Source organism: Myodes glareolus, chromosome 9, assembly GCF_982192425.1.
Source record: "Myodes glareolus chromosome 9, mMyoGla1.1, whole genome shotgun sequence".
NCBI lineage: Eukaryota > Metazoa > Chordata > Mammalia > Rodentia > Cricetidae > Myodes > Myodes glareolus.
In genome coordinates this window covers 52,568,629-52,627,583 of record NC_142034.1, presented here as the reverse complement: position 1 = coordinate 52,627,583, position 58,955 = coordinate 52,568,629, and the positions used below count along the sequence as shown (strand labels likewise).

The window sequence follows — 58,955 nt, the reverse complement described above, 5'->3', positions numbered from 1 at the left end:
GAGACTAAAGAAGCAGGTCCTCATTGAACACTCTGATCTCCTCTCTCCTGTGAACTCCTTCAGACTCTTAGTCTAGCCTCATTCCTAAGAGTCAGCTGTCAATGATAAGAAATATATTTTCCTGGGAAACCTCACTGATCACACGTATTAGGTGCATAAAATTTCCTACCAGGCAACAAACAGCCACCACACTCCCCTGTAATCAGAAAGAATAGCAACCAAGGTACAAACACCTAACCAAAACAAAGCAAATTCAGATATCAGTACTTAGACCTTTAATCATTCCAATTCCAGATGCCTAGATGATCGTATAAAAATACAGTCAATAATATCCGGGCAAAAATACCTCCATTCGAGCCCCTCTATCTACCACAGCAGGTCTTGACTATTTCAACATAGCTAAAGGACATGAAAAAGATCCTAAAAGTTTATATGAAGGTGATAGAGGTCCTCAGAAATTAAATTAATAAATTCCCTAAGGAAATCCAGGAGAACCCAAACAGTGTGAGGAAATAAACAAATCCCTTAAAACATTTAAAAAACACAAAGAGCAAAGGAAGTAAATGAATAAGTTGTTCAAGACCTGAAAATAGAAATAGAATCAATAAAGACAACAAAAACTGAGGGTGGTAAAATTTAAGAAGCCCCCTTCCTTTCTTATTCATAAGAATTCACTTTCCAGGGAAAGCACCATCTCATTGTCTCCATCCCCATGCTCCCAGTTCTGCTTGTGTCATGGTTGGTCAGGTGGTTTTGAAACTGGCTACTCAGGCCATGAAGTCCAGCTGGATAAGGCTGAATAGACTTGCTGGTTCCACTGGAAGTTTCCTGAGATGCACATCCCACATGAACAGGATGGGGATAGCCAAGAGGGAACATCTGGGTCCCCAAGAGATGTCCTAGGAACATTGCCATTTGAAGGGCAACTCAGATGGCCACTGGTTTATAGATGGAGAACCTGGAGGCCAAAGGAAGGTCAGGCAGAGCCAGGACTCAAAGAAGAGTGCTCACCCCTCAGCCACTAAGATGTCAGGATCCCACAGAGACACCACCTGACCTCTCAAGGAGGTCCATGATCAGGTGAGGATGTGTTTTCTTTAGAGCTTCGTAGACCTGTTCTTTGTCGGCCCTGCTCCAGGACCGGCTGAAGCTGAAGAGCTTCCGCATCTTGTCTTGGGTGGTGGCTTTAGCCCGCACTTTCTCATACTGCTCTTCCCTCAGCACCGGACCAAGCAGCTTGTCCAAGAGAGGGTCCACTGATGTCACTCGGGCCACCAGCTGCTCCCGATGCTGGTCCACAAAGTGTGACAAGGCAGGAGCATCTAAGGGTGAAGACTGACACTGAGCATAGAAAGGGTCCTCCATGAACTCTTCCACTGTCTGCTCAGTTCTTGTTTTATTTTTTAAAACATATTTTATCTGCACTGTGCACCTCTGGTCCCCTTTCTCCTCTGGGAAGTTATGAGAAAAAATCTGTACCCTTCCTGAGGTCAGTTATTAGTCTGACACTCTGCCTAACTAGAAGGAAGGTTTTATGGTAAGGTGTTCTTGTTTGGAGTGGGTAGTATAGTGGTGTGTTATTTGTTTCTTAATAAATAAAACTTGCCTGAAGATCAGAGAGCAAAGCAGTCATACTAGTCAGCCATACAGGGCAGAGAATGGTGGCACACCTTTAATCCTAGGACTCGGGCGACAGAGGCAGAGGGATCTGTTAGTTCAATGCTAGCCTGGGCTACACAAGATTAAATCTGTCTAAAAGAGAAATAGAGCACACACTAAGGTGATCCCAGCAATTGGGAAAACATTTTTTAATCTCAGCACTAGGGAGGTGGAGATAGGAGTAATATGGCTGGGTAGAGAGAGGAATATAAGGGGGAAGAGACAGGAACTCAGTGTAGTGTGGAGTATGGGTTGTGGGGTTTGGGAGTTTGTGGATATAGGATCTCACCCCATTTCAGTCTGAGGTAGAGATAAGAGCCAGTAATATGCCACTTTGCTTTTCTGATTTTCAGGCTGAACCCCAACATCTGTCTGGGTATTTATTGTTCGTGCTATAGGGTGGGGTTATTTTCAACAAGGGAAGCCAAGAGGCATGAGAGGAACTCTGCCCTGAGGCAAGTACATAACCTACCTGTCCTGGTAAGGTTTGCAAAGTGAGACTCCCTCCTTTCTCACTGACCCTTTCTCAAAGGTCAGATGTTCTACCTGAGGTATATTATTATTGGCTTCTTTGGCCTTGTTGTATAAGTGTTACTAACCTTTGTGGGCTGTAGAAATCGAGGGTTGTGCAGGCCTGAGGTCTCCTGGAAGAAAGGAGAGATGATCATCTGTAACGATGCCTTTCACCAACAGTCAGTGAAGCCTGTGCAACTCCCAACAATGCCTGGGATTTTGAGAGTCAACTAAAGAAATTCTGACATAATCTGGAAGGTGAACATTTCCTTACACAAGGACTCATGGAACCAGACCTATCATGATTGAGAGAGAAGACATGTGAATGACAACAGATATTTCTCCCACAGGATCACAGCCTCAGTTTTATCCTAGATTATATTTCCTGTGAGAATTTATGAAGCCCCTTACTGGTTTAAAACATTTGACATTTGTTTCTGGATAGAAAACTATTCTCTTGTCCTTGTTTGACCTTGTCCACTCACATGTTCCCATTTCGTGTTCCTGATTAGATGGCAGATTCAAGATTATGTGAGACTGCACACCAGGAAATAGTGAGTGAATTTTTACACTCAGTGAAGGGGGTTCGTAAATTTCAGCTCATGAATAATCCCTAGTGTTTGAGAAGATTCTAATTTCGCTGTGCTCTAACAGTTTAGGGAAGTCAGCCCAAGGACCCAGTTTTTAGTATTGGAAGCCCTGAATCCATTTGTATGAAAGAAGGATGATATTGCTTACACTCCATGCTATCTGGACCATCTTGGTGCATCCTGACTTGTAGAGAAACTGGAGCATCTAGTGGAGAAAATGATTTGAATGACAGTGAATTTAAAAACCCAAATGTGAGATTGGGGAAACAAGTGAAGCATGATTATAATCTTTCATTATTTGAATACTTTCCCTCATGGAAGAGAATAGATATTAATTAATCTCAAAGAAGAGAATTTAAAAAATCATGAGGAAGATGTTGGCTTAATAAAGAAAAATAGCAACATTTCTCCCATCAGCTAAGGATCACACTGTGACATGTGTATGTGCAGTGTTTACACTTTCCACACATCCTATGAGTTACTCCTTCTGACCTTGGTTTACAGATGAGGAAGGTCAGACTCAATGAGTTAAGTCATTTCCCAAGATCATCCGAAGAGTAAATGCTGGAGTGAGATTCAAACAGTGGCTGATGCTGGGGCAGGTCAGTTGTCCTGTGACTCACTCGTGGTGAGGCTGAGCAATGCCTGTTCTCTGCCCACATGTGTAGCCTGTTTCTAGCAGCTCAGGAGCAGGAAGCATGACTGTTTGATAACTGTCAAGGGCTGGGCATTCCCAGAGGTGCTGATAATGGGAATTGGTTTTGGCATTGTGGATGCTGAACTAAGACTGCACTATTATTTCACTAAAGAAAATCTAACAATTTTGTTTCCACTTGTCCATGGGAGATTGAAAATATGAAAAAATTACTGGCCAACAAGTAAATAAATAAAAATACACACTTGTGGGGCAGAAACCTAGAAATATAAATTAAAGCAATCTATAAGGAAAATTTTGAGGTATATATATTTATATACAAATTATATAAATATATATTTTAAATTAAATTAATATATAATTTATATATACATATGAAAGGAAGAATTGAAGAAGGCTTTAGAAGATAAAAAGACATCCTCCCCCCATACTCATTGTTTAGAAGAATCAATATTGTGATAATAGCTACCCTATTGAAAGCACACTACATACTCAATGCAGTCCTGATTAATATGACAGGGACATCTTCACAAATAGAGTGGGGAAAATGCTGAAATTCATGTGGAACCACTAGAGACATAGGATTTCCAATACCACTCTTGGGAATATACCCTAAAGATTCCCTAACATACTACAAAAGCATTTGTTCAACTATGTTCATAGCTGCACTATTTCTAATAGCCAGAACATGGAAACAACCTAGGTGCCCCTCAATAGAAGAATGGTTAAAAAAGGTGTGGAACATATATACATTAGAGTTTTACTCGGCGGTTAAAAACAATGACATCTTGAATTTTGCATGCAAATGGATGGAAATAGAAAACGCTTTACTGAGTGAGGTAAGCCAGACCCAAAAAGAGGAACACGGTATGTATTCACTCATATGTGGATTCTAACCATAATTAAAGGTCTTTGAGCCTATTATTCGTGATCCTAGAGAAGCTAAATAAGAAGATGAACCTGATGAAGATTATTTAGCTATCCACCAGGAGGTAGGAAATAGACAAATATCAATATTTATAACACAGACAAAGGCTACTTTCAGTCTTCACCAGAAAAGCCTCTCTTTGCTGTGAATGGAGGTGACTGCAGATACCTACAGCTGTGCAGGATACTGAGAATAAGGGATGATTGAGAACTCATCCCTATAAGTAGATAATTATATTGCCCCTGGAGGCTCTTGGAACATTGTAGAAGAGAAATTGGAAAGAATGCAGGCACAGAAGATATGGGGAAGGGTTGTGAAGATATGGAGAACATATGGAGAATATATGGATAAGAGGTTGTGCCATCTTCTAAGCATGACATGACCATGGCCGTCATGAACTCTTAGCACCTGCACCTACTGCCTCTGGACCCACACAAGGAGGGCCCTAGATGTGGGGAAGCAGCTCGCAGGGACAGTACTACTTACTGTTTTACTATTGACAAATAATAGATTATGGGAGAACAGGGAGTATACAATCCATCTGTACCCACTGGTGAACTCACTTGCTTTTCTACTGGGTAGTTGAAAACCCTCAGACACGCAGAGAATACTACTTAAACTCTGTCAGACACAAGCAATAATGAATGTGGGGAGGGGATTTGTAGAAAAGAAGAGGGGCTGACAGGAGCAGGAGGGAAAAAAGGGTTGTTTAGGATGGAATTCCTAGAATGCGTTGTATGCATGCAAAAAATTGCCAAAAGATAAAGGGATTTTAAAAAATGTGTGGATTTAAGATTAAGAATCTCATGATGGAAAAAATCCCTTCATTTTCAATGTTCACATTTAAATGTGAACTGTTACTAGATGCTTTGCGCATCTCAAAGTCTGTCATTTCTAGGGCATTGGGAGTAGAAATTATGATGCAGGACTGAGAAAATGGGGCTTAGGGTATGCAGTGGTTTGGATGTAATGTGTTCCATGATCATATGTTGAAAGACTGGTTCTGAAGCAGTAATTGTCATGAAGACTATGGTGTTATGGACGAACACATACACTAGTGCACTCATAATTGCATGAACACTGAGAATGGTACTGGAAACCATGAGAATGCACAGTTGGAGGAACTGGGACACTGGAGGCATGTCCTGGAGTAGAATATCTTGCATGGGCTTCCCATCTCCTTTTCCTCCTTCTCTACTCTCTCCCCCTCCTCTCCTCTGTCCCTCCTCCTCTTCTGATCTCCTCTTCTCATCACCTTTTTCCTGCTCCTCTTCTCCCCCTTGCTCTCACTCTAACCCTAACCACCTGTTTTGGATCTAGCAAAAGCCACATAACTTATCTGGCTATTTTGTGACACCAAGAATTAATGACAACACACCTTTCCCCGCTCAATGCCTTCTTCAACCTTTGGGGTATCTGGACCTAAACAAATTTTACCTGGATTCAGCAAGGCTTCCCACTTGAGATTCCCATTCTTCTTGTCTGTGATACGCAGTTTAATCCCTGAATCCATGTGGCCAACATAGATCTCAGAGAAGAGCTGGGATTCCCTGGGGCTCCGGTAGCACAGCTCCAGTTCCTGAAGGGGGCGAGGACACAGATTCTGTTTCAGAAGCCTCCACTCAAGAGAACAAGCGTTTTCCACAGCCCTGTACTTTCTTACTCTTGCACACCATAGTAGACACTGGCTTAGACATTGAGTGTCTTTTTCAGTGCGTTAACCCATAGCTTTTGAATGCATATCTTTATTCCAAAGGCTGGAACATTGTGGAAGGGGACATAGAAATATGTAACAACAGAAGATATGGAGAATGCTAATGGGGCCAGCTTAGCTCACATAATATTCCTTTTCTCATCACTCTGACAAAAACACGGCAGGAAATGACTTAAGGGAGGGTTTATGTTGTTGTTTAGTTTCATGATGGGGAACACATGTAAACTGGGGCTCTGATCTTTGTGGCAGGAGCTTTTGGCACAGCTTGTTATATCAGGATCAGGAATCCAAGTCTGTGGTGAGGATCAGGTTGAGGATATAACCCTCAAGGCCTTCCACTAGTGGCCTGCTTGTGATTGTCTGGCCTCACATGTTTGTTTCATAACTCCGCAAAACACTAGCTCTAACTGGGGATCAAGTGTTTAACATTTACACCTGTAGGAGACCTTTCAGATTCAAACCATGATGAGTGAGAGCTCATCCTGAAGGTCCTGCTCATCCTGAAAGTCCTTGACCCAGGACTTGTTGCACTTTAGGCTGTGCCCTTCTCTGTGCTATATTAAAACCAATTCCCCAGTTCACCAGACCTTCTGTGTGATCCCTTAAATTGCTTTCCATTTAACTTGGAAGTTTTTTTCCTCATCCCAAAGCCTAAATCATTTATCCCCAATCCCAGTTTGCTGTAAATCCTTGTAACCTGCCCCAAATCTGGCATTTGATTCTGAAGAGTAGCAAACACCTAGATGCTTACCTTTGGAATGATTTCCAGGTTCTTGGAAGCAGACACTATGTACCGTGAGCCAATGTAAAGAGAGTCTACTGGGGGTGGCTTGTGTATTCGAACAAACTGAAACCTCATTTCTTCTTCATCAATGGCCTAGGGAACATTGCAGACAGCAATTTAACTAGATTTCAGTACCACAACAGCTAACTGGTCTAAATAAGGTGAGTTGGTTGATCAGTACATATTTGTGTGATGGGGTGATGTCACCTCCAGGGAACCCTTCTGACTTGTATTCTGCCATATAGATTGCTAATTATTGGACTCTGTCAGGTTCATTGTGGGAACTGTGTCCCTCACAGAGAAGAAGGAAGTTGGGTACATGTTGGATATGGAGAATTTCCATTCTTCTGATGGGTGGAAAGAGGCCATAGAAGGATGTGTAGAGATAATACGGTGTTAAAGGCAGCTGATGAACTTCTGTCGTGAGGGGTCCAAGAAGATTACAGACTCATAATCACCAGGGCTCCCCTTATAGAACTGTATTCCCACTCCAATAGGAGAATTTCTCCAAAGGGATGGCTATATTTCAAGTATTCTGTCAGTTCACCCTAGCCCCACATTTCTGGTCCTCAGTGTTACCTTCCGAATGGTGCAGTCATCGGGGATCAGGTAGAGATGAAGGGTGACATCCTTGAGATTGAGGTAATAGTAGATCAACGTGACAGAAGAGATGGGGATGAAATGTCTGACAGCAAGCATACTTTTCAGTAGAACTCCCACTGGGGAGAAAGTTGGGCTTTCCAAGACTGTGTAGCACTGCTCCACTCTGGCTGGCACTTCTAGGACCACCCCATAATCTTGAAAGTGAACCACATGGAACCAGGAGGTGTCCACCTGTCCCTCTGGGAAAGAACAGATTCAATGACATGGATTTAGTTTTGTACTGAGCCGTGCTTGATTGGAAAAAGAGTTCACTAAGATTTGGAATAGTTCTTAGGCATTTGGAATAATAGTGCAAATACTAGAGATCAGCATCACTGCAGAGAAAGCACAGTGACAGTAGAAAAGGTGTCCTGAGGGCAAAATCTCAGTTTTCATGGGCTCATCTTGTGAAAAACAAAATTCTTTTAAAAGGAGAAAGCATTAAGTGATCATATTCCCCATTCCACAAATGCAAAAGCCCAAGGAAGTGTTTCCCCATGATCAGCACAACATTCAGATATGGGCCAGGGTAACCACATCTTAAGCTGTCAGGAGAACTTGGCAGTGTCTTTCCTATACTTTTTATGCATGAAAGATGCTAGATTGATGGGTCACTGAGTCATGCTGTGCCTCAGGAAATCATACAGCTCACTTGGGCATGGCCTCTTATAGTATTTATTCTGATGTAAAACGGGCATCTTGCCTCATTTCTGGATGCAGGATTCGGTTCCTGTTATCCTTCTGATTTGTGAGTCTACCACTAATTAAATAACCATCTATTATTCTCAGTTCTGAGCTAGTGTAGGATTTCTCATAAGCGTTCTTCTTCAATACTGTATAATTTCAGATAGCAGTGAAGCCAGACAATGTGCCTGAGTCAAAAAACCTCCAAGGATCCTGAGAGCTCATTCTATGAACCTTTGAAAATGAAGCCTAAGGTGAAATGGAAATTCTTGGATGTTGTAGAAGCCAGAACCACATATTATTTCTGCTCAAGAAAGTTTTAGGGAAGGAGTAGAGAGATGGTCTAAGGAGAGGCTATGTGTGCTTCATGTGATAGAATTGGAGGGGTGGAGCTCCCTATGTCGTTCATAGACCAACAAATGACATCATGAGCTCCATAGCTGGATATGAAGCTGCTGGATTTGGTGTTTATGCTGATGGAGTTTCTGTTGCTGTGGACTGATAATTCCTTGGTGTGCCCTGTTTCTTCTATTTTGGCATGACGATGTCTATTCTGTATCACTGTATGTTGAGTGTATGTAAATACTTTTCCATTTTATCGGAGCTCATAGTGAAGACATTGCCTTGAATCTCAGATAAGAGGTGGTCTTTATAGACTTTTTTTTTTAACCCATAGACCCTGTAACTGGATTGTACTTTGCATTATGAGAGAAAACAAGATTTTGGAGGCCTGAGGTGGAAAGTTAGAATTGAAAGTGATGTGCCTGTGTGTCAAGTTGTCACTGGGTAGAATCACAATGTTGAATGTCACTTGTAAACTTTTGTGACCCCTGCTAATGGAGGCACCACTCTGCAATCCACCATTTGCCTGTCCTTTCAGCACTGAGTTTGCTTCAACTTGCAACATGATAAACAGAATTGCAATGTTTATTGTTTAGCAGAGAACATTTCTATTTCTCTTGGGTGATTGCTTGGAATCAATAAGCAGCAAAGAATGAGACAATGACCTTGGTTATACAGAAAGTGGTGTAGCTTGGATTTTAATCAGTGATGCTAGGTAGCAGTATCAGATGGAGCTGCCAGCACTACAATGTGTCCTGTGTGCCTGTTTGGGGCCTTGAAATCCTGGCTGTCCCCAAGTCATATTAAGTCCCAGTACCAGAGTCTGGCACTTACTCAGGCTTTGTGCTTTGCCATTTTGACAAAATTTGGGGAGATGCTGTACCTCTTTAACTTCCCTTCTTTAGGATTGTTGTAAACTATGTCCACATTCACAAATATTGTTTATAAATGTTTGTTTACATTTAAAGGGGGATATGATATAGAGATGAATACTTTGCATTGGTGTGGATATTTATAATTTTATTATACCACATATATGTATTTCTGCTCTTGATTAAGGTATTGTGTTTGTGCAGCTCGTTTAAAAATGTAATGTATAATTTAAAAATAGGTTAATAGAGAGTCATTTATAATAGTCAAGCTTGTAGTCATGTTAATTAGGTTTTCTAGATATATAGATATATATTTCAATTAAAAAGATATTCTTCATATTTTTAGAGACCTTCAAAATATGGCATTTGAAATGATTTAATAACTTAGGACTTTTCATAGAGTAAATACTAATCAGGACTTTGCCAGGACTTGAAGGTAATGTGGGGTGCTCGAATTTTCATTGCTAATAACAGAAGGTTTTCTTTTTGTTTGTATGTTTTTTTAACCAAGAAGCTGACTTACCAAGTTCTTTCATTTCTTTTCTCATTTTGGGTTTTAGATACAGGAACTTACTGCATATATGTGGATATAGGTCATAATTCTCCTGCTTTAGCATTGGAAATTCTGATATTAATGGTATGTGCCACCACATGGCCCTGGGACTGTCCTTCCAACATGTATTGTGTCTTCCATACACTGTAACAGAATCATTTCCTTACAGTATTTAGTGAAGAAATTGTCTGATCTGAGAGTGGGAGTAAGAAACAGAAAAATGGTGGCCTTTAGGGAAGAAGCTTGAGTGTAGAGTGGGGCAAGTGTTGGGGAGACGAGGAGCTCGGTGTGGAGCTGCTGAACTGGCCACGGACACATTAGGGAGGCCTCATCCGTGTAGCAGTGCTCCCCTTCTGTGTGTGTGGATGTCACTGTTATTTTTATCTGTTTTTGAGGTTTTCAACTTAGTCCTGAATGATTTCTTCATCTTTTTTTCTTCTTTGGGCTTGCTGTGAACTATGAATATCTTTAACCTGTGGTTGCTTAACGTGTTTTCTATTCATTGTTCTCCTATTGGTTGGAGCAGCTTGTGTTATATTTTACTTTTCAATTCTTTTTTAGCCGTTGGATCTCCCCTCTTTTGGCTGCTCATCACCTTTATGACAAGAACATCGTTGTCTGCTTTGAGCTGGATTCTCCTGGTGTCTATGGTGGACTTATAGCCAAAGAAGTAACTGACCTCAGTAACCCCTTGTACAACACCAGGTTCCTTGATGCTGTGTTTTCCTTACTTAAGCAGAGTCTGGCTGTACAGTCTAATTTTTTCTTGCATTCAAAATTCTCTTGTCTCAGCCTCCAGAGAGCTGTTGTTATGGCTTCCATCATGAGATATTTCACAGAAAATCTTATATTTATTGAAAACCTTTGGTGATGACTGAGGTTGGTACAACTTATGAGTCCCCCTCTTTCCTTAGGACACTGCCTTCTGTGGCTCCAGTTCTTAAATTTAATCTGAGGACATCATTTTCTCCCTGCTTGTAGCAATGTAGTGGAGTGTTGGTAAACATTGGGTACCAAATGATCCTTAGTTGTTTCCCTTTCTGACAATTTCTTCATATTGTTCAATTTATTCTCTATTTTCTGCTGGACTCTTGTGAGATATGCTGTGTAAAAAGTACTTATTAATTACCTGTTAATATAGCTACTGAGAAGATAGCTTTCCACTCAGGGTCTCTTTTAGTTAAAATAGAAATAAAGTATAAGGCTTGGAGACATGTGCTTCAAAAAAGATACATCATAGAAGAAGGGATGACAAAACATCTCAGTGTCCACCTCCACAACCTGCTTTGCTCTGCTAAGAAAGGCATGGACCTTTCCTCATCTCCCACCACCTACACTGTCCTATATGACCTCTCAACTCCTCTATTTCCACCACCCAACTCCTTTTTTGACACAGGGTTTTTCTCTGTAGTCCTGGCTGCCCTGGAACTCACTTTGTAGACCAAACTGGCCTTGACCTCACAGAGATCTGCCTGTTTCTACCTCCTGAATTCTGAGATTAAAGCCATGCACCACCATCACCTCCTGGCCTCCACCCTACTCCCTATCCTTCCCTTGGTTACCTTGGAGATTCACAAAGTGAGGGAGGTACACAGCAGCCACAGCTCCCTGCTCAGCCTTGATGTCAAACAGAGGCCCAGCCACCATGTGACTGCACTGCAAGGGAGTCTTGTCCAGGTGTTGGCTCCAGTCACAGAATCCGATCTCAATGGTCACTGCCCTTGTCACCACAAAGTGGAGTCCTATGTTGGGACAGTGGTAGTAACCAGCCACAGGGAACTGAACTCTAGAATAGGGAGAGGCAGACACCAGTGAACACCAGCTCTTTTCATCTGCTGGATGCAGAACAGGTGCAGGGTTGGGGACGCAACAGACTTTAGCCAAACGGCTCTGAGTTCTATTTCCTCTGTGGTCTGTAGGTGGATTCCTGACTAAATGAGTCATTTAACCCCCAAATCTGGTTCTTCATCTGTCCATAGGGGTAATGACAACACTGTCTTCTAGACTTGAGAGTACTGAGTGTTCTAGAGTAAACCCACAGGTGACACACACCTGGAGCAGTTTTCTATTCCTGTGATGATGATGATGGTGATAGTGACAAAATAAGGGTGTGTGTGTGTGTGTGTGTGTGTGTGTGTGTGTGTGAGAGAGAGAGAGAGAGAGAGAGAGAGAGAGAGAGAGAGAGAGAGAGAGAGAAGTTCTGGGGCTCAATGTGCACACTAGGCAAGGGCTCTACCACTAAGGTACACCTTCCTTCAGATTTTAGTGTTTATATTCCTTAGTAGTATATTTCCCTAAAATAAGAGCCCATATGCAATTATTAGTGATAAATCCTTGGCCCTGAAACAATGCTTTACCAAGATCTTCAGTGATTTTCTCCAGGCTTCCTGCCTGGTGACTGGTGGGTGGACAGGAGTCAGCTTCTGTGGGACGAAGTTAAAGTGACAGTTTCTCAGCTGAGACAGTGACTGTGACAGTGTAGGAGGAGGATTCAGGTTATGTCGGATACTGTGACTGTGGGTATAGTCACTCATTACTCATGAGACTATAATTCTCAGAGGTCAGGGCTGCTGTACTCATCCTCATGGTCTCAACTCCTAGTGGGTTCTTGGCACACAGTGATTGTTAATAAGCAGGAGTGCAGAGACTACAGGGATTTGAGGGAAATCCAATAGACAGAAGAAAACCAATATAATCATGGCAGGGATGCTGCTTACACCATGAATAAAACAATCTGCAGAAAGTCCACATTTCAGATAATGAGCAAAGTTGAGTATAAACTGTTTAGATGGAATAAAGGACTCAGGCCAGCTCTGTTGGTGTGGTAATGATATGCTGGTTATGGAGGAAAAGGTTCTGTTTTAACTAAAATGGAGGCATAGGGATAGAGAAATGTATGTGCGTAAAATCTCATATCCTGAACTCACACTACTGTGACAGTGCTGACAAAGGGGAATGTGAGTTGTTGAAACAAACTTGGAAAAATATTTGCTGGAGCTGAGTAATTGAACAGGAAAGTTCCTGTGCTCTTTTGTTTTGCAGATGTCAAAAAATTATGAAAAATACTTCTATTTATACAACAGCGCAAACTTCTTATTCCCATCCTGGCCCTGCCTCCTGTATTAGGGAGGGGAGGAGAAGACACAGTAGAATCTAGGTAAAAAAAAATGTGTGGAAAGTGTGCTGGGGAAAGTCACCTTTTCCAGGCAGGGCTCACTCACCTGTACAGGTTCCTTTCTCTGTCAATCACCTCTGTAGTCACAGGTCCTGTAGGGCCCCAGAAGTCATCTTCAGTACCTTGTGGTTCCATGTGTTTGTGATCTGGAAAGGGAAAGATAGGTAAAAGGTCATTAGTGGTGCAAATTATGAACACTAGTTATCTAGAAGATGCCAGACAGAGATCACTCCATGTTGTCCCATCTCATCTCCACAGCTTTCCCCAGTGTTGAACCATGACTGAACACTTTCCAGGTTTTTCAGCCTAGGTCTTCATAAGAAGTGTGCCCATAGTTTTCATCACTGTTCATGAGCCTTCCTGCATTTTATATATATATATAATCTGCCTTTTGTTTTATTGTCTTTCCACTGTGCTTCTTAAGCAGCTATCCCACTATAATACCTGCCTTCATGCCAGCTGCAGTGTTTTTTTTCTTATTGATCCATATATATTGATTTTGCTAGTATGTCTCAAGTGGGTATGAGAGAGAGAGAGAGAGAGAGAGAGAGAGAGAGAGAGAGGATAACGTAGCTCAAACTATAGATGAGCAGGGATAGGGAGATGAGTCCCAGGCCACAGCATCTATGAACGAGACACAGAGTTCTCTTATAGAGCTGGATGCAAGTCACAGACTTGAGAAATGGTCATCAGCAGGTCCCCACCAAGGCAGGGAGAGAAGGAAACAGTATTCCTTCTAAGTCAGAGGCAGGGGGATAGAAATGATGACCACTTCAAGAACATCTGCAGCAAATAATGGTTTTTTTGTATAAAACATTGAAGTTGTGCTAATGAAATCTCAATAATATCTTCTCCTCATCACAATGATAACACTAGTTGATAAGTGAATGTGAGAGATTTCACAATGACCCATTCCTAAATGAAAACTTACAAGCAACTAATAGCTTGTAGGAGAGGGATAAAATCAGTATTATCCAGGAAGAGATTCTTAATAGGCTATCAGTCCCAAGTGGTCAACTTGAAACATATATATGACCAATAGTAAATGGACTCATCAGGTTGTATTTACATACACACATGTATGTAAATATACATGTATTTAGCAATAATATTGAAGAACAACTCATGAATTTGTGACAGAGTTGGTTGGTGGGACACAGGAATTGTTGAAGCAGGCAGACTGAGGGCTGAAAATGATGTAATTGTAGTACTTGTGTATTAAATTCTAAAAAAAATAAAAGAATGAATAAAAGAAGAACTTCTTTCTTTTATTTTTTCAATTACTCCTCTATGTGACTCCTGTGTCATTTGGTTATACCCACTCAGTCTGGATCATGTCAATTTAAGTAATTTGGGTTCAGAGTATCTTCCACTGTCCAAAAGTATGGTCATTTCTTGACTAATCACTCTTCTGACCTGCAAAGTAGAGTATATTTATTTAAAAGTTTTTGAGATATCTCTGATTCAGAATTTTGCCTCCCTTGTAGAAAAAGGGGCATTTAGCTGTTATTGTATAGAACAACTAGAGTGGTTCTGGTGAACAAGTCATGTACCCTGCCTGATAAAAATCTTTGATCTGGCATGTATTTCAGCCCAAATTCTATGATTTTATGGTAGCACTGTAAGCCATCTGAGTATTTCCAAAGTCAATTTGTAAAGGGACTTTTTGTGTGGTCATTTTTTGTTCACATGATACAACATAGAGTCACCTAGGAACAAGGAATCTAAACTGAAGAATTGCCTCCATCAGATTGGCCTGTATCTGTGTCTGTGAGTGACTGGCTTGAGTGAAGATTGATACGTGAGGACCCAGTCCATTGTGGGCAATACAATCCTGGGATGTATAAGAAAACAGCTAAGCATGAAGCAATAGAGGGAGTCAGTAAGCAGCTTTTTTCCATGGCTTCTGCCTTCTAGTTCCTCCTTGAGCTCCCCCTGACTTGTCTTAATGATGGATTATGACCTGAAAGTATAAGCCAAATAAAGACTTTTCTCCCCCCACCTCAAAAAAAAAAAAGAAAAGAAAAGAATTGATGAATTCCTCCCATAGATTTCCCTTCTTTTGACAATTATAATGGTAATGGTCTGGGACTGAATCTGTCCCGTACCTGACTGTAGTCTCTGCTGCTTGAATGAGGTCAGGCTGCCATCCACTCCTTCTCCACCTGGGTCCTTACTAGGGACCAACACACGTGGCTTCCTATGCACAGACATGTTATTTTTTTCAGATGTCAGGAGAAACCATAGAAACCAGAGCTGTGTACACAATATTGTGACATAAAATACAACTCATCTGAATTTGAACTCGGTTTCATGATTCTTTTCTGGACCAGAACTCTATGAAGTCCCCATCCTCCCAGGCATCCATGCTGCTAGAACAGGGATCATCTCAACCCCTCCTTTGCTTTAGTTTGAGTGTGTTCCCCAGTGCTTACTCATTAGAAAGTCAATCCCCAGTGTCACAGTGTGACAGGGTGAAGGATAAGACACAATGAGGTCACGAGTGCTCTGCTGTCATGAAGGGGTTAATGACATCGTCACAGCTGTAGACATCTGTGCCCAGACAGGACTTGTCACAAAAGCCACATTGGTCTCTTACTCTCAAACCTCCCAGTTGCACAATCAGATGGGACAGGAAGAAGGATTCTCTAGATGCAGGGTCCATGCCCTGGTTCTTCCCTGTATCCATAACTGCAAGAAAAAAATCTCAATTCTTGATATTAAGTGCCCAGTGTCAGACATTGTGTTATAGTTGCACAAAACAAACTAATAATCATTTACCTTGAATGCTAAGCACCAAGATAGGACCTTCTAAACCTCTCTCTTTATGTTCACTACTCTGCCCCCCCCAAAGACCCCATCCTTGTCCCAGGATAGAGGGAACATTGTTCCTATCCTCTGCGGTATCCTCTGGCAGGTGTCCCTGCTTCTGATTTATTCACAGCTAGTTCATTTTCTACATAGTAGCTGATCATAAAAAAGGGTGAGAAGCCATTGACAATGGCACTGGTACTTGTTTCCTCGGCATACACTGGATTTTTGGGATCCAGTCTGTTTGGATGCTCACCTTCCTAGACCTGGAGGGAGGGGGGAGGAACTTGAACTTCCCACAGGGCAGGAAACCCTGACTGCTCTTAGGGCTGGATGGAGAGGGAGGAGGAGAGGGAGTGGGGGGAGTGGGAGGGTATTGGGAGGAGGGGTGGAAGTGGAAATTTTTATAAATTAAGAAAAACAAAACAAACAAACAAAAAACTATAAAAAAAACAAAACAAAACCCTTTAAGTAAAATCTCTCTCGGGTATAATCAAAAAAAAAAAAAAAAAAAGGTGAGGCTGTCCATTCATGACCGAGGTGCTGAAATGCCTCTCATTTCCTCATTTCCTCATTTCCTCTGGGGAGAAACAGAAGGTTCTTAGGGTGGCTCTTAGTTCTTGCTGTGGCCCCTGTCCGCCTCCAGGCCTTCCTATGTCACCCTTTCCTGCTCAAATCTAGACCAGTGGCTCTCAAAGCCACATAGAGGCTGAGTTGACCAGTAGTAATTATGTGTTCACTCCTTACCATGTGCTGTAGATGAGCAGCTGCGGATTCTCTGCCTCTAAGACCCTGAGCTCCATAATCACTGGGTCACTGAGAGGGGCCTGGTCCAGCCTGCAAACACAAGAAGGGGCTATTTTTCCTGGGATCCACAACAGAATCATGAAGCCTCAGGGTCCAGGATCCTTGACACTGTTGTCTATAGATGAAAAGTGAGGGGCTTTATTAAGTTCATTCTTAAGCCAAATCCAGGACAAATAATGGAGAACATCAGGCTTAGCAGACAGAGACGTGACAATGACACAGTCAGTCCTAGTGGAACGTGGTCAGTGTGCAGGGAGATCTGAAGCCAGGATGAGGACCTTTGGAACTTTCCAGAGCTGAAATGAGGGCTGGCCCTTTATATCCCTCCCCACATGTCAGTCATTGAAAATAGACTCTCCCAGGGAAGGGAACATGGACGTAGATGAGGGGATTCATATTGACAAAGAGTCACAGAGTTGCTATCAGCATTCCCAGTAGATGGAGGTCATGGCCATATCCCCATAGACATTCTGGACAGAGGACCATGTCAAGCTCCTATAGTGAAACCCCATGAGCCCCCAGGGCTACAGCCACTTTCTGTTCTAGAGCTTTCTCTAACTCTTCCTTTGCCTAGACTGTTGTCTCCAGGTTGGCCAAACCAAAGCCTATTTCTCTATCAGGCCTAGGGAAAGCACTCATGAGCCATCCAATAGACAATAAATAAATTGTTGTAAATGCCCTCTTACAACCATCATTCTCACAATACTGTTGACTTCATAGCCTTCAACAGAGTTTGGCAATAGTGTCATGGGCTGATGGGAGATCTTTATTTGTCTCTTCCCACACAGCTTTAGCAGAAGAGAACCTTGTGTGTTTGTGATTGTATCCCTAGTGCTTAGCACAGAGGGTCCTTGATATGAATGCGTGGCCATATGTATTCATGAATGAATAAATGATTGAATCACTGTTCTGGAGCAAGGCAAACCTGGGGGTCTGGTAAGGTAATAGCCTTGCTAGTACATATGACTGGACAGTACCCAGATACCTACCTGGTATTTGTTTTTACATATGTACACTTTATGTCATTAGAATCCATGAGGTGGGTGTGGCATTCCACCTGATAGATGAGGAAACTGAATTTTACAGAATACGGTGACTTGCCCAAGTCTCAGGTATAAGTGGCACAGCTGGTCAGGAGCCATGCTGACTATGTGTTATCTGTCCCATTTCTTTTCCATATCCCATATATTTTACACCCCCATGTCCCTTCTTTCCCCCTCTCAAGAATGGCATCCTGGAGCCTTACTTACCGCAGGATTCTGAGGTTGCAGGCAGGACTCCTGAGCCACTGACACAGCAGTCTCACACCAAGGTCTCCCAGGTCATTCAGCTGCAGGTCTAGCTCAGTCAGGCTGGAGCTGGCACTGAGCACTGGGGCCAGGTCCGCACAGTGCCTGAATGTGAGGCCACAGTTGACAAGCCTGTATGGGAGATGCTCACCATCAGATTCTCCAGGGATCACTGCTCCTGAGACCTGTTCTATGGTCTCCCTTTGTGAGCCCTGGCATGCGGTGTTAGCAGTGATTAGCTTTTCTAGTGCCTTTTCTAGTCTGGGTAGACAATTCCATGCTAACCACAGCTGAGCTGCAGAATCATGGAGCACAGGTTGAGACCCACTGCTCTGCTGTGACTGGCCATGACAGACCTCCATGAGACTCAGGACAGCTCACTGGTGTATTTCAAGAGTCATCTAAAGTGACATTCACCAATAGAATAAGGACATGACTCACTTGTTATGTGAAATCTTAGTAAATATGGAGTCCATAGAAACAGAGCAAAAGGCTGATTACAAGGGAGAGAGCAGGAGGAAGTGGGGATGCCATTCCCTGGGCCTGGAGCTTTCTTCCCTCTGCTTCATTTAGCCTCCTCCTCTGTGCTCTTCAGCTCTGCTGCAGCCACTTCCTCAGGATGTTTGCTCCACTGAAGCCCTAATGGGCCTGTTGTTAGCAAAAGCTAGTGGGCCTCCCTGTTGAATATCAGTATTCCATGATCTCTAAGAATAGAATCCCTTTTCCATTTCTTTAACATAACATTCTGGCCTCTGCCATAGGTGTAGCCAGAGGCTTTGATGAATCTGCAATGGATATGAAACCTCACCCTAGACCCAGCTTTTGCCTCTGTTTTCCTGCCATCCATCTCTGCTTCAGGAAAGAATCCAAACCAGACTCACCACAATGTCCTTAGTTGACATCCAGGACATCTCAGGGTACTACAGAGACTCCGCACTGCATAGTAGCTCAGTTCATTTCCACTTAGGTCCAGCTCCTTCAGACTTCCTGTGAACTCAAGAGTGGAGAAGAATATCTGCCAAGTGGCATCAGTGATCGGAGTCCACCTGGACCTGAGGGAGAGAGATATTTGGTAGACGTGATTCATGTGTGCATGGTCTGATGTGCACAGCCTCACAAGGCAGACTAGGTTTCTATCTGCTTGAGAACCACGCCTCAATATGCCATCCCCAGGATTCACCAGCTTCTACCTGCTCCTTTGCTCCAACATCTGGATCCTTTCCTGAGTGGTTCCTCATCTACATCCTTATCATAGCATTCTGTGTGCCCATTTTGTGTGTCTGTTTCTGAATCAGTCTAGGTGTGTTGGTGCCATTGTCAAAGGAGCAGCAGATGATAGTTAATAGTTAAGGTTCCCACCTACCAGAAAGTCATTCTCTGATGGGAAACCTCATTTTTCCAGGCCACGCTACAGACTCTGGAATATCTTTTGTCTCTGTCTGTAACTTCATATGTGCTACTGCAAATTTCCCTGCATCATAGCATGTTTATCTGATGAATACATACTGACCTACTCAGCATTTTTATCTGGTGATTGTCAAGAAGAATACTCATCCTTAAGCTGTATTGTCTAATGTTAGCTTACACAGAGTTTTAATGAATAAAAATGCATGTAAAAATGATACACAGGCAATGCCTATAAAAATAACCGAATTTTCCCCAACTACCAGAACAGCTGTGCAATAGCTTCAAAGTAGTTTTAGATTAGAGCATGTGCCTTGCTAATGGTTTTTGAGATAAACAATTCCAAGAAAGGCAATTTTGTGTCCAAGGACTTAGAGCCAGCTTTTTTATTTGTCAAACTAAGGTTGAAAGTGCAGAGCAACCTAAGTGCTGCGTGCAGTATCTTTTGCTAGGTCTGACTGGAAACCTAGGACAGCGATTAACTCTCTTCACAAGTTCCAAACCTCCGTTTTCTTCTATGGGCATGTGTAAGGCCCGGGCCCTCCCTTGCTCCCTGGGATGCAAATCAAGGACTGTTTTGGCTAACCAGCTAAAGCTTCCTGCTAGTTCCATGCTTGTTCTGCTCTAGCCTGGTATAATAGCATAGGGCTTTATATTACTTTAAAATGGTAATTTTCTTAACCTGCCTGGAAAAGCCCAGGCACCAAGGTACCTCTTACCTGTCTGACTCTGCCTTACACCCTTCAACCTCCTGCCTGTGGAGAAGCTCACTCAGCGCCAGCTTCCCCATCCCCCTCTGGCTGGGAGGGGTTTCCATTACTGGGGCCAAAGGGAATTTTAACCCCGGATTAAGCTTAAATAAACGGGCATTCTCTCCTCTTGAGAATGACTCGAACTCTCTATCTCTGTGTTGTGCATCTTGTGTTTTAACCCCTAGGACCTTACCTAGCTCGTGGAAGGTATGGAGTCGCGTTCCATACCAGATAGGTGGTGATACAGACCTGGGGTGCGGGTGGAAATGTCCTCTTCAGGCATGTATCCTGAAGACTCAAAGTTCAGCCAATTAACTGTTTTTTATATTCAGAAAATAATTTGACTTCATAGTCCCAAGAAAGAGTTACAAGTTTTCCAGTATAGAAAATACATTTTAATATTTAAAATGGATTTAGATCACTATTACCTTGTTGAATGCCATTTGAGCTAATATTATTAGATTTATGGTAAAAATGAGTCCAAACAAAACTTTATAGGTGACTCAAAGAATGCAGAGAAACACTGGACTCTGTGAGTCATAGATAATCCAGAATTTACAATTTCTTATTACAAAGTATCAGTTCAAAATGCTTACTTAGTTGTGAGTCAGTGTAAATTGCCTTTTTCCTTCCTGGGAGAATACAGGGCAGAAGGTGGAAGCAGCTAATATACTCAGATATGTCCCAAGTACACAATTTTGGGGTTTTGTTTGGGGGGGGTTCTCCAGCAGTTTAGGATTATGATTCCTTTTAAATCCCTCATAAGACAAGACCTTCATCCAGCAAGTGATGGAAATGGAAGGCAGAGATCCAAAGCAGAGCAGTGAGCTGAGCTCCCCAAGTTCAGTTAAAGAGTGGGAGGAGTGAGAATATGAGCAAAGGAGTCAAGACCGTGATGGGAACACCCATTGAAACAGCTTACCTGAGCTAATGGGAGCTCATCAACTCCAGCTGGACAAGGAAGAAGCCAGCATAGGTCCAAACTAGTCCTTCTGAATGTGGGTGATAGTTGTGTGGTTGGGGCAGACTAGAGGGCCACTGGCAGTGGCACCAGGACTGATTCCTACTGCTTGTAACGACTTTTATGGAACCTATTCTCTTTGGATGGAAACCTTACTTAGCCTTGATATAGTATAAAGGGCACTGAACCTTTCCCCTAGCAATATGCCTTACCCTCCCTGGAGAATGGATGGGGGTGGAGTGGGAAGGAAGGTGGATGTAATGGAAAGATAGGAGGGAGAAGGAACTAGGATTGGTAAGTAAAATTAAAAAAAAAAGATAGTTTGTTTTCGTTTCAAATAAGAAAAATAAAATAAATAAAAAAATTTAAAAAGAGTTGCCGTTGTCATGGTATCTCTTCATAGCAATACAAGCCCCAAGACTGTATGTTTGTATGCCTGCTTGTATGTGTGCACTCTATGCATGCAGAAACCTGCAGAGACTTGAAGCAGGGCATCGGATCCTCTGGAAATATAGATAATAGTGGTTGTGAGCCACCTGCTGTGGGTGCTGGGAATGGATCCACATCCTTTGCAAGAGTATCAGGCTCTCTTAACGGTGGAACCAGACTCTCAGTTCCCACAGGATGGTAGTTTGGATGCATGTTTAGCATGTACACTGACTGAGAGTGGAACTTCAGAATGTGCTATCACGAAACAAGAGGCATCACTATGAGTCACATACATAAGTTTCTCACTATGGTAGTTTGAAAGAAAATGGCCCCTAAAGCGAGCTTCAATTTTAGAAGTTGTGGTCTTATTGGAGAGGGAATGGTCTTGCTGGAGTAAGTGTATCACTGTGGAGGCAGGGTTTGAGGTCACATATACGCTCAAGCCACACCCAGTGAGACAGTCTACTTCTAGTTTCCTGCTTATCAACATGTAATAGCTACCTCTCCAGTGCTGTCTCTACCTGTAAACTGCCCTATCCCACTGTGATGATAATGGGATGAATCTCTAAACTGAAAGCGAGTCCCCACAATCAAAGGTTTTCTTGTCATGATGTCTCTTTAAACCAATAGGAACCCGAACTAAGACACTCACCTGCCATCTTTTATTCCTTAACTTTAACCAAGGTCCACCCATTTTCCTTACATGCAATGACTTCCTACTTCTCTCCCTGCCTTGTCTGATTTCCCCCTCAATTTTTCTATGTCACTATTAGTCAAAGCCTCTCCCTATCCCATGGGGTTGTCCCAAGGCTCTGAAGGTTACTGTCCCTGCAAGCAGGCTGGTGTTCCTTGTTTCTCTGGCCCTATCTGGTCTCTGTCTCTGTACATACTTGGAATTCTTCTGAAGCTCCACACCAGGCCACCTCTATTTCCATCATCTGTATCAAGGTCCTTCAAGGCTCACTTCTTTATAACCACAGACACTTAGAAACAACTTATACTGGCCAAGAGCAGGAAGAAACCAATTCACTAAGAAATTCTCTCTAGGCAATATCAGACGGCTATTCAGAATGGTGAGTACTAAACCTTTAGTACCAGAGAAGACAGTCTTGATTCATTAAGCAAATAAACATGAATATAAGATAACAGAAATTGTGTGGCTCAGGAATCCCATAGAAAATTATATACAGAAAAAAACAAAGGGGGTGTCATATTCCTTTTTTCATGCTGTTGATCAAACCTAGGGTCTTGGGCTTATTAGGTGAGGTGTTTTGAATGACAGGTCACCTAGACATGCAAATTTGAATGCTTGATCCTTAACTGGCGGTTCTCTTTGGAAAGGGTTAGGTATGGCTTTATGGGAGGAAATATATCACTGGGGATAGGGTTTAAGATTTCAATGCCTTGAGCAACACCCGGTATATTCTTTGTGCTTCCTGCTTGTGGTTCAAGAAATAAGCTCTCAGCTGCTGCTCCAGTCATCATCCTTTCCCTCTGCCATGATGGACCCTGATCCCTCTGGACCAGAAGCCCAGATAAATTCTCCCATAAGTTGCCTTGGCCATGGTGCTTTATCACAGCAACAGAAAATTATCCAACAGAGTAGGCAATCTCTCTACCAAATGAGTATCATCCTTAGTCAATGACATTTTGAGACAACATCACACTATGTAGCCCAGGCTAGACTGGTACTTCTGACCTTCTTGTGTCAACCTTCTGAGTTAGGGATGACATGTACCCAATCAAGCTCAGTTAACACAATATTTAATGCTGCTCTCTAAGAAATGGAATTCTGTAGGATACTAACTTTCTGTTGTTTTGATAACTGATAAATCCTCAGTCTTCTACAGCAAGTATTTTTTTTATTATTTCATCCTATGAATATAAAATGAGAGTTATTGAGACAACTTCCTACATGTATATAATACCGGTTAATGACATTTGTTTTCTTTGACCAGTTTTCCCTCCTCCCCTCATCCTCTTCCTGTTCTCTAACCTTTGCTCCACTACTTTTAAGTTATTTATTTTTCACATGGGCTCTTGCTGTGTTTTCAGCTTGGTGTCAAAGTCCTCAACACTAGATAACTGTTGTTTCTGAATATTTCAACAGTCCCACCCTGTGTAATTAGAGTAGTTGACTTTCTTCTCTTCCAGTTTTAAATCCTTGGAGAACAACTGTATTTCTCTCTTGCTATTGATTGGCAGGCCCTGGTATAAAATCAGTGCTTAATGAATCATCTAGAAAGGGGAGAGACACATACTGAAACGGTTTACCACTTCTGCACAGTGAAAGAGGGCCCTGGAATACAAGGTCTACATTGCTGCTGGGATCGGTGGACATTAGGACACCCTCAAGCAGAGTGTCAGGCTCAATCTGCCTTCATTGACACACAAAAGAAAAGCATCTGATCAGGAAAAATACAGGAACTCTAATGAATAAGCCTTCTGGGGTGGGAAGGCCTCAGGTCCAAGGTACTTGTCATGGGGAGGGAAGATGGTGCCTGCAGGAGTTGGATGAGGTTTCTCTCAGAGAGAAAGCATGACGAGTGAGAGGACCAGTACCTATGGGTCCTTTGAACCTTGTGAAGGGCGAAGAGGATTTGAATCAGAGAAGGCGGGTGGCCCTTACCAAGTTCATACCTCAATTGCATAGTTAAGCACACAGAGGCAGAGAAAGGTGCTCAGATTCAGCAGTTACATCTCGCTGGTGTCCTGTTTCCTGATGACCTGAAACCAACTAAGAGTACTACTGGTGCTCAGAACACGTGTGCTCATTCAATCCACAGGGAAGCTGGAGAGAGGGCTGTGTCTGGATACTCACAGAACCATACTGGGGGCCACCGGTGTTTGTTCCTGTTGTCCACAAGCGTTCAGCTGAAGCCTTTTCACATGGTGGCAGAACTTAATGCAGAAAGTGACCACCATGAGTTCCACATCTGTATGAACCACCAGGTGGTTAATGTTTGTCTGGAACACTGGGTATATTGTATCCACTGAGGCATGCACTGTTGTTCCCTGAAAAATGTGCGTTACATCTGTCAGGAGGTCCCCATCCTGAGTCTCATACAGACAATGGAGGAAACCCAGAGTATAGGGTTGATGGTGTTGGGTTTCCTTTAGGATGTGCCGTTGTAGGTACAACCCTGTCTCCTGAAGCAAACTGCAGGCAAAGATCTTCTGCATTTTTCTTATTCCTCTTTTACTTGAAAGACCAAATAGGAAGCGCACAGTGGGTGCTTCAAACAGGTCATGTCTTCCATAGACTTCCTTTAGTGCTTCCACAATTCTGTAGACATTCATATAACCAAGTCTTAGCACATTATTCTCCAATACATAGGATATTGCTGCAAAGAACTCCTGGAGATACACGTGGGCAAAGCTGTAACTCAGAGATTCAGGATGCTTTTGAAGGATACCAGTCTTCAGGAAAGTGGCAATGACACCATCTGCCAATTCTTGGATCTGAAAATCTCTCTCACTGAACAGGGTCTTTTTTTGGCAGATTCCCTCAGCAGCCAGTGAGCAGAGTGCTCTGAGCTGGTACCCCAGGGCATGTCCTGAGAGAGTCTGGGAAAGGTATTTCAGGCAGAGCTCCGTGGTGGTCCGTGAGGTCAGTGAGAGTTCTTGTCCTTGATCCATCTGCTGCTTCAGGCAGGTGCAGACCAGCCAGGACACCCAGGGTACCTCACACAGTGTTGAGAGCACTGGGTTTGATTTAACCAAGTTAAAAGCTGCCATTGCTTCGCTTTCCTCTGTGAAGTATTTGTAGATGTATTTCTTCCGTTCAGACTTAGAGAAGCCCAGGACCTCCACCCAACGTGGCTGCCCCAAGGAAGGAATGAGCTTCTTCAGAACTGTGGTTCGAGCTGTGAGCAGCAAGGAAGCCTGAGGCAGGACAGATTTCCCAAGCAAACTGCCCAGCAGTGTGTGCACAGGTTGTGGCTGGCTCCAGTGCAGGCAGAAATTTGGATTTTTATCTTCCAAGACCCATGCTGGCTCATCTATGCCATCTAGGATGAAGAGCAGCTTCTCAGGGTGAGACAAGATCTCCCTCATGGGAGCTGCAGACAGAGTCTGGTCTTTTGCTATAAGCTCACCCAGACTCAGCTGCTTGCACTGGGCCAGCTCTCTGCAGCTGAAGTAGAAGACATGCTGGAAGCGATCCCTGTAGAGCTGGCCTTCCCCCCATGCTTTCCTCACCTGCCTAGCCAGCATTGACTTTCCAATCCCAGCAACCCCCTCTAATACAACAAGTTGAGGCTCTTTCTGGATATCTTGGCTTGGGCAAAATAAGTCTTGGATCTCAATCAGATGTCCTCTCTCCTCTCCTTTATATTTACGCCAGCTTTTGCAGAGCAAGGTCTCCCGGCCTCTTGGGCAAGGTTTTTGTAGAAGTAGCAGCTGTGCGAAATTTTGCAGCAAATCATTTGTTTTCCAGATCTGCATGGGGAAAAGGGTTTCTCTTCTTCTGCTCTGATGTATTTCTGAAATGATTCCTAAATAAGGGAGAGAAAGATGGAGTATAAATGAATATATTAGGGTTTTATTTTTAATTTGTTCTTTCCTTCCTTTCTTCCTTCAACCCTTCAACAACTTGAAGAATATAGGCATCTCTCTGAGCTGTACAACATATTGGATTTGGGTCTTGGGTGCTAAGAATGTGAGCTTTAGAGCACAAGAGTATAGCTTATGTCTTCCCTTTAATAATAATTATAATAATGCTGTATGATGTTAATTCATACTTCATATATTTATTGATGTTTTACTCTGGGCCAGACCTGCTCTTGGGGCTGAGTATAAAGGGTGAGTTCACAGACACAGCTCTGTCCTCATTCTGTCTGTGGGATCCAGTAGCTCCACTGAGCTCAGCTTTCCCATCTGTAATTTGGGGGCTGTAGTCTCTCCTACAGGAGGCCATGGAGTACTGGGGAGATTAGAGACAGTAGAGCCAATGTCTGTTTCTGATATTATCCCATTATCCCTCTTCAGCTTAGTACTCACAACATCATTCTGTAAGTCCTGAGATTTTGGGTCTGATGGGATGATCTTAGGATGCCTTAATGTAAATGTTTTGGGGCATCAACTTAGTCCCCTGTCTCTAAGCCTGGCAACTTCAGGCATATATTTCATTCCATTCCAGATATTGCTAACAACAAGACTTGTCTGTGACCACTGTTGTATGTCTTTAGTTCCCACTGAAATTTATGTTGAAACTAGTGTTGAAATTCACTTGCCAGTGCAGTAGTACAGGGACAAGGGTTCAGTGTAAGTGTTTGGAGTCATGGCGGTAGGCCCCTTAATAGTTGACCAATACTTTTCATCTAAGAATAGGCAAGCTGTTGTAAGCAGGGGTTCCTTTTCTCTCCTGCAGGCACCTGGTTGCCTGTATACCATTTTTTTAAGCAGGGCACTCACAGTCTCTACCCTTGGACTTCTAGACTTCAGAGTGTAGTTAGACATACAAGTTCGAAAGAAAAAAATCCTTTAATTCATCACTCAGAAGACAGAGGCAGGAAAATGTTGTGGGAGTAACTTCCGCTGCCTCAACCAATAGTCGTTGAAATACGAGCCCACAGTGCAGCGGGGAGCGACTTCCGCTCCGTCAGCCAATAGCTGCTGAAATACCAGCCCACTGGGACGTGGTATATTTCTCTTTTAAAAAGAGAAGCAGATCCGGATCAGACCCTCTTGGTTCCGGCTCTTGGTTCCGGTGCTTGCTCCTGGCTCCTGCTCCCGGCTCCTGCGACTAGGCTTCCTTCCTGACGGTTTATGGTGTATGTAAGTTTTACCCCCCAAAATAAATAACCCCTTAAAACATAACTGGTGTGGGATTGATTCGCCAATAATTGACGCCCAACATTTGGTTTAAGAACCACCCCACCCCCCCACCCCTGGCTCGGCCTCCCAGGATACACAGGTCCAGACAGTCTCTGCTGGCTTACTTTGCCCTGTTCGGCACGGATTTTTAAATTTTTCCTTGCAACGTGAGTCAAAGAGCTCACAGCGCAAGCTCCCTTTGAAGTTCCAGCAAGCTGTTTGAAACCCCTGCCATCCGCCATAACTGATTAGGAGTGCTGCAAGCGGCTTGACCCTTAATCCCAGCACAAGGACAGGGGGCCCAAAGCACTAGGCCTCTTTAGCAACAGCCCAGTGGCTGTGTCATGACCCTCTGCATCCGGTTGAACAGAGCAGCAGGGCCTTGTTTATTGCCTTGTTTATTGGCCACTGGAAGCTCTCTGACCTTTTGTGATCTGTGGATTTAACCTCTGGATTTGAGTGTATATATTCTAGAGTTTACTTCCTCAATCAACACCACTGCCATGTGGATTCAGGTGCGCCCCACCTCCTACTGGCAGGCAACGGTCATTACAGGTAAGATTTTTCTTTTCGGTTGAAAATAAATACATACATACATACATACAAGTACAATTTCCTTTGATTGAAAATGTCAGAAAATATTACTATCCAAAAGTTCAATGGTTTTTTCAATTGCGCTATGGAGGATATTCTGAAGGATGTCTCAGATATTCCTCTTACTTTGTTATTCCTGGGATCTGTTGCTTTTCTGGTGTTTGGCTATTTTATAAGAAAAATACAGTCCTTACAGACTGAATCTACAATGCTGAGGGCAGAGATTAAAACCTTAAGAACAATTCAGACTGATACCAACCTCCTCAAAAAAGAGTTTGGAGATTTCAAGGAAGAAACTAGATCAGAGTTTGGAGATTTCAAGGAGGAAACTAGATCAGAGTTTGGAGTTTTCAAGGAGGAAACTAGATCAGAGTTTGGAGTTTTCAAGCAGGAGACTAGATCAGAGTTTGGAGTTTTCAAGCAGGAGACTAGATCAGAGTTTGGAGTTCTCAAGGAGGAGACTAGATCTTTGTTTGATATGACTCGGTTGACTGACCAAAATATCAAGAAGGTACAGTCTGATATTGCTTCTTTAGAAGGGAGCTTCACTGCTCTGGAGGAGGGGACAACCAAAATGACTCATAACCTCCAGTCCATGACTGTAAGTGCTGAAACATTAGCTGAGAGGATTATAACCATTGAATGTGAAAATCGGACTTTATCAAAAGGGTATGATAGATTAATTGACAGGATTTCCATACAAGAAGGCACAGTACATGCCATGAGGATTATGTCCAAGGAGGATATCGTATCTCTAACGGACAAGCTCCACGCCTTGGAATTATCAATGAAGGCGATTGTGTCCAAGGAGGAAATAGTGTCTCTGACGGACAAGCTCCATGCCTTAGAATCGTTAATGAAGGCTTTGGAGCATAATACTGGACAGGAGATTCAGGACTTACAGAAGGCAATGGTGAGCAGATTTAATAAGATTGAGGAAATCATAGACTCTGATGAACAGGAGCAAAAGGTAGAAAGGCAACCTTCACCTCAAAAAACTCTCAGTCTACATAGAGTTATACCTGCCTTTCCAGTAATAACATCAGAAAAGAAAACTGGCTCCAAAACCCCTAAGGTCATTAAAGAACATACATGGGAGCCTATACGTATGAATGATCTGAAAGAATTTAAACAAGCAATTGTGAATTATGGACTACATTCATCCTTTGTTAGGGAGATGTTAAAATCCTGGGCTCTGAGCAACAGGGCCACCCCTCAAGATTGTAACCAGCTCACATCAGCTATCCTCGAGAACGGACCTTTATGGCATTTCAAATGCCTATTCAAACAAGAGGCCAGACTTTTACAACAACAAGAATCAGCGAAAGGAATTGAGGTTTCTCTAGATCAAATTCTAGGGGAAGGACCTTACTCTGATCCTCAGGAACAAGCTCTTTATGATGAAAACATTTTATCCATATGTGCTACAGCAGCTCTAAGGGCCTGGGACAGGGTTCAAGACTCAGGTAAGAGAGTAGAATCGTATGTCAGGGTCAAACAGGGTCAGAGAAAACCCTTTAGTGACTTTTTGCAACGACTAACTAAGACTGTACAAATAGGGATACCTGATCCAGAAGCAAGAAATATAGTAATTGAGTCTTTGGCATATGAGAATGCCAATGTAGAATGCAAAAGGATCCTGGGGCCTTTAAAGCTCAGATCAGCGCCTTTGGACGAATGGGTTTTACATACAATGAATGTTGATACATTTGATTATGGCAATGAAACATGGGTACAAGAAGCAATTTCCAAAGGTAAAAGGAGACATCAGATTACAAAATGCTTTCACTGTGGCAAAATGGGACACATGAAAAGGGACTGCAGACAATGGAATTCCAGGAATAATGCCTCTTCTAGGAATAACAGGAATAGGAGGACTCAGCCTTCAGGTTTATGTAGGAGATATGGAAAGGGCAGGCATTGGACGAATGAGTGTAGGTCAACAAGAGATAAACAGGGCAACCCGTTGCCATCGGGAAACTCAATAGGGGGCCTCTCGAAGGCAACCATGGCAAATGTGGTCCAGTCATTTCCGATCACTGCAGAGAACATGCCTCTTCAGGGAAATTAGAATGCCCCGTGCCTGCTGTTAAAAGCAATAACGGCCTGAAGGATGAGTTAAATGTGGTGAATGAATCAAGAAATCTAAGAGGACAAAGTAAACGAATATTCTGGCAGACTTCTATCAATGAACAAAGACCACAGCTAAGAGTGTGTGTAAATGGCAAACTTATTACTGGCTTACTGGACACAGGTGCGGATGTAAGTATCATTACACCAGAGTCTTGGCATCTGCATTGGCCTCTTCAGGAGGTAGATATTCAGTTCTTAGGAATTGGAACCCTATCTCGAGTAAGACAAAGCACGAGATGGGTCAATTGTATAGGTCCAGACGGACAAATAGGAAAACTAAGGCCATATGTAGCAAATATTGCAGTGAATTTATGGGGCCATGACCTATTGCAGCAATGGAATACCCAAATTAACATTCCTGCTGCTTCCAGAGCCTATATTTCTGAGGACAATATTACAAGATATTACAGATGGCGGAAACCAGCCATTAGAGCTATATAAGAACACAACACAATTGATGGCCCTTCAGAGGTACCAACAGCCATGCCTCTACAATGGTTGACTGAGAAACCAATATGGACTAAACAGTGGCCTTTAGCTGAGGAAAAGTTACAGGCTTTAGAAGAGCTGGTACAAGAGCAATTAGATGCTGGACATATAGAAGAATCTACCAGCCCTTGGAACTCTCCTGTATTTGTTGTTAAGAAAAAATCTGGTAAATGGAGAATGGTGACAGATCTTAGAGCTATCAACAAGGTTATTCAACCTATGGGCCCTCTGCAATCTGGAATTCCTCTGCCCTCCCTGTTACCAAAGGGATGGCCTCTTATAGTTATTGATCTGAAAGATTGTTTCTTCACTATACCATTACAAGAAAAAGATACAGAAAAGTTTGCCTTCACAGTGCTTACCTATAATAACTCTCAGCCTGCAAGGAGGTACCAGTGGACCGTCCTCCCACAGGGAATGTTGAACTCTCCCACCCTGTGCCAATATTTTGTAAGCCAACCATTGAAAATTATATGCAAACAATTTCCTAAGTCCATAATATACCACTATATGGATGATATCCTGATATCTGATCAAAACAAAGATACCTTAGAAAGGCTGTTTGAAGAAGTAAAACTAGTATTATCTAAATGGGGATTGCAAATTGCTCCTAAAAAAATTCAGAGAGGAGATTCTGTTAATTATTTAGGTTATAAAATAGGCTTACAAAGAATTAAGACTCAAAAGGCACAAATCAGGAGAGACCGGTTACGAACTCTTAATGACTTTCAAAGATTATTGGGAGACATTTCCAGTCTACGACCAGCTGTTGGGATAACACCTGATCTAATAATTCATTTAAACAAAACCTTAGATGGTGACAAAGATTTGAATAGTCCCAGAGAGTTAACAGCTGAAGCAGAAAAGGAACTGATGATGGTTGAGGAAAAATTACAGGAGGCACATGTAGATAGGGTAGATCCAAATCTTAGTTGCATTCTAGTTATATTACCTTCCAGAATTTCTCCTACAGGAATTTTAATGCAGAAGGAAGATACTATTTTAGAATGGATCTTTTTACCACACAAACCAAGTAAAAAATTAAAAACTTATGTGGAAAAAGTCTCTGAATTGATTATAAAAGGAAAATTGAGACTTCGTCAATTAGCAGGTATAGACCCAGCAGAAATTATAGTGCCTTTCACTGCTGATGAGATAAAAAAAGTTGTGGGAAGACAATGAACCATGGCAAAGAGCTTGTGCTAATTTTTTGGGAGAAATCAATAACAATTACCCAAAAAGCAAGAGACTTAACTTTATAAAGAGAACTTCTTGGATCCTCCCTCGAATTGTCCGTGATGCTCCAATAACCAGAGCCCATACATTTTATACCGATGCTAATAAATCAGGGAAAGCAGGTTACAAATCAGAAGAATTGAGTAAAGTGGAACAAAGTCCTTATGATTCTGTCCAGAAGGCAGAATTATATGCCATCCTTATGGTGCTTAGGGATTTTAAAGAACCTCTTAATATAATTATTGACTCGCAATATGCAGAAAGAGTTATTTTGCATATTGAAACTGCTGAATTTATACCTGATGATACAGAACTGACCTCATTGTTTATCCAGGTACAAGACATGATCAGAAACAGGCTCTGCCCTATGTATATAACGCATATCCGATCCCATACGGGTCTGCCAGGTCCTCTAGCACAAGGTAATGCAGATATTGATCAATTATTGATTGGTAGTGTGCTGGAGGCATCTGAATTTCATAAAAAACATCATGTCAATAGCAAAGGCTTGAAAAAAGAGTTTTCTATTACATGGCAACAAGCTAAGGAGATTGTAAAGAAATGCCCTACTTGCTCTTTTTATAACCAAACACCATTGCCTGCAGGGACTAATCCAAAGGGTATTAAAAGGAATGAAATTTGGCAGATGGATGCGTTTCACTTTCTAGAATTTGGCAAATTAAAATATGTACATCACACCATTGACACTTATTCAGGCTTTCAGTGGGCAACCGCTTTAAGCTCAGAAAAAGCTGACTCAGTAATCACACATTTATTAGAAGTTATGGCCATAATGGGTATACCTGCACAAATAAAAACAGATAATGGTCCAGCTTATGTATCTAGAAAAATGAAACGATTTTTTTGCTTATTATAATATTAAGCATGTTACAGGTATACCATACAATCCTACAGGTCAAGCAGTTATAGAAAGATCAAATCGTACTATAAAGGATATGCTAAACAAACAGAAAGGGACGAAAGATACCCCCAGAAATGATTGCATAATGCTTTATTAACCTTGAATTTTCTTAATGCTAATGAGAAAGGAACAACAGCAGCAGAGAGGCATTGGATAATGGAAAAAACTTCTGAACTAAACCAACCTGTTTATTTCAAAGATGTGCTGACCTCTCAATGGAGGCCAGGAGATGTGCTACGTTGGGGAAGGGGTTTTGCTCTTGTTTCCACAGGAGAAGAAAAATTGTGGATACCATCAAAATTAATAAAGGTTCAATATGAAGAGGAGAAACCTCTTGGAAAGGAGAAATGACAGCTCATCCACAATGATGATATTCATACAGTTGGTAAGAAAAACACATAGAATGGGGGCAGGGTTCTGTTCTTATCTCCACAGGAAAACACTGATTTTTGAAAAGTTCAAGGGACCCTGGATATCTGAATACTGACAGATGGAAAATAATGGCCCAATAAGGACTATCAAGAAAACTGAATAGGTTCTGTAAGTAAAATATACTAAATCATATTTCTAAATTTATAGAGCTAATTTAGAGTTAGACTCTGGCTCAGTCCCTCTCTAATTCCAAGCCTGTTGTTAAAAGAAAAACCCAGAGTTTCTGGAGTTTCTGTCTCATGTCAAGAGCCATGATATGGGACAGAAAGGAATATGAGTTTATAAAACATCTTTACTTTTCTTCATATCTATCATACCTTTCATTAAATATATCTATCATGTCTTTTATTGAATATATGTATGTCTGTATATGTCTATATGATTAATATATGATTATATATTATTATAATCATATAATATATGATATTAATATATGATTAATATATATGATTAATGTTTAAGTTTTCCACAAAGAACAATCAGTTTTTCCTGCAGTGACATTTGAAGTTTCCAGGAAGAAGATGGGGCCCCATAACAACAACTCCACCTGGTTGATATGACATCATGATACTGATAGCACTACTACAAGACCTGTTTTGAGTACCAGCTGCACAAGACGATTCCAACGTGGTTAGCTGAAATGATGCACATCTTGTACAACATTCTGGCCAGTCCTCCACAAAATACTCAGAGACTATTTGCAATTTTAAAAGACATTGATCTTGAAATTTAACCATCATTTTGCTTTCACAGGATCCCCCAGAAAGAACGTCGCCCCCATGACAGCTGGAAGTAATTCTAGAGAACTACGTCCCCTCTCCCAATAAAGTTTGTCCTTGGGTTTAGGGACATCATTTAGGGGTTGGTTATAATTAGTATAGGGTTGAGGGTTGGGGGAGGAATTTTATAAGCGCAGGAATCCTTAAAAAAAAAAAGAGGGATAATTGGATTATGGGATAATAGCTTTGTACTTGTGAGTTATTGTTTTTAGACAAATATATTGGTATTGATTCTTATATATTGATACAAACTTAAATTATGTTGACTATTTTATGCATGCATGCTTCTACCTCTGTTTAAAACATTTTTATGTATTGACATATATATATTGTATTGATATATGTATATTTTACCATATTGCATTGTACACTTCTACCTCTGATTAAGATACTTATATATTGTTTATGTATTGATATATATATTTACCATATTGCAATGTATACTTGCACATTGTTTATATTTGGAGGTCATATTGTCCCCATTTATTGCACAGTTGTTTACTATTTCAATCTTTAAGTTAGATAGATATTGAGAATAATATAGATCAATAGTCATCTAAGTTTGTCATTTATAATTAGACTAATCAGGTTCTTTAGATACATAGACATTATATTCAGTATAGATAGATAATCTTCAACCTCTTCAAAGAGCTGTAGAAAATGGCCTTTAATCTAACTCAGAGTTCTGTGGTAGGGAGACACAATCGCTCCTGGCAACACTGATCTATTCCTGAGAGAATGTTGAGCACCAAAGACACTCCACCTGGAGCCTTTCTTCTTGGCAGAACTGGCCTTTGGGTAAAGAAATGCCCATACCTCAACTACTGACAGAGTTACATAGTATCCGTAAATGGATAAAACAGGACTGTCATATCCTGCCAAGACAGGATAAGATAGTTTTGAAAAGTTCCTTGCCTTTGAAAATGGTATGTCAGTTACGTTAGGCCTTAGCCAAAGTTGGTTGCTTCAACGCTGCAAACGTGATTTTGGATGTTTGCCCAGGTAGCCAGTTGTCTATGTGATTTGTTACATGTTCTGGAAGTTTGATTGTACTTCCTAATTACTCAGGTAACATTATTTCCCTTCTCAGATCTTTGATGGGATTGAAGATTATATAAACATAGTTACTTTCCTTTCATGACGTGGCCAAATTATTTCTTATACAAGACTTAAGCTAGTTAGAATAGGATATTTGTATTTATTGTATATAATTGTGTAGGTTTGTACTTACTGTATATAATTTCGTAGTAGGCTTAGAACTCTCTTACTTAAACAAAAGGGGGAGGTGTTGTGGGAGTAACTTCCGCTGCCTCAACCAATAGTCGTTGAAATACGAGCCCACAGTGCAGCGGGGAGCGACTTCCGCTCCGTCAGCCAATAGCTGCTGAAATACCAGCCCACTGGGGCGTGGTATATTTCTCTTTTAAAAAGAGAAGCAGATCCGGATCAGGCCCTCTTGGTTCCGGCTCTTGGTTCCAGTGCTTGCTCCTGGCTCCTGCTCCTGGCTCCTGCAACTAGGCTCCCTTCCTGACGGTTTATGGTGTATGTAAGTTTTACCCCCCAAAATAAATAACCCCTTAAAACATAACTGGTGTGGGATTGATTCGCCGATAGGAAAATCAGGAGCACAGGGCCACCATTTTTATATGGTGAGTTTGGAAGCATCCTGGCCTATAATCCATCAGTCACTCAATCAATTACACAAACAAATAAACAACAAGAATAACAAAAGTTACCCAGTCTCTGTTCCTGGCAATGGAAAACAAACTGACACATTTGCTCTTGATGTAACCTGCTCCACCATTTGCACAGCACACTTTGCAGGCTTCCTCCATCTTATCCTACCCTCCTTGCCCCAACAGGTGCATCTGGGGAGTCTTCTCTCCAGTTATGGACCTGACCACAGATCTCTTATCTGCATCTCCTTTGTAAAGAACTCAAGACAAGACAGACAGGAGAATGACCCATGGATTAGAGTCCAAGTTCATCTCTCAGCAATTACAGTATCTTCAAAGTACAAGGCAGTTTCCTTTGCCAAGGTGCTGTTGAATATATGGTGAGAGCACAGAGTGCAGCATCAATTCACACAATTTACCCTTTAGAGACTGGCTTCAGGGGCCGACTTGCCTCTGAAACCAGGATCTATTGATCTGATCTCATTGTCTTCTGTTGGAAGACTTCTACCATCGCAGGCTCATGTCTGTTGCGAAGATCTGCCTGACTCAGGCCATGTCTTCCTGAGGTGCCATGAGAGGACTCAGCTCTTTCTAGGCTATGCTCTCCAAGACCTTCCAGCTGGGATGTATCTGTGACCATGCACACATCTAAATCCTCTTTAGTTCTTTAAAGAGTCTCACTTTAAGACTATCTGGTGCTGCAAGTTAATGTGGTTGAAGAAAAAACTTATGAACTCTATATGGATCCCAAGAATCCCTGTGCACACTGCACTTGTATTGTGGCCCCTGTTATTCACAGTTCAGAAAGTTGACTCAAGGGACCCACATAGTAAGAGGGCTAGCTAGACTTGGTCCACTGACAAGCTCTGTGCATGAATGAGAGCCTCTGCCTCACTGAATATGGGAGAACAACTGAGCAAGATTCCAGATCTCAATTTAGGGTGCTCACAAACATACACAGTGCAAACCCCATATATGTATGCTCCAGTACACATAAAGATACACACACACACACACACACACACACACACACACACACACACACATCACAATACACATAAAAAAGAAAAAGCCAATAAAAAATCCACAGGAAATGAATGGAAATGGGAAATATCTTACTTAGTGAGATAATCATGCTCAGAAATACAAATGACATACTTTCTCTGTCCTATATACCATACATCATATGTTATATGTTCTGTATGATCGATATGTTTAGATATGAGTGTTTAATTTGTTATATTTTAAAGTTTCTTTTAAATAAATTTTGAGAATTTTCTATGCCCATACCATATTTATATCATTTCGACCTTCTTAGTCTCCTTTCTAGCTCCTCTTGTGTCTCCTCCTTCCCTCTCAAATTCACATTTTCTTTTTTAATTCTTGTTGCATACCTTCATAATACATATGTATATACAGGCACACACACATTCTGCTCAGTCTACTTCATGTTGCTTTTATGTATACAATGCTGTCCACTTGGGATTGGAAAACTACAAGGGACTTATCTCTGGAGAAGACTAAGTCTTCCTCTGTCAGTAGCCATCAATTGCCTGTAGCTTTTCATCTAAAGCTGGGACCATGTCAGACTTATTTGGAGTGTCTCTAAAAGTCAGGAAAAGTATGATGAGCTTGAGAGATGGACAGGGTAAAAAGATCTTAAGGGGTTAAGAGAGAATAGGACCCTTTTGATGTGAAGATGTTTGAGGTTTTAAGTGGTTCAAGGTTGAAGTGAGGATAGGAATTGGGTGACAGAGGAGAGGAGAGGGTGGGGATAGGCAAACCAAAGCTAACAGTGTATGGAAGATCCTATGGCAATTCACCACTTTGTAAGCTAATCAAAAAGAAAGGTAAACAAAGCATGGCACATCAAGTTGAGGCAGGATTGAGCTCCTCCCCTTGAGTCAAGGCTGGGCAAAGTAATTCAGCATGGGGAACAGGTTACCACAAGTCAGCTAAGCACCAGGGAAAGGTTCTGATCTCACTGCTAGGAGCCTTACAAAGAGACCAAACTACACAACTGTCACACACATGCAGAGGGCCTAGGTTGGTCCCATGATGTGCCATACTTTGTTCAAACCCATGGGAGGCCTGCCCCTCTCTAAATGGAGAGGGAGGAGAAGTGGATAGGGAAGAGGGTAGAGGTGAAAGGGGATGGGGGAGAGTTAGGAGGCAGGAACATGTGGAGAGGAAGAAGGGGAAACTGTCATCTGTGTATAACAAATTTAAAAAAGTAATTAAATAAAATTTAAAAATTAGATTATAGATACATAACTTAAATAAATGCAGGCTAGTGAGCAATGGGTGCACAGTGTTTTCCACAGAAGACTGAGCTATTAAAGGCAAACCTTAATGCTGAGCATGAAGTACCTCCCTCAGTGTTACTGGTCAGGGAGGATGCACATACTCTGAAACAACAAGGCCTGTTGCTGTTGCTCTTGATAGTCGACCAGAACTCAGATTAAGTTTCCATTGCTGAAGACACAATAAACTTTTGTTACAGGACTTAGAGATTCCAAGTTGGAACAGACATGAAACTTCTTCTATGCCAAGTAACTTTCATAGTACTAGCAGGTGCCATGAAGTAGAAAAACATCAATAATATTATCTCGTGGTGATTCTGAATGCTATAATACCTACCCACCAGGGGAGATATGCTTACAGATGCAATAATGACACAAACGTTATAGGATAACCATCTGCTTTCTGATTAGATTTGAAGAATTTCTGCTTAAATTTGAACTCTACAGGAAAGAATTGATACCATGATCTAAATCCCACGTTCAGGATGTTACAGCCCCTAGGGAAAGATCTATTGGTATTTTGCTAAAGGGATATATTTTTAAACTGCCTTCTGAATATTTGTGCTTAGATCCATAGGTTACTGTTTCTCTCAAATGTAGGTGTTTGGTTTTGTGCAGGTCCCTGGAAAAAATATTGTCACTTTAGGATTCCTTTTGATTACAAGCAGCAGGGGATCCAGTTTCTGGTGAACTGATTACCATTTCTACGCAAAAGACCTTTTTAAATTGTTAATACAATTTACACCTAAAGCTAGTCCATTTCTGAATACCAAAACATCTTATCTGAAGTTCCCCTAAAGAAACAATCCAAAGTAATCCTCAGACACATGGCATCTTGGTTTTCCAATTTTTTTTTCCAACAAAATTTTCAACCAAATTTTGCAGAGGCTTTGAACCATTCAGGAAAAACTCTGATAAGATTCAAACACTTTAGACAGAAGACAACCATAATAAAAGGTGACAGTCAGGAAATGTAGTTCAAAGTCCAGGTGCTAATACTCAGGAACTCAAGGCAGCTGCAATGTTCTGCAGGATTTCCCTCTACACTCCTCCTTGGCCAGAGAAGCTTCTCTCTGCAGAGGACAGTAATTAAAGTAGAGACTCACTATTAAAATGCTGGTTAAGTGTCTGTTGAGTGTTTGGCTCTCAGTGGGATATCTAAATGGAGTCACCAAGGCTCTTGAAATATTGCAAAAGACGAGACAGAAAGAATGAATGAGCTGGAGGACAGGAAGAGGTGCTGTGTTTTTCTGAAAGGAATGCCTCTTCACCAAATGGTGCTGGCATAACTGCGTGTCTATACACACAAGAATGCAAATAGAACCATATCTATTCCCAGGCACAAAGCTCAAGTCCAAGTAGATCAAAGACCTCAACTTAAATCTACCTACACTGGACCTGATAGAAGAGAAGGCAGAAAGTAGCCTTGAATGCATTAGCAATGGAGACCACTTCCTGAATATATTCCCACTAGTACAGACCCTGAGGGCAACAGTAAAGAAATGGAAGCTCCTGAAACTGAGAAGCTTCTGTAAGGCAAAGATCATGATCAACAATACAAAGCAGCTGCCTACAGAATGGGAAAAGAGCTGCACCAACCACACATCTGAGAGAGGACTGATCTCCAAAATACCTAAAGAACTCAAGAAACCAGACATCAAAATACCAAATAATCCAATTAAAAATGTGGCAAAGAGCTAAACAGAGAATTCTCAACAGAATAATCTAAAATAGCTGAAAGACACTTAAGGAAATGCTCAACACCTTTAATTATCAGGAAAATGCAAATCAAAATGATTCAGAGATACTATCTTATAATTGTCAGAATGGCTAAGATCAAAACCACTGATGACAGCTTATGCTCTGCTCGAGGGGATGTCGAGAAGGGGAACAGTCCTCTACTGATCATGGGAGTGTAAACTTTCACAAGCACTCTGAAAATCATTTTGGCGGTTTCTCAGAAAATTGGGAAACTATCTATCTCAAGATCCATCAATACCAACCTTGGTCATACACCCAAAAGATGCTCAATCATACCACAAGGTTTGCTCAACCATATTCATAGCAGCCTTATTCATAATAGCCAGAACTTGGAAACAACCTAGATGCCCCTCAGCCGAAGAGTGGAGAAGGAAAAGGTGGTACATTTACACAATAGAGTATTATTCAGCAGTAAACAAAAATGACATCGTAAAATTTGTAGGCAAATGGATGGAACTAGAAAAAAAATCGTCCTGTGCAAGCTAACACAGATCCAGAAAGACAAACATGGTATAATATCACTCTTAAATACAGAGCAGAGGATAACCAGGCTACAATTCACCACCCCAGAGAAGCTAGATAACAAAGAGGACCCCAAGAGGGACACTCATAGAGGGTTCCAGGAAGGAAACATGGTTGATATCTCCTGAGTAAATTGAAAGGGGTAGAAGTGAGGGGATGGTTTGGGGGAACATGAGGGATTGAGATGTCAAAATGTGGGGAGAGACAGAGAAGGAGAGCAATGAAAGAGATACCTTGGTATTGGGAACCAATATGGGGTTGGGGAGAAACCTGATGGTAAGGAAAGTCCCAGAAATCCACAAGGATGACCCCAGGTAAGACTCCTAGCAACAGAGGAGAAGGTGCCTGAACTGGCCTTCCCCTGTAATCAGATTAGTGTATATTCTGTCATACCAGAACCTACATCTGGTAACTTGTGGAAGCAGATGCAGAGATCCACAATTCGGCTGAGCTTCTGGACTTTAGTTGAAGAGGGGGAGGAGGGGTCGTATGAGCAAGGGAGGTTAAGATCATGATGGAGAAAACCACAGAGGCAGCTGACCAGAGTTAGTGGGAACTCAAGAGCTCTGCACTGCTAGCTGCTGAACTAGGCCCTCTTAATGTGGGTGACAGCTACATGCCTTGATGTGTTTGAGGAGCTCCTGGCAGTGGGACCAGGATTTATACTGGGTATATGAAATGGCTTTTTTTAAACCCATTCCTGAGAAAGGGGTACCTTACTTAGCCTTGATATGGGGGGCTTGGTCCTGCTTTGACTTGGTATGCTAGATTTTGTTTACCCCCTCTGAGGATTGGATATGAGGTGGGATGAGGGAGGTGTAGGAGACTGGAGAAGTGAAGGGAAGGGAAACTGGGATTGGAACATAAAATGAGAGAAAAAAATGCTTTCAAATGAAAACAAAAAATCTAAATTTCACAACTGAGAAAAAAAAGATGTGTTTTTCTGAACATTACATGGCTATTGTACTGTGAACTCACTACAGCTGTAACTGCTTGTGCATGACTTGCACAAGACCAATGGAACAAGGTCAGCCATTCTTCTATCAGGTATCACTGACTGGATTCAGAGGCTTTAAAATAATGAAAACAAAAACAAAACGAATCAAGAATGACAGCAATAAAATAAAAAACAGAGAGGACATAAAAATGGGAGCCAATGATCAAGTAGAGGGGATTTGGAAGTGAAGATTATTGAGCTACAGTGTACAAAAATATGAAGATTTGAAACAAATAACTAAAAGTTATTCTAGACCTGCACTCCCAGACCCCTCCTCCTCCTCTCTGCTCACTCCACACCTCTTCCCAGGGATACTAATCTCCTCCTAGACCCACTCCGGCCCTTGGGACCCACCTGATCATCACAAACATCTTAACTTATGCTGGTGGAGTGGAGACAGATATTCTACCTACACTCTCTGGAGCACAACCTCCCAATCCTGATGGGTCTGCAGTTGTTCCCAGAGACCATGATCTCCTTCCTCCTGGATCATTTCCCTTCCTTTAGGACTAACTAGCCACAGACTCTTTTCCACCAGGAATCCTTTAGCCCAAGTATGCGGTACCGAGACACAAGTAAGGTACCTGTGTTCTGTGTGCTCCCTGGGACAGCCACCCTAGTACTGCTCATCAACCATGGTTGCTTGCACCACATCCATCCTTTAGGCTCATCTTGGTCACACATCTTGTACTTAGTTCTAGCCTGGTGAGCCTGCCTGAACCTTTGCTGACTGTGTCTTTCCCAATCCCCAGACCTGGTACCAGTCCAGGCTTATGAGGGCCACCTGCACACTTCCTAAACTCCAGGTTAAGGTAGGGCAGCACATTCTGTAGGTAATACCAACCTTCCGTGTCCATACTAGAAAAAGAACCAATAAAAGAAGCCGATATGGCGAGTAATCATTGAAATAACAATGTGAAAGGTCAAAACAATATTTGTTTTCACTCAATTCAGTAGTCCCACAGACGTGTTCTCCAGTGAGAATTACCTAGATGAACCCTAGGATCAAGAATTTAGTTGAACAATCATAAATCACAAAGAATTAATGAGCTTAAAAAAGTCAGGAACAACTAGATCAATCAACTTAAAGAGAATGAACCCAAAGAGAATAAATACCTGAGTGTTGTGCAAGAAAACACAAAGCTAAATGAAACAACAAAGATAGTTAAGGATTTGAAACTGAATTCAGGTAGAAATGTTGATGACAACACAAGGTGAACAGTAGATGAAATTGAAAACCTTGATATCCCAATTAGAAAATTCACAGAAAAGTCTAACAAGTAGAATGAATCAAATAGAAGATAGAATACAAACATTCAAAATTAAGTAGAGGAATTAGATCACATAAGCAAAGGATATTTAAAAATTAGAACAAAGAAGTAAAAAACTGGATGAACTTGTAGGAAGTTTGGCTTATAGGCATAGATGGAGACGACTCCCAGATCTATGCACAGACAAGATCTTAAAAAGATGATAGAAGAACACTTCCCCCGAGTTAGAGAAGAAAAGCCTGTACAGACACAAGAAGCACAGGTATTACATATAAAAAGGACCTAGAAACAATTCCCATGATGTATTATTGTTAGAACACTAAATAGTCAGAGCAAAGAGAGGGTATTAAAATCTATAACAAAATTTAAAAAAAAAAAACCAAACAACTCTAGTCAAATATAAAGGCAAACATATCAGAATAATGGCTGATTGTTCCATGGAAACTCTGAAAGCCAGAATGTCCTAGAGAAATGTACACCATTTTTTAAAAGCAATGAATTTCAGCTTTGTCTTACTGTTCCCAATCAAATCATCTGTCATAGTTGAAGTAGAAAGGAAACTTTCCACAGTACAAACAGGTTAAAATAATTCACGTCCACCAATCCAATCCCTGCAGAGAATATTGGAATCATTCTCTTAAGAGAATAATAATCATAATTAAGAGACAGTAGAAGGAAAACATTATTACTGAAACACACAATGTGAATAAGAGGCCCAAAGACATATTTATTAAATCAACATACATAGCTTTCAAAAGTAACTTCAGTAGACTTACTGACATCTATTCTCTGATAAAAGGTCAACTAGATGGACTAAGAAAGGAAACCTGTCTTTCTGATGTGTCTAATGACTCATCTTGGCTTTAAAGATAGGCAGCACCTTAAGGAGAAAGAATGGAAACAGTAAGCCTAGCAAATGGACCAGGAATTAAGCAGATGCTGCTCTCCTGTCTGACAAAATAGAGTGCAAACTAAAATGAATCAAGAGAGATAAATAACAACACTTTATTCTAATCAAAGAAACAATTAGCCAAGAAGACATTACAATCCTAAAAATGTACACAACGAAGTCTGGTGGTTCCAGTTTTGTAAAAAGTGTGGTGCTAAAAGGAAAGACACTAACCTATGAATAACAGGTGATTTCATATTCCACTTTCTCTACCACACAGCTCATCTGGACAAAAAGTGATAGAGAAACATAATCAAATGACACTGTGCATAAAATGAACTAGACAGATATTTACAGAATAGTCTACCAAAACAACAAAGAATATACTTTCTACTCAGCAGCCCAAGTAAGTTTCTCTAAAATAAACCCATATCCTGAGACACAAAGCAAATCTTTTTTTATTTTGTAATTATGACACTCTTTGGTCAATGGCTCAGGCATATTCATAGTTAGCTCTTTACATCTTAAATTAACCAATTTCTATGAATCTATGTATAGCCACGAGGTTGTGGCTTACCGATAATGTTCTGGCATCGTTCTCCTTCAGCAACTAGATGGTATCTCTTTGTCTCTGCCTACTCTCTCTATATATCTCTGTTCAGATTTCATGCCTGGCTGTACTTTGTTAAACCTTTGACCAAAACAGCTTTATTCATCAACCAATAAAAGCAGCACATATACAGAAGGCCAGCCCACATCATCTCCTGTTTTCTGTCTATTTAAAAAGAAAGGTTTGACTTTAATGTAGTAAAATTACATATACAAAATGGTTATCAAGCAAGAATTATTGTTACAATGTTTAGTCCATTTACATATCTATCATCTATGCTATTCTATTTTTGTGAGTCTAAACTTTTACATCTAATTTATCTTTTATTATGACTAAGGAAAACTACAATTATAACTAGCTAGTCATCAACTTCAAAGACCCCAGAAGTATATAATACTATGTAAATAAATAGGAAGTGCATTGTAAGCACCTTCCAAACTCTAGATATGACAGAGACATTTTGTTGGCTGAACAGTCAATCAAAGTTCTTCTGTAGCACTGGGTCATTTATCTTCAGTGTACAGGCCCATAATAGCTGACAGATGTATTAGTGAGGCAGGAAATTCAAAGATCTATTCGGCCTTGTACTGGCAAAGTTTGTCACTTGCTTTCCTCTGTGTCCTGCAAAATGTCTGGCAGTTCTTTCTGTAAAGCTAGAACCCTTAAGGATCATCCCCTCTTTTGGAAGCAAGAACCCTTAAGGACCATCCCCTCTTTCGGAAAATTCAGCAGTCACTTTTCTGTGGGTTTTGTGTGTCAAATTCGTACAGCATGCTATCAAGGAGTCCGGGCAAGAACAACTTCTTACAAAAGTGGTTAGCCTTGTCACATTAAAGCTATATTCCATAATGAGTTTCTTCAATGCCCATCAACCTCTCTGAAGTAATTGGTGTTGCCAGAAGCAGACATGTCTCACTATTGAGAAAAGTTTAAGTTCTTAAAATGTTTTAAAGGCCACTTAAATATTCTTTTTGTCTTTGAATGGTTGAAGATTATCTATCCAACTGAAATATGGAAATCAGAAAACCTAACTAACTTGACTAAAAGTTTGATTACTATAGGTAACTCTCAATTAATCTGTATTTCTTAATTATAAATTACATTCATTTTTTAAAATAATTTCTTTTCTTTTCTTTTTTAAAAAAAGAAGCCAAACTAGTTTTTATTTTGATTTTACATATCAATCTCAGTTCCCACTCCCTCCTCTCCTCTTATTCACAAAGCAAATCTTAACCAATTCATAAAATTTGAAATATTTCAGTGTATCTTGTCTCACCATTATGAAATAATAGTTAAAATCAACAGTAAACAAATCCATAGTAAATGCACAAACTCATGGAGATTACTCATTATTTAATAATGAATAAATCAAATAAGAGATCAAGAAAGAAATAAGAAAAATTCTGTAAGAAAAGGAAAATAACAACAATACAAAAGAACAAAAGCTTAGGATGAGTTAAAAGGAACTCTATAAGAGAAGTTTATAGGTCAGAGTACCTACATTAATCATCAGAAAGAACACAGATAAATGACTTAATGAAGAGACTCAAGATTTGACCAACAAAAACAAACCAAGGACAAACCTAGAAGACAGCAAGAAATAAAAAACAAACAAACAAACAAAACCAGGCAGAAGACAGTGAAACAAAGAAACATGAATCAATGCATCTGAATTCTTTGAGATCATAAAGAAGATTGATTGACACTTGACCAGACTAACCAAAAGATAAAAGAAAGAGGACCAAATGTACAGAATCAGAAATGAAAGGGGGAACATTTCAACAGACTCAAAGAGATTCAGAATGGTACAAGGAAAAAGTTTACAAGTCCTTTACTCTTTTGAGTTGGAAAATCTAAAAGAAATGCACAAAATTCTGGATTCATTCAAGCTCCAAAGTTAAACAAGAAGGGATCAACAAGGTAAACAGACAAATAACAAATATGGAGATTGAGACAGTGATAAAATGACTTCTGACCAAAATCAGCCTTGTAGAGAAGGATTTACAGCAGAATTCTACCGATTTCCAAACAAGATCTACAATCTTTCTAAAGTTATTCAAAATCAACCAACCAACCAACCAACTAACCAATCTAACAAACAAAAAAAAAAACCATTTCCACAAAAAGAGGAACACTTCCAAACTCCTTCTATGAAGCCAGTATAACTCCAATACCAAATCCAGATAAACACACACACACACTGGTACACACAATAAAACAAACAGAAATCAGTCAAAAACTACATGTCAATTTCACTGATGAACACAGATGAAAAAAATCCTTAATGAAATACTTATAACCTGAATAGAATCACATGTAAAAAAGATCATCCACTATAATAAATTGGTTTTCTACTTAGAAGCAGGTTAGTTCAACCCATATCTATGGTTCTTGAAAGAAAAATGCCCCAATAGGGAGTGGCACAATTGGGAGGTGTGGCTTTGTTGGAATAAGTGTGGCCTTATTGAAGGAAGTGTGTTGCTGTGGGGGTGGGCTTTAAGGTCCGCCATGCTCAAGATATGTCCATATAGACACAGACTCCTACTACTGCCTGTAGATCTAGATGTAGAACTCTCAGCTCCATCTCTTTCTTCAGCACCATGTCTGACTGCATGAGGTCATTTTCTTCCATGATGATAGCGGAATAAACTTCTGAAACTGTAATCTAGCCCTAATTAAATATTTTCCTTTATAGAAGTTGCCATGGTCATGGTGTCTCTTCACAGTAATAGAAACACTACGACAATATAAACTCATTAAAATAGTAAATCATATAAATGGGCTTAAAGAAAAAATTATATGATTATCTGAGTTATAACACGTGATATGACATTATACATAGGAGATTTAAAGAATTCTATTAGAATACTTCCTTAAATGATAACCAATTGCATCAAAGTGTCAGACTAAAAAAAATTTAACAAAATCAATCTAATGAAATTTATTAGCATTTCTATCAACTGTCAACAATTATGCAGGGAAAGACTTTGATAAAACCCAAAATTCCTTCATGAGAAAAGTTGTAGAGAAAATAGAACCAGAAGATCCAAACCTCAACTTAATGAATACTCTATATAACAAACACACAGCCAACAGTTTCCTAAATGGAGAAAGACCTCAAAGTAATCCATTTAAAATCATGAGTGAGATAGGGCTGTCTACTATTCCCACTCCTTAAATTTTTTATTTTATTGTTTTATTCTATGAGTATGGGTGTTTTCCTGGATGGATGTTTGTACACCATGTGTGTACAGTGCCCTCAAAGGTCAGAAGAGGTTGTTAGATCCCTTGGAACTGGACTTGCAGACAGTTATGAGCTGCCATGTGGGTGCTGAGAATTGAACCCACGTCTTCTGGAAGAACTGCTGGTGCTCTCAACTGCTGAGTCACTAGTCCAGCACCTGCCCTCTCTCATCTGTTTTGATTATAGTGTTCAAAGCACTCACTGAAGCAATAGGGCATGAGAAGAAAATTAGATGGATTAACTCAAAAAGTCAAATTACCTCTGCTTACACATGATATGACATTATACATAAGAGATTTAAAGACTTCTATCAGAATACTTTCTTAAATGATAACCAATTGCATCAAAGTGGCAAGCAAAAAAAGATTTCAACAAAATTAATTTAATTAAACGTGGTAGACTTTCTATCAACTGTCAACAATTACATGAGAAAGAGATCATGGATACTTTCTCAATTACAATAACCTCAAGTAAAATAAAATATTTAGGAATAAGCATAACTAAGAGGTGAAAGACTTCTACAGTGAAACTTCATATCACTGAACAGATTGAGGAAGACACTAGAAAATGGAAGAAACTCCCATACTTGTATATGGGCAGAATGTTGCTTTACCAAAAGAGATTCACAGATTCAATGCAATTACCATCAAAATGCCCACAGCATCTGTTAAAAATTTTGAAACATTTTTTTCCTTCTTAATAAAGATTATTTTATTTCATATATTGTTGGGAGCTGTGAATCCCCAGATCCTGGATTTCCTGGATTTCTGGTAAACAACTTATAATGTTTGCAGCTGCTCTGAGCATGTGACCTCAGGAGTTCCTAATGGCAGGGAAGTGGTTTCTGGTGGGTTGGCAGGGGCGTGGCTATCAGTGAAAGATCCCTATATAAGCTACCCCTGGACACAATAAAGGGGGCATTCTTGGGAAACTCAAGGAAGACCCGTGTCTCTGTCTGTGAATCTATGTTTGTTTGTTATGTTTTAAAAAATAATTCCAGCCCCTTTCCTGGTTCACTAACTGTTTGGTGGCCCATAGAGCTCAGATGGCTGTGGTGCACTACTGTATATATGTGTCTTTTGCCCGAATGTATGAATGTGTATCAAGTTTGTACCTGGAATCCATTGAGGTCAGAAGAGAATATTGAGTCTGGGACTTGAATTACAGATGGCTGTGAGTCACTGCATGAGTGCTGGGAACTACACCTGGGTGCTCCACAAGAGTAATAAGTGCCTTTAACCACAGAGCAACTTTTTTAGTCTCTGCACCCACCACAGTATGTCTTCTTTTTATTTAGACAGAATCTTTCTATATAGCTCTGGCTGTCTAGAAGGTCACTATGCAGATCAAGCTGGCACTGAACTATCAGAGATCTGCCAGCCTCTGCCCCCTGAGTACTGGGATTACAGATGTGTGCTACCACATCCCCTTCACCACAATATTCTTCACAGAAATAGGAAAAAAATCCTAAAATTTATAAGGAGCCACAAAAGACCCCGGATAGCAAGAGGAATCCTGAGTAAACCAATGCTGGAGGGATTAACTTTCAGATTCCAAGATTTGTTACAGTGCTATAGATGAAATTTTTAAAAAAATGGCAAGTGAATCAATAACTAGAAAATATTATATTAAGTATGGTAAGCCAGACCTCGGAAGACACACTCATGTTCTTGCTCTCTCTTTTACTTGTGGTTCTTAGCTCCAAATCTTCAGATGTTATTATGCAACCTGGAGTCACTGCAGAAACCAGGAGGAAAAGAGGGACCATGAGGTGGAAAGGAGCTCTAGAGAGGGGAATAGAATGATAAAGTTCGGTGAAGAGGGAAAATGAAGTGTGGGGGCTTTAGTTGGATAGGAGGAGGGAGGATAGTATTGAAGTAGAGGGAGAAAGGATAAAGAGCACTAAGAACATCATTTAGGGAATTACATGGTTTTATATGTTGGTGTAGGAGGGTCTTCTTTCTATGTGTTGCTTTCATTGGCTGAATAAAGAAAACTGCCTTGGTGTTTTGATACGGCAGTCCTTAAGTGGGTGGAGTAGACAGAACAGAATGCTGGGAAGAAGGGAATTATGGCAGATGCCATGGCTCTCCTCTCCAAGACAGACGTTGATTAGACTCATGCCGGTAAGCCACAGTCAAGTGGTGATACACGTTAATGGAGATGAGTTAAATGAATATATAAGAGTTAGTCAATAAGAGGTTAGAACTAATGGACCAGGCAGTGTTTAAATTAATTCAATTTCCATGTGGTTATTTTGGGGGTTAAGCTAGCTGGATGGCGGGATACAGCCCGCCGCTCCTTTTACTACAATATGTACTTAAATTACATATAGTACTACTAAGTATATGTGTATACATATAAATATGAACACACATGTGGTTACACACATTAATGAAGATATTCTTTTTGGGACAATATTGCTTAACCCAAAGCCACAGACTGTCTACTACAACCTCTAGTGACAGGCATGAGAAACCTTCTTTTGAGTTGTTAATAAAGGGAGTACAGGGGTCTCCCAAAATAATAAAGGCTATTGCTGTTGCCCTTGTTTGCCCCTTAGAATTAGAAGGAAAGTCATTATTGCTGAAATCAACTCACACTTTGACACAGGATTTGGAGGATTAAAGGTCTATGTGATCCAGAAGCCTTTTCTCTGATGACTAACTTTCTTAGTTCTGAAAGAAACCATGTGAATTGCCAAGGGTGGAAAGCAACCAATAGTTTTACTGTATTGGTTGGTTTTATATTAATTTTACAAAAGGTAGAGTCATCAGAGAGGAGGGAGCCTCAGTTGAGAAAATGCCTCTAAAAGATATGGTTGTGGGCAAGCCTGTTGAACATTTTCTTAGTTAGTGATTGATTGGGGAGTTTCCAGCACATTACATATGGTGCCATGCCTGGGTTAGTATCCTGGGTTCTATAAGAAATCAGGCTGAGCAAGTTAAGAGGAGCAAGCCAGTGAGCACAACTCTATGGCTTTGGTATCAGCTCTTAATTTCAGGTCACAGTCCTGCTTGAGTTCTTATCCTGACTTCCTTTGAGGATGAATTGAGATGTGGAAGTATAAGTTGAATAGCAGCTCCCAAAGAAGTTTCCATGGTCATGGTGTTTCATCACAGTACTAGTAACCCTAACAGAGACACATACCTATTTGTGAGACCGATGAACTACAACAATCAGCATGACAATGTATCTCCAAATGTACAGTGGTGGCACTTATATCTTGGTGGTAGCCAATAGTTTCCTAACTGGACTTAAAAGTCACTCAACAGGAAATAATGCCTTGTACTATAGACCTAACCAACCACGCATGGCTAGTGAGGTCATGGATCTTAGAGGAGATGCTGCTACTGTCAATTTACTAAACCATTGCAATCCCTCACTGCATTCTGAAGACTTGTGCTTATACCCACAGATGAGTGTAGTTCTTCCCCATCATCAATCAGCTTTTTTTAAGCAGATGGAGATCATTATATAATGTCACATCTGGTTAAGTTGATTGGTGAGATAGACATCTTCAATCAATACATCAACAACACAACCCTTACGCCTAATGCACAGGGAACATGGTGAAAGAAGAAGAAAAAGAGAAGAAGCAGGAGAAGGAGGTAAAGAAGAATAAGGAAGAGGAGGAAGAGGAGGAGGAGAAGAGGAGGAAGAGGAGGAGGAGGAGGAAGAAGAAGAAGAAGAAGAAGAAGAAGAAGAAGAAGAAGAAGAAGAAGAAGAAGAAGAAGAAGAAGAAGAAGAAGAAGAAGAAGAAGAAGGAAGGAAGAATGGAAGGATTTAAGAGCCAAAAAACTAGAAAGTCTGCTGTAGGAGTGTGTCTAAAGATATGGCAGTGAAGTTGCACCCATGAAATCTCAACACTATGGCTGCTTAAAGAAGACATGACCAATGACAACAGTTGACATGCCATTGTGAATGAGGTACCTCATGGGGCCCTATCCCTGGATAAAAGCTGTGGTCACTTAATGACTGCTGAGAGGAGCATTAGTCTTCCCCAGGGATGATCTCCTAATGGTTATCCAGTATTAAGTAGGTTCGAGAAGCCCTATAATCATATACATACAAGCAACACTACATAAACTCAGAAGTTCTGTTTAAATATTTATTTGAATATTTACACACACGTGTGTGTGTGTGTGTGTGTGTGTGAGAGAGAGAGACAGAGAGAGAGAGAGAGAGAGAGAGAGAGAGAGAGAGAGAGAGAGAGAGAGAGAGTAACAATTATAGCAAAAGAGGCCATGAATTTGAGAGGGAGCATGGTGGGGCCATCAAAAAAAATTCTTCTGAAAATGGGAAAAAGCAGAACCTGGGTTTCCTAAGCCATTGCTCTGCCTGCCAGGGTCCTCTAATCTATGAGCTCTTCAGGTACAGCAACTTTGTAGTCCTCATGGCTTCACACTTACTATTGTCGTTCCTAAGGTTGCTGTGTTGCATGGATGCTATTGCATTTCTATGTGTCTATAGATGCTTCAAGTTCTTCTTATTTTTCTTCTTCCATTTCCATTTTGAATGGGAAGTAGTGGGACTGATTAAGTCAGTTGATGATCTTTAAGCCTGAACTATATTGTAGAGCCCTAAATTCTATAAGTGTAAGGAATGCTTTTGTGAGAGTTTAGCTCAGGTTTCAAAGGTGGCATCTCCTAGCACAGAAAAGCAGTATTTCTTGAGGTTAGGCTCTTAGCACCCAGAGCTGTACTTTTCTGACATTGGTGTGACTGTCCTCATTGCCCTGATGTCAGAGTGAGGGAGAGAGGAGTGTGAATCATGACAGTGAAGGCTGAATACAGTTCTTCAACTGTGAGACTTCATATCTCTAAGCCCTTCCTCTCATTATGGCCTATGTGGGACATTAGCAGCTTCTCTCTCAAGAGTGTCATAAAGTTTAAGTACAAGTGAGATACAAGTGAAGCCCTGGGTACTAGGACTGAAATCAGGTGGGTGCTCAACAAACATCTTATGACCACTTGATCACTTGGGAAAGCCAGTGATAAGGAATAATGTGGTAATGGATTCTCCAGTCTGTCAGTTCTCTGCCCAGAAAGCCAGTTGTGTTCTTGTGCCTGAGAGCACACTGTCCTTAATTCCAAGTGCCTCATGAGAGCAGTGCTGAACCCAACATTGGGACTCTAGGAAATAGGATCTCCTAGGCTGCTCTCTAGGGTTCATCGGGTCCTGGGTGCTATGCTGGCACTTTGCCCAGGGGATTGAGTCATGACTTTGTGTCACCTTAAGAAGCTCATCTCACCTGAGCAGAGAATTTAGATGTTCCACTAGTAGCCACTGCATCCCAGGAGATTCTTAATTACTGCGCCATGAGTTAGAAGGAGGTTCCCAGTTCTCAGACACACCCTCTGATGTTGGAAGATTGGGTGACTCTTGACCTGGAAACTCATGGTTTGGGGTGTGGCTGGATAAGCTTAGTGAAAGTTTGTTTAGGGCTCTACTAGTGAGAAACAACAGGGAAGAATCAACTACTTCTTCAATTCCCACTATGCTTCAGACACAAATTCTGAACTCTTACAATGGTCCTGTGAGATAGGTTAATGGCTAACATCATCAATATCATAGGATGTCGAATCATCCAGCTGACAAGTCCCTGGTAACACTTGTGAGCAATAGGTTAGGCTAACTGAGGTGCCACCTTTATTGTAGGTGGCAACATTCCAAGGGCTAGCGTCCTGGACTGAATAAAAGGAGAAACTGGGCTGAGCACCAGCATTCATCTCTCTGCTTTCTGACTAAACACAATGTGAGCAGCTGTTTCAGTCTCTTGCAGCTCTGGCTTTCCTGCTAAAATGTACTGAATTCTCAATCTGTGAACCAAATGAACCCTTTCTTTTTAAAATTGCTTTTTTCAGACGTTTTGTTCCAAAAACATGCCAAGCAACTAATACCTCCAAGGCACTAACCTTTAATAGGATCTCACTATGTAGCTCAAGGTATCTTGAGCTCAGGTTCCTCCTGTCTCTGTTTCCCCAGTTCTGGGATTACAAGAATATGTCTGTGCATAGTTAATAATATTAGTTTTAATCCATATCATTTTTCTTAGTTTTTTTTGCATAAAACTTCTAGGTGGAAATAGTGTACAGAAGGCAGAGAGATTCTGACGGACGTCCTAGGACTGAGGTCCATATTTCAAATAATAGCTGACAGTTACTAAGTGGCATCCTAAGGTGGGTGGGCATCTTTACTCTCAGGCACAGTTTCATAGCCAACAACTTGAGCACTGAAGTTCGAGATGCAGTGGAATTGCTGTAAATGGAATAACTGGGCAGCTGAGAACAGTGAGGGAAAAGGCAAGAGAGAAAAATGTTGGTGGAAGAATAAGAGGAGCCCGTGTGGAAACAGTTTAACCACTGCTACAATACCATCAGTGGAGTCTTCCCAAAGTCCATGTGCAGGGGGCTTGTGTGGAGCATGAAGATGTAAGATCTGGACTTGTTGTAGAGGTGGCAGTGGAACAAACTGTGATGACTGGATACAGATGGATAGAGAGACTTGCTCCATGTCACCCAGGAAGTGAAATATGGGCGACTACTGAGGGTAATTGAGTTTGACTTTATGGTCAACATTTGCAAAGCTTAATGCGGGGTTGGGTAACAATGGACTTTGAAAGGAGAAACAAGGGTTAGGTGTGGGCAGGATATTCACAGAGCAGCAACAGGATAAAGGAGGAAGTCATTTCTCAGGCTCAGCATCTGTCTCTATGTGCTGTGAGTTTGACCAAATTAAATTCTCTTTCTCTAGTCCCTGTGCACTGGAGAGAGGTGTCTACTTTGATGCCTGAGAAGGGGAAGAAGCAAGGGTGTGGCCTGCATAAGTGAGACTGAAATAAGGGGGTCAGTAGAAGAAACTGGCTGAAATTGAGGCAGGAGCATACCCTTTTCACAGGCTTCATCTCAAAGGAAGAGACCTGCTTGGAATTTCAAGACCTTCGTGACCTCTGGGATTTCAGTGCCTACTCAGATTCTTAGCTGAATTCTGGGTGTCAATCGGATAGGCTCACTGCTGACCCACAGGGTTCCAGTTTCCCCATCTGTCAATGCAACTTCAGCACTCCAGATCCCGGAAGGGTCATTTCTAACCCGTGACTCTTAGAATTCTGCCATAGCTCCTCTACCCTTCCATTTAAGTCCTTCATCCAACGTTCCCATAGAGTTGGAGTCTCATCTGTGAAGAGAAATGATTGATGTGGAGTTGAAGTCCCATCCATAGCCCTCAGTTCAGCTTACGTTTGCATCTGAATCCAGATTCATCAGGATTTACAAGTTTCCTTTTTGACATTTCATCGTGTCTCCAAGATTCATGGCTTAATCTCTGTGATTCCAGGAAGTGAGGCAGGTTAGGGGACCCAAAGTTAGCAAAGCTTGTGGGGCTAACAACCGAGGAAGAATGTCCTGTAGGAAGGAGAAAAGTAGTTGTGTGTTTGTCAGAGCAGCAAAGGTACGAGCCAAAGGAGCAAAGGTTGGTCCTACCTACTTACCCTCCACCCTTCCCCATAGTCTCATGGAGGAGAATGACCCTCTCACAAGTGGTGCTGAGAAATGGTTCTGCAGTGGGATCATGAAGTTCACAAACCTACACTGAGTCTCTTTTCTTCTCTGGGCCTCAGCTTCCTCATGTGGGGCTCTGAGATTTTGTCCCACAGGGTTGTAAATTATAACAATAACAGTAGCAGCAATTACATGGGATTGTACTTACAATTATTGAACATTTATTGAATTTCAGACTGTTTAATATTCAGTGTGGATTATTACTTTACTGCCACAGCCCAAGGAGACAAAAGTCTGCTCTCCCATTTCCCAGGTGAAGACCTGGAGGCAGAGGGCTATAAAGTGACTTGCTCATTGATGTAGAGCCAGGACTGGAATCTGCCTCTGCCTAGATCCAAGGTCTGGCTTTGTAACATCAGTGTCACCAAGCACCCCTTTTGGGAGTTGGCTTGAACCGTGTGTTCACCCGTCTCAATGCCCCTTTGAATGTCGGCCTCTCCCCACTATAGCTCCTGAGTGCTCCTTCCCAGGGGCTGCAAGCACCACCTAGGGGCATGAGAAAGCAGGTGTACAAGGGGGTGTGGCTTTAGGTTTCATTTAAGGCTTTTATAAGCCTTCCAATACCAGCCTATCCTGGACCTGGGTCTTTTGACAGGAGGTTAGCCTGCCCACAGAAACTCTGGCAGGAGTGCTCAGTGGTGATGAAGGAGTCATAGCAGTGGTGGCCTGGGGTCCTTGGTGTACTTACTTAGCATTAAGTCCTCTGACAGAGAAAAGGGTCCCTGAGGATGGATTCTCATCTGATGGTCCTTATGCTGATGTCTCAGTGTGATACGTGCTGACTGTGGCACAAATACTCCTGTTTGGGGAGATCTCTCACGTTCCATGAGGCGGCCCAGCTCCAACTGGTCCTGCTTCACGTCTCCCTTCTGTTGTTGCTCCAATGAGGAGACCTGTGGATTCTTGTCTCTGCCGGACATTTCGGCTCTGGAAAAAGGTGTTTGATTGGAACTGAGAGAGGAGAGCAGGAAATAAAAGAAAGAGCGCAGAAACCTCTACAGGGACAGATGGTCCTCTGATCAGAGCAACTGAAGGACTCCGGTCCCTCTTGGGGATGGAGACTGTGGCCAGGTGCAGGGACTTGGGTCTTATTGGGCAGAAAAGAAACCCAGGGAGGAAAGTTTACCAGTGGGTATGTTCTCCACAGTTTCCTGAATGATGCCAGCAAACGTTCTTACTGTGTTATCTTTCCCGTCAGGCAGGGAGGCTTATCATTAGGCCGAGACAGGGGTTTCACAGCTTGTCTAAGGCTTCTTCTTTAAAGTTTAACCCTTCATTCCAGACCCTGGAGACAGAAAAAAAGAAGTGCAGGAAGGTTTATCTCTCATTGACTGTTTTCTGTGGGAGGGGAATGATGGAGGTGGGGCTAGGAACTGTCCCTACAGTTTAAGGGGGCAGAATTTAGGATGACTTCATGTAGCAGGAAAAGAGTTTTGACTTGATCTGCTGCAGTGGATCCTGTGACCGCTGTCATTCACTCCTGGAGAAACCTGTGAACACAGTTAACAGACAGAGCTATAGTGGGTAAGACGAGACCAAAGACAGGGGACCCAGTAAGCTCCAAGCCAGGGTAGCCATTGTCCTAATGTGGACCTAGTGATGACAATTATTTGATTTAGAAGGAACTTGCTTGAAACTTGCAAAATGCAGGGTAAAAATGAAAGAATGAGGATAAGAAGTAATGGAGAGATCAAGGGGAAGAGCCAGAGTGGGAGAGAACCAGAAGATGACTGTCACTGAATATTTGTTTGTTTTTAAGTTAAGTCTTGGGCCCTCTTGACCAGCTTGGGTTTGTTGGTGCAGAAGCAGCGCTGTCCCTGGAGGAGGGCACAGTTCTCACCACCACCAGCAGACAGACCTAGGTCTCTAACTTTGGAGAACCACAGCAGCAAAGACTTGGCCCAGGCTAGCCATGAAAAGTGATGGAGACTGGGGCATCTGGAGAATGGAGGATGGGGAAATGTGGGGATGGGAAAGCAAGAGGATGGAAGGATGCAGGACATGGAGCATGACAGCTGGAGGATTAGGGGATGGAAATCAAGGGAGAAGGGTTGGGGATGGAGGAAAGGAGTGTTGGGATTACAGGGACTGGAGCTGAGAGAATAGGAAGACAGGGATGGAGGGTGCAGGGATGGAGTGTGCAGGGATGGAGGATACAGGGATGGAGGATACAGGGATGGAGGGTGCAGGGATGGAGGGTGCAGGGATGGAGGGTGCAGGGATGGAGGGTGCAGGGATGGAGGGTGCAGGGCACTCACTGCTCTGTGCTCCTCATCCTCCTCCTTTTCTAGTGTCCCACTAATGACTAATCCTTCAGCCATTATTGTGACAGTGGGTGAGGAGGGGAGATTCAGCACAGAGGGGGACTCAAGAGTTTAATCAGAGTTCAGGCTAGGCTCTATGAAGAAATTTAAAAGTCTCCTGTCCCTGGGCACCACAAGGAGGAACAATGCGAAACCAACTAAGCTGGAAGAATAAATTACCCAGAGATAACCAAAGAGCCACAAGGACAGTGTGGTGGCTTAGTCACCCAAAGACTTTCCCAGAGGTCCCGACAAAAGGAAAAAATGTAACTTTATTTCTGTGTCCTTGTTCAGGAATGGACTTGGTGAGACCTGTCTGAGACTGGAGCCAGTGCCTTGGAGGAATTGAAGTTGTAGCTTCTGGGGATCTGTCTCTTCCCCCTGGGCTGTCGTCATCAATGTGTTTGAGGTGTCCTATGTTCTTTGTACATTTTCTGACTAAGTTCTCTGCTGACCTTGGCTTTCTGCCCCCCACCCCCAACTCCCCACTGTACTTCTTAATAAACTTGTTTAGCTTAATAAATCTGATTATGTAATACCTTCTGGCTCGAGATGCTGCTTTTGTCTTCTCTATTTCTTCTCCCCAGGCTTTCCGTTTAAAAGGTAACCCTTAATCCTGCAGGTTCATGTCAGACCAGAGAGAGGAGGGTGAAGGATAGGCTATGACAGAAGCAGACACATGAAGCACACAGGTGAATCAAGCAACCTCACCCCAGAGCTGGCCTGCAGACTCTCCGAGAAGGGCTAGACCCTGGGTCCTGGCTTTCAGGTTCCCCCATGTCTGCCAAAGTATATCTTAGTGCAGTCAGGCCAGAATTTATTAAACACAAATGATTTGGTGGACTCTGCTGGTCCTACTACTCACCCAGCTCTTCTAAGGGGCCACTAATGTGTGTTTCCCTCGATGAGGCTGCTCAGCTAGGAAACCTGTTGTTTGAAAGTGAAAGAGACTCTGGCTCCTCCAGGAAGTAAGGCATTAGAGAGTCTGCACAGCTGGTCTTCCTCTGAACCCTGGGAGCAAAGGTTGAACATTATCTAGCTCATTTCCTGATGTGAAGTCTCTTCAGATGCCTGGGCTGGAGGAGTCAGGCCTGAGAGCTTCATTCAGGCCTGCAGAGGCCACGCCTCCTGAGTTCAGAACTCATGTCTCAGCCTTACTTCATTTATCTACTATTGCAGTGTATTCCAGTTTTGCCAAGTCCCAGTTCAGCAAAAAGTCCTTGTTTATGGTGATATTCTGTTTGTGATTTAACAAATAAAGCTTGCCTGAAGATCAGAGTATGAAGCTAACCACCAGTTCGCCATAGAGGTCAGGTAGTGGTGGCACAAACCTTTTATCCCAGTATTCAGGAGACAGAGGGAGATTGATCTTTGTGAGTTCAAGGCTACCGTGGTCTACGTGAAAATTGATCCAGTCTAGAAGAGAAACTGAGAGAGCCAGTGATGACTCACAGCTTTTATCCCAGTACTTGGGAGTCTCACACCTTTAATCCCTGCACTAGGGAGGTGGAAACAGGAAGGGATATGGCTGGACAGAGACAGGAATAAAAGGTATGAGGAGACAGGAGCAGGGATTTAGTCTGAGGATCCATAGAGACAAGATCTTGCCTTTCTTTGGTCTGAGAGTCATAGAGGTAAGAACTCTAGTGGCTTGCTGCTTTGCTTCGCTGATCTTTCAGTTTTTATCCTCTAATATTTGACTCCAGGTTTTTATTATTAAGATCAATTAGAATTCATGCTAAGCTGAATTTTCCAGATTTGTCCTTTGGATCTCTGCACTTCCTCTCCTCCCTGTAACCTTTCAGACCTCAGACTTCATTTCAGGAAGTTTCTAGCAGGCCTAAACACTTT

The 58,955-nt window shown here is 41.6% G+C and overlaps 1 protein-coding gene across 7 annotated transcripts; it reads right to left on the bottom strand.

The window, feature by feature from the left end:
• Nucleotides 1-252: 252 nt before the first annotated feature.
• On the bottom strand, nucleotides 253-58,108 carry LOC125409513 (NACHT, LRR and PYD domains-containing protein 1a-like). 7 transcript variants are annotated; one of them, XM_087910368.1, is made up of 17 exons: nucleotides 57,970-58,108; nucleotides 56,185-56,291; nucleotides 55,928-56,086; nucleotides 55,490-55,728; nucleotides 54,481-54,645; nucleotides 24,386-26,060; nucleotides 18,900-19,070; nucleotides 17,980-18,150; nucleotides 16,670-16,759; nucleotides 15,220-15,311; nucleotides 13,158-13,257; nucleotides 11,499-11,722; nucleotides 7,423-7,685; nucleotides 6,811-6,936; nucleotides 5,783-5,924; nucleotides 2,259-2,303; nucleotides 253-1,322 (listed from the first exon to the last, which is right to left on the bottom strand). In XM_087910368.1, exons 4-17 carry the CDS (start codon nucleotides 55,719-55,721, stop codon nucleotides 1,030-1,032), a joined length of 3,789 nt encoding a protein of 1,262 aa, XP_087766494.1. In that variant the 5' UTR covers nucleotides 55,722-55,728; nucleotides 55,928-56,086; nucleotides 56,185-56,291; nucleotides 57,970-58,108; the 3' UTR covers nucleotides 253-1,029. The 7 variants fall into 7 exon arrangements, with proteins under 7 accessions (XP_087766494.1, XP_087766495.1, XP_087766493.1 ...); XM_087910369.1 differs by having other exon boundaries at nucleotides 55,980-56,086; XM_087910371.1 differs by lacking the exon at nucleotides 56,185-56,291 and adding an exon at nucleotides 2,911-2,967 and having other exon boundaries at nucleotides 1,227-1,322.
• Nucleotides 58,109-58,955: the final 847 nt, after the last annotated feature.

What these genes read in the sequence shown, in the direction of transcription:
- LOC125409513 (XM_087910368.1), bottom strand. Translation starts at nt 55,721, where the DNA reads ATGTCCGGCAGAGACAAGAATCCACAGGTCTCCTCATTGGAGCAACAA. An exon ending in GTCAGAGGACTTAATGCTAA is followed by an intron (nt 54,646 to 55,489) that starts GTAAGTACACCA and finishes TCCTTCCTACAG; the next exon opens with GACATTCTTCCTCGGTTGTT. An exon ending in TGCAACCTCAGAATCCTGCG is followed by an intron (nt 16,760 to 17,979) that starts GTAAGTAAGGCT and finishes TTGTGTTTGCAG; the next exon opens with GCTGGACCAGGCCCCTCTCA.